General features: G+C 48.4%; 1 protein-coding gene across 1 annotated transcript; it reads left to right on the top strand.

The window, feature by feature from the left end:
- The first annotated feature begins 1,792 nt into the window (after window positions 1–1,792).
- Window positions 1,793–44,701, top strand: LOC140391332 (E3 ubiquitin-protein ligase TRIM62-like). The gene is made up of 6 exons (XM_072475915.1): window positions 1,793–2,356; window positions 8,014–8,109; window positions 19,992–20,225; window positions 21,918–21,940; window positions 43,609–43,757; window positions 44,018–44,701. Exons 1-6 carry the CDS (start codon window positions 1,793–1,795, stop codon window positions 44,560–44,562), a joined length of 1,611 nt encoding a protein of 536 aa, XP_072332016.1. The 3' UTR covers window positions 44,563–44,701.
- The last annotated feature ends 17,683 nt before the right edge of the window (window positions 44,702–62,384 follow it).

The following is a 62,384-nucleotide window of genomic DNA, read 5'->3' as shown; positions in this document are numbered from 1 at the left end:
AGCACCATGAGGACTTCCTTCGGATGGTTCCTCATCACAATGGACATTTGGTTGCGCGTGAACGCGAATCCCATGACCTCAAGCCCCCCAGCCATCAATGTTTCACTTCCCCACAGTACCCAGAGCCCAGACACCACACCATCTTGGCGTGCCAGGTTTATAACCTGGTACTCCCTGTCCTATGTAATAGAATCCTTAGTGGTATTGGCGATACTCTGCTGCATCGTGCAGACTATGCGTCTAAGAAAATGGAGAAGGAGGGCCTACCGCGCTCGAACCCCGGTATATAGGATCAGATCCCCTATTTTCGAGTACAACCAGACCCCAGATCTCGTGATCTTTAATAAAGAGCATTCATTTGCGGTTTTATTGTAAATAAAGAAATGTAAAGAAATGTTCATGAGCAATTGTACGATCCTGAGCTTGATTGCCAAGCCAGGAAACATGTGTGTAGACTGCTATGATTTTGTTTGTACGGTTGAGGAAGTTAGAGTGATGAAATGTTTAAGTAAGTGTAGTGTATTAAGAATAGTATGAGGTTCCCATTTTTTTGTTTTGTAATGCATGTCCCTGTTTGACATCGCGCCCCTTAGAATTGTCAGTTAACATTTTTTTGCATAGTTATGGTCAGTGTAGAGGCCATGAAAGAAGTGCTCCCCAGGGCAGGGAATGGAAAGCAATGTAGTTATGTGATCCTTCACGCTTCGCGTTAGGATCACAAGGAGGGTGTGTAGCCACCTAAATTGGCCAACTCCCGATTTAAAATGGCGAACGGCAAAGGCTGATGGGAAAGTCAGCCAACATAGACAGAAACCAGTAGCTGCAGGTTTGCTGTGTATTTACCTCTGCAAAGGCCAGACAACATCGATACCAGCGACCATCAGCATAACAAAGTAGCAGCCATCTGCATACTGATGAGCTATATCAGACCTGTTTTTGCCAGCTTACATTCTTACCTTGTTTTGTATCAGCAGCAAACATGGAAACATGGCTGCCGCAAATTTGCACTGAGCAAAACAACAGTGGCCAAAAAGTAATTAATTGGCTGTAAACAATAACAACAAGCGATGTCACTGGATAGTTAACAGAAGGAATTTTCCTGTCTCCTTAGCCACGCCATTCAGGTTAGTTTGAATGCCATTTAATCTCCTTGCTGCAACTATCTTATTCACTGCTGTTTGCTGAGTTAAGCAGGAGTTTGTACTTACTCACCTGTTTGCACTACTGGTGTTGACCAAGTCGACTCCACCCATCATCGCACTGACATGCTGTGTGCATCAAAACACATTGCAACTTATAAATATTCCAGAATTAAATAAAAGTCCATTTTACAAGTTGGATGATTTTAAATATTCATTTATCTTTGTGCAGTTTACCAATGCCTACATCCTTTCACCTCATTATTAAAATTAACCTCAACCCTTTATGTTTTACAAATTGCATAACAAATGATCAGGGATCTTGTTTCATATCATATAAATTTAATTAAAATAAATATTAAGTATTTATAAAGTTCAATATTCCAACTGCTGACAGTACCTAAATGGAGAAAGACATCTGTAGACTATACCATTCCCTTTGAAGAAAATAACTAAATCATAATGTTGATGTTTTTGCTCAATAAATGGTTATTGAAACGAAGGAGGTGATTGTTGAAATGATTAAGGAAAATCAGTTGAAAAATTGCCGTTTGTTCTTGCACACTCAAGTAGAATAATATCGATGAAGAACAGTGGACGATCCCATGAGTATATAAATAGTTGATCACCCTCCATTTTGTTACATGGTCACAATGGCTGGTTACATTAAACCTGTGGATAGCTACAAGGATGAAATTACTTGTTCTATCTGCTTGCAGACATTCTCATACCCGATAACTCTCACCTGTAACCACAGCTTCTGCCTGAGGTGCATTCAAGATCACCTGAAGCACAAGTCACCAGAGGAGCATTATATATGTCCAGAATGTCATGTTGAATTTGCTGAAAAGCCACGGTTGCTTAAGAATGCCAAGCTTGCTGAAAGGGTTGAGAAACTGTCAACATGCCAGGAAAGGAAAACTGTCTGTGACTACTGCTTTGAGGAAGATGTCCCTGCTGCAATGAGCTGTGTCCAGTGCGAGACTTTCTTTTGTGTAACCCATCTTCGCCCACATAGTGAGAAACCACTACTGAAGGACCACGTTTTGGTTGATCCCACAGAAGCAAGGACTTTGCGGAAGTGTGAAGAGCACAAGGAAACTCTCAAGCTCTATTGCAAGCAGGATCATTCAAGCATTTGCAGTCTTTGCAGTATTATCGGGAAGCACAAGAACCACTCGATCTTGACGATAGAAGAAGCAAAAAGTGAAATCCAGGTAAGGGCGAATTGAGCTCACTTGATTCTGCAATGACAGATTTAAACAGTGGCACTGACTGACTTTAGATATGATGTGGAGATGCCGGCGTTGGACTGGGGTGAGCACAGTAAGAAGTCTTACAACACCAGGTTAAAGTCCAACAGGTTTGTTTCAAAGTCACTAGCTTTCGGAGCGCTGCTCCTTCCTCAGGTGAATGAAGAGGTATGTTCCAGAAACATATATATAGACAAATTCAAAGATGCCAGACAATGCCAGACTTTAACCTGGTGTTGTAAGACTTCTTACTGACTTTAGATAGTTCAAGCCACACGTGAAATGTTTTGTCAGTTGTTTTTGTACAAGGTGACGTGACATAGGGCAGGATTTTAACCACTCCCAAAGAGGCAGGTTTGAAACCAGGACCAGGAGTAAATTTTGGACACCAGCTGTAGATTCATGGAGTGGAACCCCTTCCGACTGAACCGGTGTTCGGAGGATGACATGGGTGCTATTGATCACCCCCTGGACCTGGGACATGCCAGCGATGGCGGCAAATCCTGCTGCCCAAGCACCTTGCTGGGCCTGGTCCAGGTTGAAGGTGATGTAGTCTGATGCCCCTGTGCATAGGGCATCCATGACAGAGGATTGCAAGATTCCAAACAGGTCCCCGCTCGAGCCACCGGAAGTGGGTGTCGTCCTCCATACCCTCGCGGTGCCAGGAATGCCACCATCAGGCACAGGTACCTGATAGTGTCACTGGTGAGGCTTTCGCCCTGAGACGGGTTGTGTGCCAGTGATGGTTCCAGCGGCAATGGTGCATGTGTCCTTTGTTTGGGATGAGCTCTGTAGTTGCAGCTCGGGAGTGGGGGCACTCTTACCCTCCGCGCCGGCCTGTGTAAGGCTCCGCATGGCTGGCGCGGAGACGAAACCCCCTGCGCATGAGCAGGAAACACGCCAGCGGTTCTGCGCATGCGCCAGAACATGCGGGTTGTCCTGCGCATGCGCCAACTTGTGCCGGCCGGCGGAGGCCCTTCGGCGGCGGTTGGCACGGTGTCAACCCCTCCAGCGCTGACCTAGTCCCCGGAGGTGCCGAGGATTCCGCACCTTCAGGGCGGCCCGACGCTGGAGTGGTTCACACCACTCTTTGGCGCTGGTACAGACCGCCCTGCCGATTCCGGGAGAATCCCAGCCCCCGAGTCCATGCACTTGCCACCGGGTCGCTTCCCGCGACTCTCCGAGATCCAGACAGACACCCTGCAGCAAATCCTCAGAAGTTTGAAAAGTTTTCTTTTTTTTAAATTTAAAGTACCCAATTCATTTTCTGTTCCAATTAAGGGGTAATTTAGCACGGCCAATCCACCTATGCTGCACATCTTTGGGTGTGGGGATGAAACCCACGTAGACACGGGGAGAATGTGCAAACTCCCCAAGGACAGTGACCCGTGGCCGGGATCGAACCCGAGATCAAACCTTTCTGTTCCCCTCAATGGCCATGGTGCCTGGGTCCCACTTGTAAATATTTACACCATCTCACACCCACGTGACTCCTGGCTGAGAGGGCTGGAGCATCGGGTTTCTGGCCCGCTAATGAGATTAAAATCCATGAAAATCACGGTTTTGCATGCTGCTGTCGTCGCAGAGCGTGTAGCTCACTGCCGCCGCTGGTGGGGGACTGGAACATCGGAATGGGATCAGTGCCCAGCGCCAATTCCGTTTTTCAGCCAACTCGCCATTCTCTGCTGGATTGGGAAAACCACCAAATGGAGAATCCAACCCCAGGACTCCAGGTTACTAGTCCAGTAATATAACCATTGCACTACTGATCCTAACAGATCATAATATCTAATGTTTTCAGTTTTGAGGGCTGTGAGGCACATAATGTCCCCAGTACTATATGACATTTATACTTATATGGTTATATACACATATGTCATCAGGAACCAGTGTATTTCTGGAAGCTGATTTCTGAATGGATACTGCAAAGTGTGAAGTATCCCCAGCTGGTGGCATGTCATCCTGCATTTCAACAGCTGTCATCCTGCATTGGTTTGAAGTTGTGAATCGAGAGAAATGAGTGGCGGCAGGGTGGCTCCTCTCCATCAGTCATGTCATAGAGTGGCCTGGAGAACTTGGCATTTGAAATTGTTGGTTACACCATTTAATGAGATCATGGAAATGTGTAGTTTAACTCCATTTGCCCACTTTTGTTCCATATCTTTTAGTATCCAACAAAAATATATTGATCTCAGTGTTGAAAATTTCCATTTATCCAGCATCGACAGAGTGAGCTCCAGGTTACCACTATTCTTTGAGTGCAAAAGCACTTCCTGATTTCACTCCGAAATGGGCTAGTTCGAAATGTAAAATGATGCCCTCTTGGTTCTAGATTTATTTCTCCCACTAGAGGAAATGATTCCTCTGTCGACCCGATTGAATCCCTTCATTATTTTAAACACTTCGATTAGATCATCCCTGAACCTTCCAAATGCACGGAAATACAAGTCACGTTTGTGCATCCTCTGCTCATAAATTAACTATTTAAGACTGGTATCATTCTGGTGAATTTGCACGATATCCCTTCCAAGGCTGATATAGCTTTCCTGAATTTCAGGGCTCAAAGCTGAACGTAGTACTTCAACTGGGATCTGATCGAGGCTCTGTGCAAGCCTGGTCACACTCCCATCTGGAGGACGATATTCAAGTTAAGAAATCTACAACTTAAATCAAAATGTCCACAGGCCTCATCAATTCTAATTAGAATGTTGGTGTAAAATCAGTTATTAACCGATAAGTTCAACCACTGTTCATTGTTTCATATATTTTTTTACGTATTATAGCATAAAAGTACGGCAGCTGATGCACATAAAATATTGATTTGCATTAGATGTTTCACTGAACCGACTTACCCTCTTTAACGTTCTTTCATATTCACGTATCTATCGATCAGAGATCTGTAGCACCTAAATGATTACTGATTGGCACAAATCACCGTCACTGGTGAAGCCAGTGAAGCTTTCAATTCACGTCTTCTGTTATGTTTCATTTCTAAACAATAATTACCAGCACCAGACTTCTCTAAGACGTTCCTCAGGACACACAGTCATGACAGACTCCTGTAAAAGATTTTCCCACATTATTTACCAGTGTGACTTCTGAAAAGGATCTTTGGGGGTAATTTTGACTTTGGGGGATATTGTAAACTGCATGAAATCAATTGAGCTTCCCATAATACATCTCTTCTGATTTTAATTTCAAGAAATGCCATAACTTGGAGAAAGTAGTGAGTGGGTCAGGTGTCAAGCTTGGTCCAGCTCTCTGGCATAGGTCCCAGGCTATTTAACATTCAGGCCAATCAACATCCATCAACCCATCTGTCACGTTAAATGTTCACTACCTCGTCAGTGGCAGCAATGTGGGATTGATTTAGCTCACTTGGCTAGACAGCTGGCTTGTGATGCAAAGCCAGCATTGCGAGTTCAATTCCAGTACTGGCTGAGGTTATACATGAAGTCTCTGCCTCCTCAACCATGCTCCTCATCATGGGTGTGGTGACCCTCAGGTTAAATCACCACCAGTCAATTCTGCCCCTCAAAAGGGGAAGCAACCTATGGTCATTTGGGACTATGGTGACTTCACTTTTACTCTATAGTACTGCTGCCTCACAGCTCCAGGGAACGGATTCAATTCCAGCCTCAGTTGACTGTCGGTGTGGAGTTTGCACTTTGGAATGAAATGAAATGAAAATCGCTTATTGTCACAAGTAAGCTTCAATGAAGTTACTGTGAAAAGCCCCTAGTCGCCACATTCCGGCGCCTGTTCGGGGAGGCTGTTACGGGAATAACTTTCTCCCAGTGTCTGCGTGGGTTTCCTCCGGGTGCTCTGGTTTCCTCCCACAGTCCAAAGATGTGCAGGTTGGGTGGATTTGCTATGCTAAATTGCCCCTAAGTATCCAAAAGGTTAGGTGGGGTGAATGGGTTACGGGGATAGAGTGGAGGCGTGAGTTTAAGTAGGATGCTCTTTCCAAGGGCCGGTGCAGACTCGATTGGTCGGATGGCCTCCTTCTGTACTGTATATTCTTATTAAGCATTTTTCGACAGCACGTTTTAAATCTGTGACCTCTGCCACCTTGGGAGAAAAAGGCAACAGACCCATGAGACACCACCATCTGCAGGTTCCCTACCAACCCACACACCCATCCAGACTTGGAATTATTGCCAATCCTTCACTTTTGATAGGTCAAAATCCTGGGACTTCTTTACTAACACCTCAGTGGGTGTACCTACACCAGATGGACTGCAGCGGTTTAATAAGGACGCTCACTACCATCTTTACCAGGGCAATCTGGGGTGGACAACAAATGCAGGCTTTGCCACTGGCACACTCAGCCCATGAAAGGATTAAAGAAAACTGCACCAGATCTGATTCCCGATGAACCAGCTGACAATGATGCCAAGCTGGTGGGTGGGATTGAGGTATACAGTGCAGGAGACCATGGACAAGGCATCCAATTACAGTTTTGTAAAAATAAATAACTAAATAATACAATTTTTGATTCATTTCATCAAGTGGAAAATTGGACTTTAATGGCAAACAGATCTTTTGACTGATTTTTCTCACTATGGTGATTTTGATTGTTTCAATATAATATTGAAACCGCCAGTTATTAATGGTCGGTCTAATCAGCTTTGGACTTATTCGAATTCCATGCCATTACTGCAGCCTTGATCAAACTTCAAATTTCAAATGTAATAAGAATATGTCTGAAAAAATATGGATATAAATCTCTGTTTGCTTCCTCAGTGCTTTGCAAAACAATTTGGTTAATTGTATGAACTCAATAACATTGGAGATTAACAGCCTACTTCTTATTCTACTTTAGGTAAACACTTAACTAAAATTTTACCACAGAAAATCTATAGGCATCTTCCTCACTGTTCTGCCTGCATAACTCCAACTTTGGTCATTTTGATCTACAGCTGAGTATAGTTGTTTCAGATGTTGAGACACAAGAGTTTAAAATCTACTAAAATGATTTTGCCATTTACCTTACGACACCAGATTGTTCAGAAGCTTTGATTTTATTTCTCCTCTTCCTTTATGTTCCTTCAGGCATGCATTATATCTACCCAGTAGGGTACATAGCAAAACCTGCTTGAGAATACTGCTGACACCAGTTTTAGAGCCAGTTACTAAGCAGCAAGCAAGATGGCCTAGAAAGTTGCTGTCTGATTTTCTTTATTGTGTACACAAGAGAGTTGTTAAGGCCTTGACATTAAATTATTATTCCTCTCCCTGAGCTGCTTTCCCTCCTCCACTCTTATTTTTGAAGACAGTACAACCTGATCAAGACTTTGACAGAAAATGCAAAACAAGCATTGTAAACCCTCCTCCATGTAGCATAGCTGACTAACATCACCACTCTCCTCACCATAATGAGGACTTAGGTAACTTACTACAGGATATGGTTGCTATAGCAGCTAAAAGAACATTTACCAGGCTTGAACTAATGACTGAATGCTCTTTTGAAAATCTCTTCTATGACTGTGCACTTCATAAAGGCGTTATCATGAAGCAATTTGCCTTATGATGAGACACAATATAATACGCCTCAGGACTTGTATAAATAGCAGGTTACTGGTGAGTGCAGTAATTAATTCCCTTTTCTTTCTTATCAGCTGTCTTTCACAGAAAAAATGAAGGAACTTACTGTGAAGCGGACAAAAACAGAAGAAGCTGTCAAACGGCTTCGAGAGTTAAATTCCCATGTGTTAGTAAGTGCTATCTTAAAAGCTAATTATATTTTTAAAGGATATAATCTTTTTGTCTAAGAAGCAAAGATGTAAAATTGAGATGATATTATAGAAATGTATGCACTGGAGAAGACGTAGTTAAAATTGTGTATCATACGAATGACACATGCTGGGGGTTAATTTTGGTGAAGTTGAAACTTAAGTTGTTATTATTGTCTTTTGAATGAAGATAAGAGGACAAGCGTTAGGCGCAGGAGAAGACCATACAGCCCGTCAAGCCTGCTTCGCCATTCAATATGATCATGGCCTCAATTCCACTTTCCCTCCTCTTCCCCATATTCCTTAATTCCCTGAGAGACCAAAGGTCTGTCTACCCAGCTTTAAATATATTTAGTGATGATATATCCACAACCCCTTGGTGTAAAGAATTACAAAGATTCACAATACTTTGTGTGAATAACTTTCTCCTCAGCTCAGACCTAAATGATTGCCCCCTCCCCCCTTATCATGAAACTGCTACGTTTGAAAGGTAAGTAGGGGGGGTTATTAGGTCGGGGGGGGGGGGGTCAAACCTGGTTGGTGGGGTGGCAGGTAAACCTGTAATGGGGGAGTGGTTGGGGAGACCAACCCACAGTGGGGGAGGGGGGTAAGACGGACGGGGGGGGGGGCACGGGGATTTGTGTCCGAGAGGTGGGGGTAAGTCAAGAATTGGGGAGTTTGGTGGAAGGGGATGCCCGGTATTGGGTCAGGCTGGGCCGGGCTCGGTTTGGGTGTTCAAAATAATTACTCTGGAGTTACAAGTGCTTTTTTCCTTCTAACTCTTTGAGAGTAACTATGAAGGTAGAACTGGCAGAAGTATCCATAGTTAGCAATTTAAATCACGTTGTTAGATGCTTCCCAGCCCAACACCACTGTCCTGGGAGGTAAACTTTTATGTGGGAACATCTTAGAGGGATTCCCCAGCACGTCATTGGGGCACTCCCTAATTGCGACGCTGAGGAACCAGGACATAATGAACCAATGTCTCAATATCTATCCTGTCAAGCCTCTTCTTAACTTTGAATGTTTCAATGAGATCACCTCTCACTCTCCTAAACTGCAGAGAAGATAGACCCAATTTACACAGTATCTAATCACGAGCCCAGATACCAATCCATTGAATCTTCACTGTACTGCCTGCAGAGCAAGTATATCCACCCTTAAATATGGAGACACAAATTGCGCACAGCATTCCAGGTGTAGTCTCACCAAAGTCCCACCCAGTTGCAGTAAGACTTCTTTATGCTTGTATTCCAATTGTAATAAAGCTAACATGCTATTTGCTTTCCTAATTGTTTGCTACACCAATTTGCTAACTTTTGGTGTTCCTTGTGCAAGTACACATAAGCCTTTCTTAATATCAACTTTAAATAATTCCACGCTTTTTAAGAAATATTCTGCATTTCTGTTCTTACCGTCAAATTGAATTCACTTTCCCACACGATACTCCATCTGCCACGATTGTCATCTACTCACTTAATGGGGACGATTTTCTGCCCGCGTTCACCATGAGCACATACAGTGACGAGGCCGGAAATCTTGCAAGAATTGGAAAATGGGAATCTTGCCGGCGAGACCTTATTTTCTGATTTCCACCCCCCCCCCCCCCCCCGTCGCTATATTTTCTACAACAGAAATAGAAAAACAAGAAGCAGTTGAGGGGAACCCGCTGGGGGTGCTAAGGTAAGGATAGCCCCTGGAAGGAAAGGGACATGCTTGGGCAATGCCCTGGCACAGTCCTCTGACAGTACCAACCTATCAATGGCATCTTTGTTGTGCCAGGGTGGCGCTGCTGGGGGCTGTGGCAGGGGCAGGCCATTTGCAGAGCCCCATGTGTATGGTGGGGGGGGGGGGGGTTGCCCCAGTTGCCCCATATCTGTGGCGGTTGGGGGAATTAATTTTTAATTCAGATCGGCCGCCCTTTTCCGATCACTGTGGAGCTGGTGATGCTGGCTCTACAGGCCCCCACCCGCCAGTGCGACGGCAGAAACCACGACCCCAAAATTTCTGCCCAGGTGGCACTCTGTGTACAGAGTGCAAAATTCCGCCCAATGTGCCTACATATTTTTGCAGCCTCTTTATCTCTCCTCACAGCTTACATTCCCACTTCACTTTATCATCAGTAAACCTAGATATATTAATCTTATATCTTTGTCTAAGTCATTAATATAGACTATAAATAGCTGAGGCCCCACTACCTTGTGACACTCCAGTAGTCGATAGCCTGTTAACTTGAACATGCTCTATTTACCCTGAGCGGAACTTTCCCCCCAAAATGACAAATGTCAGATTCGTACTGAAAAACGACGTGTTTCTCTCCAGAATCACAGTCAGGTTTTCTGATCAATTATGACACAACAAATATCAAGGGGTGCGGTGCACAGCATCACACTGGTGGGTCGAGGCCTGGTAAAGCCAGCAAGCTCAGCTCCACAGAGATTGGGGCGCCATCTTCAAAGGGTGCCCAGATCTGTGAGAAAGAGAATCTCCCTTGGAGTCCCTCACGGCCATGCAGTACCCCACCCATGAGCTTTAGGGCAATTCGCACCCCCCAAGCATGGAAGTATTTGGGGGCACTCACCCCCTCTCCCCCCCACCCGGTGCATTCGTCGGTGCACATGGCTCTCCGCCCCCCCCCCCCCCACCACCACACATAAGGGGAGACCCCCACCCTCAATGGGTTACCCCTGCCAGTGCCCCCTGGCTGTGCCCACTTTATTTCCCATCTCAGTGTCCCCTGCCCCCTGGTATTTCCCTCCAAGAGGAAGTGCCTGGGGGCACTGCCAGGGTGCCACGGGCAATGTCTAACCTCAGCCCTCAACCGTGGGTCCTCCAGGCACCTCCACATCCCCGGTGTGGTCATCACAACTGGTTTTCAAAAAACAGGAGTTATTTGTGCCAGCAAGATGTCACACTGCCAGGGGTGGGGGTTGGGGAGCTTCCATGGAGGCGGTTGCTACAGCATAAAGCCGTTTAATGATATTTAAATGAATTTAAATTCATGGATATCAGATCCATGTCCTTTCTGGGCACGAACCTGTTCACGTTACTGGTAGGGGGCAGGGTAGATCTCAAACCAAGATTTCACCGGCGCAAATCCCGTTATGGCCCTTTTGTGAGATGTGGCCACCACAACAGTGTTTGTGGCCGTAGCTAACGGATTGGAAAAATCACACATTCTATCTCTCTGTTTCCTGTCCATGAACTAATCCTCTATCCATGTGAATATTGTTATGTGCCGGGGCTTTGAAACTCCTGACCTATAACCTTTATGTTGAATTTGGCTGAGATGAGCACATGAGCCTCACTCCAGGAGTGATTCAACAGTCTTCCCACAGCACTTTAATCAAAACAAGCTTTATTCTAAGAACTCAGTTAACATTTACATAAACATACAGCAAGAAGTTTTATGAATTACAAACATAAAGACAGCCCACAGCAACAGTAACCTATGTATAACACTTAATGAATTACCACTTAACTGTTCCAATTCAAAAACAAAATCCCATAAATCAAAAACCCCTTTTCAAAGGCGTGGCCCATCGCTCCTCATTCTCACTTGATAAGACTGGCTTTTCCTGAGATTCTGACCCTGTCTCACCAGCAGGTTTCAATCCTTCCGGAAAGCAAACTTTGGGCGCGATTCTCCGCTCCCGCGACTAAGTGCCCACGCCATCGTGAAACTCAACAGCCCTGATCGTGATTGATTCAGGGCCTGAAAATGGGCTAGGAGCAGGGCCGCGAAGAATACAGGGGGCGTGGTGCGAAAGCAGCGTCGTAAGCGTGCAACGCCCAAATGACGATGCGCTGCGCCATAAATGGTGTGATCCACGCACGGAAGGACCCAGGAGGAGGAGAAGGAGGAGAGATGGCTGAGCCCCGACGAGCCGCACCGAGGTTCCGGGACACGCACCTGGACACCCTCCTCGATGAGGTTGAAAGCTGAAGGGCCACCGTCTGCCCAAGACGTGGGCATCGGCAGCCATCCAGCATGGTGAGGCACGGTTGGCGTGAGGTTGGCACCGCTGTGAGTGCTGTGGAGCACAACCCCCGCTCTGGGAGCAGTGTCGGAAGAAGCTGCACAACCTCACTTGGGCTGCCAGGATAAGTGCCATGAGGGTGCCCCCGGGTCACAACCAACATCCCCCCCCCCCTCCCGTGCATGAGGGGGGGAAGTGGGGGGAGTGGGGGGGGGTTCAGGGTGCACAAAGTTGTACTCGACCCACATGAGCACCGGGACCCCCCCTGGATAGATGCCGTGGCGTGGCTCCAACTATCTCCTCACCCAGCATTAATATAGCCTATATCTGCACGCCCTGATGATACCCGCCTAATTGTGATGCTTTATCCAACCTTACCCCCCCCCGCTCCCCCCAGGACAAGACAGCTCACAACCAACGTGAGTGTATGAGAACCGGAAGGGGTTCTCCTGTGCTGCACCCCCTAAATGTTCACGAGCAGAGAGTCCTGGACCTCGCTGGGGGATCCGCCACCCGGGAGGTCGCGACATGCCAGGTCGGAGGGGCAGAAGCAAGTGAGACAACCCTGCATGTCCTCACCCCCACCACCCCCCCACCCATCATCGCCCCCTCACAATCTGGCCACTGCAACCTCGATCCCCTCCCCCCTCATACTGGCCACTGCACCCTCGATCCCCTCCCCCCTCACACTCATGCCACTGCACCCCCGATCCCCTCCCCCCCTCACACACTGCCCCTACCACCATACCCCCGGCCCAGCATGTCTAACGAACCCCGTATCGTTGTCTCAGCCAAGACAAAGCCGACCATCTCCAACCTCAAGCGCACCCAGGGACGCACGCCAGAGGGTGGCAGTCGGTCGGACAGGAGGGCCATCCTCTCAGTCTGGGACGCTGGACGGGGACGCACATACGACGGACAAAGACAATACTGAGGGGCACAGGACGGACAGTGACGATGACGCACAGAGAACGGCCACACAGTCCACGGATTCGGCTGGAGGGCGACATGACATGGGCCGCATGCACCTTGCGCCGGGCCATGAGGGGGACCAGTACACACCAGAATTCCTAACGGACGATGACCTCGAGCTAGCAGCACTGCTGTCTCCCACACCATCCACCATCGCAGAGACACTCACCTCGGTTGGGCAGATAAGTGATGAGGTTCCCGGGTCACGGTCTGGTGCGCACCACACAGCCGAGCCGGTACAGCAGGTGGACTTTGGAGCAGCCGAGGGGCTGGACATTCAGAGGGCAGCCCAAGCCCAGCAAACAGCTGCCGCCCAGACAGCCCCCGGGTTGCTGGATGTACTTGACCCACTCGGACAACCGATGAATGTGGACACCGAGGGACTGAATAACGGGATGAGGGCCATCTTCCAGGACCTGCGCACGCAGTTGGAGGAGTCCATTCGCGTCCAGGAGCAGGGAGTGGTGCCACTCATCGCAGCCACCCAGGCCGACACCGCACGGGTGGCGTCCGCGGTGGAGGCAATGCGTGAAACGGTTTCGGCCATTGGTCAGGTTCGGCAAGGCATTGGGCTTCACGTTCCCGCGTCATCCATGGCCCAGGAGAGGGCTGCCCTCTCACAGGCAGCCATCTCACAGAGCCAACAGGACATTGCTGCCTCTCTCTGGGCCCTGGCCGAGTCTCACCATGCCATGGCCCGGTCCCAGCAGGCGATGGCACAGTCCCAGCAGTCAGCCGCGGAGAGCATAGACCCCTGGCGCACGTGATAGATGGCGTAGCGCACTCACAGGTTGAGATCGCACAGTCCATGGCAGGAATGTCGCACTCCCTGGGCTCCGTCTCTGTGAGCATTCGGACCTTGGTCGATACCGCTGCAGGCCTCCAGGACTGGCAGCGCCAGGTGTCGGTGGTGCGACAGGGCATGTCTCCGATCGCACCTCCGTCCCACAGTGAGGGCCGGGGGCCACCGGGCTCCCAGAGGGAGGTGGTGATTCTGGGGCCCGTCACGGTACCTCCAGCAAGGGACGTCCCGGACACTCGGCCTCCCCCCATTCCATCCCTGGCGCATCTGGTGGGCAGTGGGCAGGATAGGGTGGCACCACGCCATCCAGCACGCCCGCCGAGCAGCCTTGCTCATCGAGGCCGGGCCGCCACAGGAAACCGGTGCCGACGGGGAGCCATGTCGCAGGGCGTGATTCTCAGCAGTCCGCCTCCACTCCTGCTGTACCATCTGGGGAGACACCTAGACGTAGTGGTAGGGCCTGTAAGGCAAAAAAGTTAGGCAAATAATAAGTTGGCACGGGTGCAGGGCACAGTTTAGTTGTAGGGGGTAGGGCATCTATATGTGAATGTCACAAATAAACTCACTGTTGCACTTAACTTGTAAGACTCTGTGCTATGTCCGGTGCCAGGGGGCTCGTGAGGGTGACCGAGTGGTGCTGTGGTTAACGAGCAGTTCAACGTCGGTGCCGGATATGCTGTCCCTTTCCCCCCTGCCTCCCAAAATCGGACACTGTAGTCCTCGGCACTCCGACACCAGCTACCCCACACGGGTATGTGATGAAATGCCCGTTACAAAGGCTGTGACCACCGGAGTGTATGGTTCAGCTATAGCCATGAGTCAGACCTTGGCTGGCGAATCTCAGCTCACAGCTCATCGCAGAGCGGGCTGTCATCATTCAACATGGCACTGATCACAACAGCTTATGCAATCATCAATGTTGTGCAATCCCGTAGTGCCGCAGTGGTAAGGTGATGTGGAATTGACGCCGTGTACGCGGTGCGGAGATGCGGGGGTGCAGGGGCGATGGTGGGTGCTGTGTGGTGCCCGTGTGCACAACTGGCGGTGCAAGTGGCAGTGTTCAGCGAATTCCTCCCCCATGGTGCGTGAACCGTGCGGCCACCAAAGCGTCACGTGCCCGCTGTCCCCGACGGTGTCGTCGTGCAGCCTCCTGGACGTAACCAGCACCCGGCAGTGTCTGTGTCCTGGGCCCCTCCCCCCACCCTGATGCACGCCGTCCTCCTCCTCCTCTTCCTCTTCCTCCTCCCCTTCGTTTGCGTTGGCTCCGGTGCCGTCGAGTCCTCCCTCCGTCTCCTCCACCAGTGCATCTCCCCTCTGCATGGCAATGTTGTGCATCGCACAGCAGGCCACAACTATGCGACCGACCCTGTTGGGCCGGTACTGCAGGGCCCCTCAGGAGCGGTCCAGGCATCTGAATCGCATCTTCAGCAGGCCGAAGCACCGCTCCACCACACCCCTGGTTGCTGCATGGGCCTCGTTGTATAGGCTCTCCGCGTTGGTCTGAGGCCTCCGTATTGGCATCATCAGCCATGTCCTCAACAGATACCCCCTGTCGCCCAGCAACCAGCCCCTCAGCCGGGGGGGGGGGGGGGGGGGGGGGGGGGGGGGGGGGCATTCATCGAACATTGCGGGGATGAACGACTGTGCCAGAATGTAGGCATCATGCACACTCCCGGGGTACCTTGCACACACGTGCATGATCTTCATGTGGGGGTTGCACACCACCTGAATGTTCATGGAGTATGCGCCCTTCCTGTTCATGAACACTTCCCTGTTGTCTGCAGACAGGCGCATGGGGACGTGCACACCATCGATGACACCCTGGACCATCGGTATCCCGGCCACCTTGGCGAATCCACGTGCCCGTGCTTCCTGCTGTGCTCGGTCCTCGGGGAATTTAATGTACCTGTCCGCGATGGCGTACAAGGCGTCGGTGACGGCCCTGATGCACCTGTGGACCGATGCCTGTGAGATCCCGGTTAGGTCCCCGCTCGGCGCCTGGAAGGAACTGGTAGCGTAAAAGTTTAGGGCCACCGTCACCTTGATGGAGACTGGTATAGCATGTCCTCCACCCATTCCAAGTGGTGCGAGGTGCGCCACGAGCTGGCATATATGTGCGACCGTCTCCCTGCTGAACCGTAGTCTCCTCCTCCATGTGATGTCCGGTAGGGCCTCAAACGACATTCTGTCACGGTACACCCTCGGCCTTGCTGGACACCTGTGGCACCCTGGCACCACCATCAGTGGCTCCTCCTCCTCCTCCTCCCCCCCAAGCACTTCGATATCAGTGCCCGCTTCCTGTGCATTCCTCGCTGTCGGGGGGGTCAATGTTCCCCTCGGCATCCCCCTGGAAATTCCGGGCCTGAGCGCCTGCGGCCTGCGCGGTGACGATGGGCCACTCCACGGCCATCCCGTCTGCTGCAGCAGCAACCGCTGCATCTGCAGCCACTGTGGGCCGTCTGAGTCTACGCTGCTGGATGGCCACCTGCAGAGCTACGGCTCCAACCACGGCAGAGAACATCGCTGTCTGGTTGGCATACATGGTGATCTGCAGGAGGGTGGTGGGAGGCAGAGAAACGACATGTTACACGGAGGTTCTTCCACACCTCACCAGCCGGGTTGCATGGGATCCCTGTGTGTCCCAGTGGCCTGGTCGCGCTGCAGACACGCAGCCAGCCTAACACCTGGTCACTGTCTGCGCCCAACGGTCAGTTCACACCGTACTGCTCACCAGTGTGCCAGTCGCCTGCGCCCATTAGCCACACGACAACCTGCGGCCGTGTCCTTGTCACCGTCCTGCCATATCAGAGCGGCTGACATGTGCCATCCGCGGATGGACGTCACCCTCCACACTCTCCCTCACCCCCCTCCCACCTGAACTCCCTCCCTCACCCCCCTCCCACATCCACACTCTCCCTCACCCCCCCTCCCACCTCCACTCCCTCCCTCACCCCTCCCCACCCACATCCACACTCTCCCTCACCCCCCCCTCCCACCTCCACTCCCTCCCTCACCCCCCCCCCCCCCTACCCTCCCACCCCCCCATTGGCCACAGCGTTCTCGGGGAAGCCGACCCGGTCTGCAGGAGCTCCGGAACAGTCCGCTCACCTCCTCACTGCTCAGCGTCAGCACGACTGGCTGATGACTTTATTTACCAGGTGTGAATGGCGACGGCGTGAACTGGAGTCACGCCGTCGTGACTTCGGCCCATCCGGGTCGGAGAATAGCGGGGGTTGCGGAGAATCGCCATTTTGGGTGTCTCGGGCGATTCTCCGGCTTGCACCGTGCAGAACTCGACGGGGCCGATCTCGCCGCTTGGGTGAATCGCGGGAGGGCGTCGGACCGGTGTTGCGTAGAAAAACGGCGCACCAGCCGATTCTCCCAACCGGCGCGGCATCGGAGAATCGTGCCCTATGTCTTTTAAGTTACCAAAGCAGGTGGCTATAATCAATGGGTTTTTATTGGAACAGATATTGAAAATGAAAATAGAGAGACAGGCCAAAACACTTCCTTCTCCCTGAGACCACAGCAGTTAAATCTGAAAGCAAAAACCTCACACAGCCACAGCCCAGCTCCACCCACACAATGACATCCCTGAAGCCATGTGATAAGACAAAAATCTTTCTTAAAGTGACACTCACATGACAATATATTACTGAAAACTCAATAAGCCCTTATCTTGTGCATTAACACCTAGAGTGGCTCTTTATTGAATGTATGTTGTAAATACAAGTATTGCTGAAAAAGACATTTTGTCTGAACTTTTTGTCTTGCACCCATCAGCATAATCACAAGAATACCAAGGTCTGGGAAACAAATTTATCCTGTATGAGAGGAGAATGCTGATTGGTTGGCAAGTGGGCTCTGATTGGTAGGGGTGTTGCCATGGAGAATGCAGCAGTTAATGGTGACTGACAGATAACTGCCAAACATTGTATAAAATTTAAACCAGGCACTCTGGCTGTGTTTGATCAAGGTGTTGTCCTGAGGAATAAACTGACGAGTGGCTATCACTTATTTTATTTAGTTGAAACATTGGATGTGTGTGGGTTCTTTCTGTCTGTAAAGAACAGGGCGCATTAATATATGTAACTTCCAGTACTTGCAAGCGTGCACTGTGAGTCTGACTGACAATCTTAAATTGTTTGTCAGCATAATTTTAGCACACAGAGGATTATTGCTGAAAAAAAGACATGGCCAAGCTTTTTTCTTGCACCCGCTTGGATAATTTGTAGGAATAACAGTACAAGAAGAAAACAACATGTTTTACAGTATGAGGAGAGAGTGTGGATTAGTTGGCAAGTGGACACTGATTGGTAGAGACATTGCCATGGTGAATGCACCAGTTGATAGTAGCTGACAAATAACTGCTAAGTATTGAAATTTAAAGCAGGCAGCTTGACCCTGAGTGGTCAAGGTATTGTCCTGGGGATGAATCAGTGAATGGCTGTCACTTATTTTTCAGTTTTAATAGGCACAATGTGTGTAAGTGCTCGTTCTGTCTGCAAATAACGTATGTAAATTCCAGTACACACAAATGCACCACACACTGCAAACCCAACTGATAATTTAAAATTTGTAGTCAGCATAATTCTTAACAGACTGAGGATTATTTAGCAAATGTTGTCCGCATCACATCTAATAATGGACATTGTGCTTTGGGTTTTGCAAACACGGTTTGGTTGGATACATTCAATATCTTGTTCATTGCGAATAGTGGCTGGGACATGCTGTTTGATACAATCTGCCAGTCATTGGGACATACGGCCGATATACCAAGTTTCATGCCAGGACTGAAATTCAAATACCACATTACTCATCTTGTTAATTGTGAACACCACTCGTGTTGCAACAGCACAGAAACAGCGTGGAACACCTAGCTTCACCTAAGTGCCCTGGTGAGTCCCTTTGAAATGTCTCTTTTTTCGGCAATGGCCATGTTCATATCTGTAATATGTAATTACGGAGTAAGAAATGTGACCGACAGAATTTACTTTCCCAGCAACCCAGGAGCTCTTGTGGCTGAATGGAATAAGCAAAAGTTACAAAAGTTCAATCCTGGACAATCATAACAAACTGAGGAGCGATGCATGTAACTACAAAGTCACAAGTGTTTTAAATATTAAGTGAACAAAATAGAATTCACCTCAGAATTTATAAATATGCACTTTGTGTTGGGAATAGACTTTTAAAATTCAACATTAGTATTGAGGGTTTTTTATTTGTCCGTGGGATCTGACAAGGCCAGAATTTATTGTCCATCCTTAATTACGGTTGGGAAGGGAGTGGCGAGCTGCCTCCTGTGCTATTAGAGTCTGTGTGGGTGTGGGCTTGCAAAGGAACTTTCAGGTGATGGAGTTCCAAGTGCACCTGCTGTCCTTGACCTTCTAGGTGGCAGAGGCCACAGGTCTGGACGGCACTTTGGTAGAAGGTACGATGAATTGCTGCAATGGCATATACCGCTGTGGCCATTGATGGAGGGAATGAATACTCAAGACGATGACTGGGGTGACAATTGAGCAAGCTGCTGTGTCCTGGATGGTGTTGAGCTTCTTGAGTGTTGTTGGAGCTGCACTCATCCAGGCAAGTTGAGTGTACTCCATCACACTTCTGCCTTGTGTACACTGGAAAGGCTTTGGGGAGTCAGGAGGTGAGTCAGTCATTGCAATATATCAGCTCTTATAGCCACAGTATTTAGGTGGCTGGTACCTTTACTGTACCAGCCACCATTTCTAGTCAATGGGTGAAAGGATAATTCAGTCAATACGACTATGTTGGGCTGTTGTTTTAGTCTGTGAGACAGCTCTCCCAATTGTGGCAGCAGTCCACAGAGGTTTTGTGAAGGACTTCTGTGGGACCAACTGGCTAGACAAGGGTGGCTCTCTACCCTTAGTGACGTTAGTGGGCATTAGTCAGCTAGATTATTTTTATGTCAGTCCAATAGCTTCATGGTTACCCTGATTGACACTATGGTAAAGTTAGGCTAATTATTTTTCACTTATTTTTATTTATTTAAAAAAGTGTCCTTCAATGAAGGTGCAAATATTTAAATATGGGTATTTCCATGAAAGCAATCTAAAGTGTTTTCCTTTTTGGACTATTAATTATAGGCAGCATACTCTGGATATCTAGAAAAAGCTATACAACATTATAAGGGGATTAAAGCACTTATTGAAGATGATGAGCAGCAGACCTTGCAGTTCATTGAAGCTGAACGACAGGCTGCTACACTGTACATTGAAGCACAGACTAAAGACTGGGTGGAAGAGCTTGATGACTTAAACAGAACTACTGAGCAGATAAATACCATTTTAAATCAGAGCGACTCATTCAGATTTCTAAAGGTAATTTATTTTTAATCATCTTCCAGGAGAATTAATCACTATTATTCTTAATGCATTAACATTAAAAGCTGGGTGATGTTCTCTTTGAATAGATTAGTTTGAGAAGTTATAAAAAAGATAGAGGCACTGTAGAGAGTTCGGAAAGGATTTACTGGCATGATACTAAAATTGCAATGTTATGCCTATTATGAATGGATCAACAGCCTGGATTCTCTTTTCTCCTAAAAAGAGAAGGCTGAGGGGTGACCTAATAGAAGCCTCTAAAATTATGGAAGTTTATGGTACCGTAGGCATGGAGAGAGAGGTTTTCCATTTGTGGTGTAGAGCAATATAGAGGCCATCAAAATCAGTCATCAAAAAATCAAATGCATTTATTCGTACCATTAACTTAATGGGGGCCTTCACAGGGTATTTTTCTTGAGCTCTCTGCTGAAGGCAGGTCCACAGTGCCATGACATCCACTATGGGCCTTGGTAGCTTAGGTCACAGCTATGAATGGTGAAGGGGTTAAGAACAGGAATGCTAAATTGGCCAGAATTTGTAGCGAGCAGAGACCCAAGGAGTTTGTAGGACTGAAGGCGATTACGGAGATCTCCTGCAGAGTGCATCCTCAAGTGTCCTTGACAAGGTGGTGGTGAGCTGCCTTCTTGAACCGCTGCACTGCATGAGGTGTAGGTACATCCACAATGCTGTTGGGAGGGATTTCCAGGGTTTTGACCCAGTGACAGTGAAGTGCTATGTTTAAGGTTAGGCGACATCGTTCTAAGTCAGGATGGTGTGTGTCTTGAAGGGGAACTTGTACTTGCTGATATTCCTATGCATCTACTATACGTGTTTGCCTTGGTGATAGAGGCTGCAGATTTGGAAGGTGTTGTTAAAGGAGCCTTGGTGAGTTGCTGCAGTGCATCTTGTATATAGTACACATTGCAGCACTGTGCATCGGTGGTGGGGGGAGTGAATATTTATATTGGCGGGTGGCACGCCAATCGAGTGGCTGCGTTGTCCTGGATGGTGTCAAGCGTTTTATATGTTGTGGTGCCACACTCATCCAGGCAACTGGAAAGTATTCCATCAAACTCCTAACTGCACCCCCCCTTTCTCCCAAGGATGTTGATAGTGGTGGAACTTAGCAATGTTCATGCCATTGACTGCCAAGTGGAGATGATGGTTTGATTCTCTCTTGTTGAAGATGATCATTGCCTAGCATTTGTGTGGCATGAATAGCAAGTAGCAAGGAAAAGTTTCTTAAAGTAGGTGAGAAAGTAAGTAAATGCAACGCGTTGTTTATCCGGGAGCCAATATCTTCAGAGAGCATTGGGGTTGATGGGTGAAAGGGGCTTAGTGAACATTAAGACACAGGAGCAAAGCTTTGGATGATCTCAAGTTTACAAATGGTGGAAGATAGGGGACCAGAAAGAAGTGCATTCAGAGGAATCTTAAATATCCAGAAAATGCTGAGGATGTAGAACTCACTACCATGGGGAATAGAGGAGGTGAATGGAACAGATGCATCAAAGGGGGATCTAGATAAGCATATGAGGCAGAAGAGAATAGAGTGTTATGTTGATATAATTAGTTGAGGAAGAATGGGAGGCAGCTAAGTGAAGCATAGACTGGTAGGGTTGAAGGACCCATTTCTGTGCCATGTAATTTGATGTAATTGGAACTTTTTTTGCTATTGTTTTCCTGTAGGGAGCAAACTGCAATGAATATCGGTAAGTAAGAAATTCAATAAATCATTTAGTTTTCCAAAGTATAATTATAAGGGCTACACAATTAAAAGCTAATTATTAAATATAATGGCATAGGGTTGTATATTTGACATTGCCGCCCCCCCCCCCCCCACCCCGCCTCCAGCCTCCAGCAATTTGAAAGAGTTTGGAAGATGGTATTGCCCAACATGCCTGAGTGAAATTAAGGTTCCTCTTCTTAGGCCAATCTCAAGTGGCTCAGTGGTCATTGTGTAGATGTTTGTGGCCCAAGTGGAATCCCTTTCAGAGAGCCGATGGAGGCAACGTGCAAATGGGAAAAAAATGAAGGCATGTGTGGCTAAAAATTGAGGTCCTCAATGTACTGCATTGGTTTTGTCTGCATGTATGTAGATCTTGCTGTGAAACAGGTGACATTGAGCAGGCGTCCCATTACATCTCTCCTGCATTTTACCTCCACTTTCTTTAATGGAAAGGACGCAACAACACATCCAATCTGGACTGCAAAGCATTGGACCCTATTGCATTTCTAGTTGTGGTGCTAATCTCCCTTCCTTAAGCCATCTCTTGTTTATTGGTGTTCGTGCCATTGCTCTGGGTCTATTTGTTCAACATTTCATATAGTACAACAGTGACTACACTGCAAAAGTACTAAATTGGCTATACATTCTGAGGTTGTGAAAATCCCTCTATAAATATAAATGTTCTTTTTAGCAAAACTGTAATTTTACTCATTATACTGAACATTGCTCTTCAGGAAACTATTATATCTTTCTTTCTTCCTTTCGATGTGCTTGGAGATGAAGAAACAAATTTCATTGCACTTGGCCCTAACAGTCATACACAGCATATACCATTACTCAGTCTCCCCCCCACAAGGTCAGAGAGAAATCCACCACAAAATATATTCCATGACCAAAAACTTCCTATATTAAAAACGATTATCCTAATCTCCCTCCTGATAGGAATCAACTATTTCCTGATCTGATAGGTAAAAGAAGGCTACTTAGTGTAAATATTAAGCCCCAGTTTTAATACCCATTTTAAATTAAGGATTTCAGCACTCATAACCTCAGGTCATGATAAAACACATAGCTTCAACAGAGACACAAAAAGCCTGACACATGCATGAACTAATTGGAGATAAAAACAACATTTTGACTCAGCAAGATGAAAAAGCTATGGTTCTAATAAACATATTTTCAAAGACAGTTTGACATTAAGAAATTAGCTGTACCAGTAATCTGATCAAGGATGAAGCAGGCACCATAGCAACATGAAGGCACCATTGTTCATAATGTGGGTAAAGCGAAGTCAGCAGAAAACCAGTAGAAACTAGTCTTGATAATAGCACAGAATTGCATTCCATAACATACACAAATATTCAAACATGAAACATTCAGAACTTATGTTGCACATTAAGGATTGACAGCATTTGATTCTAACCCAAACCAATTAGGACGACATAGAGGTGTAGATAGATGGCTCAAGACAGATAAGATTTCCTATAAACGTGATGGTCCATACGGCCATCTTTATTCCGGGATCATCCTATACTTTGATCTAAACTATTCGCTATCACTATTTTCATATTTTCACTTTTCCACTCTCACTCTTGAAGTAAATGCAAGCTGTTTTACCGTAAGCAAGAAACCATTTCTGTATTATTTTGAAAGTTAAATTGTTTATAAGTTACTTCTCTTTAAGTCCTTTTGCACCAGACTTTATTGAGAATAGATTTAAGTTTCTCTCAATTGTAATTAAATAGAGGCAATAAAGATTCTTGTTTGCCTCCGAGAAGTTTAACTCCAATTTCTACTGAGTTTTAGTGTCGCAAGACGTCACTAATTCCGCATGGTAGATCTCATCACCTCCTCACTCACAGGGACTGATTCTCACTCGAGCGAAACGAGGCTAGTGAATAGTGGGAGAGGCCGAAAACGAGAACTACACCAGGGGCCAAACAATTTACGATGTAAGCAAAATCAGGATCTCACCGTAGCATGGCGAGAAATCAGTTATCACCACTTAAGCACTATTTCCATACAATTAACTGGAGCGACGCCATATCCAACGGCCTCCCGTAACTCATTGACCTCCCCAACAAGTGGTCACGCTGGCTCCAATTAGTGTTCCTTTTGAAAAATGTGAACCTGGTGCATGGACTTCTGTGGGCAGCCGAGGCAGTGAGTAGCCATTTTTGCTCACAGGCAAAGAGCCCGGGAGCGCTGGGCTTGCCACCCCAGAGCTCGGCAGGGGATGGAAGGATCCTCGGCTGGGGGGCGGCACCCTCCGGAGGGATGGGCCGCCATGAGAAGAGGGCAACCCAAGCCCCTTCCCTTCTGCCCCACTGACCACCCAGAACCATCACAGACTGCCGAGGCCTCTGGCCGTGCGGCTGAAGGCGATTGCTAATCGGGAATTGGCAATCGTGGTTAAGTGAGCACATCATCCAACCCAAGTGGGCAGCACAGTAGCACAGTGGGTAGCACTGTTGCTTCACAGCGCCAGGGTCCCAGGTTTGATTCCCGGCTTGGGTCACTGTCTGTGGGAGTCTTCACGTTCTCCCCGTGTCTGCGTGGGTTTCCTCCGGTGCTCTGGTTTCCTCCCACAACTCCCGAAAAACATGCTTGTTAGGTGAGTTGGACATTCTGAATTCTCCCTCTGAGTACCCGAACAGGCGCCGGAATGTGGCGACTAGAGGCTTTTCACAGTAACTTCATTGCAGTGTTAATGTAAGCCTACTTGTAACAATAAAGATTAATGTAAGCCTACTTGTGACAATAAAGATTCTGCATACTTGTAAAAACCATCTACTCTTAACCATCTCTGCTCCAGTCGAAACATTCCAGTGTATCAAAGTAACCAACGCATGCACACATTTGGCTTCAAGTCAGTATCAGGACATACAGTGAAAATATTTTGTGTTAGTATTTTTACCTTGCGCATTTACATATATATTTTTCCCTTTTCTAATATCATCAGGATTATTTTTTAAACCTATTTTCAAATTTCTTTTTATGATCTCTGTAACCTCCAATTCTATAATTCTCTAAGATCTCTGAGTTTTTCTAATATTGGCCTGACTGTAAGTATTCAGCAGTGGCGGCCAGGCCTTCAACTACCTTGACCCAAAACTTTGGAATTTCCGTTTCCTTCATTAAGACACTCCTTAAAACTTACTTCTTTGACCAAGTTTTTGGATACCAGTCCTAATAACTCTATCTCTCAATGTCACGTAATTTAAAAAAAAAATAATTGTCAGTATGTGGGTGTCACTGGCTGGGCCAGCATTTATTGCTGATTCCTAATTACCCTTGAACTAGTTTCATTGTCATCATTAGACTTTTAATTTCTGATTTTTTAGTGGATTCAAATTTCACCATCGGCTGTAGCGGGAATCAAACTTGGGTCCACAGAGCATTACCTTGGGTCTCTGGATTACTAGTCCAGTGACAATACCATTATGCCACCACCTCCCCATTATGTCTGATAATACGGGGACATTTTCACTAAGGTAAAGCTACTATATAAATACAAGCTGGTTATCAATTTAATCAAACAGCTTTCTCCATCCAGTGGAATAAAGTCCAGACAAATTTAACAAATAAATAATGTGTATATGCGAATTGCGGTTCTTGCCTTTGTGTTTTCCTTGATGAAAATGTATGTTTTGTATGGTTTAGAATCTAACTTGGTGCTTTTTCTATTGGGTGCTAGATACCAGTGACAACATTATTCTCTGCGTTCCTGAAAAGCCCAAAGAGCTGTCTCTAACATGCATGGTAGCAGCCTTGTCCTGCTTGTTTTCTAGTATAACCAGTCCATTTACTCTCTCTTGTACCTGGAAAGAGTTAGTTGGACCATCAGCGACAGGTGCTGGTTTAGCACCCTGGGCAAAATTACTGGCTTTTAAAGCAGACCAAGGCAGGCCAGCAGCATGGTTTGATTCCTGTACCAGCCTCCCCGGAAAGGTGCCGGAATGGGGCGACTAGGGGCTTTTCACAGTAACTTCATTGAAGCCTACTCGTGACAATAAGCGATTTTCATTTCATTTCAGGAAGACAAATGTCATGGACCAGGATGTTGCCACACTGCTTTTTATCATCACTGACAATGTGACACTGGAAGTTCTTCATGAATTCGCATGTCTAGGCTGGACAATCATCAACAATCTCTCATTTGCCGCTGAAATCAACATATGCATCACAAAAGCTGCAGCTGTCGTGAACGATTTAAAGGCCCCGTCACGCCTGAGAGACCCCTGGCATACCCACTAGCACCCGGTCACCTTGGCACTGCTGGTCTAGCACATTGGCACTGTCACCTAGGCAGCCTGGCTGTGCCACCCTGCCATTGCCATGGTGCCTGGTGGCATTGCCAGGCTGGCAGGGGTACTGTCAGGGTGCCAGACTGGCAGTGCCAAGGTGCCAGGTAGCCCATGACAGGGTTCGGGCACCCTTAAGAGGTGGGGTGAGGGATGGCTCGAGGACCCCCTAAGAGGTGCGTTGGGTACAGGAGGGGTCTGGAGGCTGCAGTGGATTAGCTGAAGGGGGTCAAAGATCAGGGAGGCATTTTAAAATGGTGCCCCAATCCATCAATACTCTTCCAGCACTTGTGAGCTGAGCTCATCAACGCAGGAAATGAGGTAAGTGCGGCCTCGGCAGGGTGTTCCTTGCCGAAGCCAAAAGAAAAGGCAAAATGCCGTTAAATAGCGTGGTGTTTCTCAGTGTTGCCGGTGTCGAGAAACACTCCGCTAAACACGTCAAAACGGGACTCTGTTTTTGTCCCGTTAAATCGTGCCTGTTATATTCAGGCGGGCTAAGAGAGTGTGGAACAGCAGCAATCTGACTGAACAGCAAACTGTGAGTCAAGTCTGCATTCTCAGTACACTCCACTACACTGGTGAGACATGGACAACATATTGTTAGGCAGGAGAAAAGGCTGAACATTTCCAACTGTCACTTTCTCAGATACATCTTTGGCATCTCTTGGCAGGAAAGTTCATAAATCCAAAGAGGTCCTGGAGCATGCTAATTCCCTCAGCATACACTCATTGCTAAGCCAACTATGTTAGTGCTGGCTGGGCCATATTCACTGGATGGACGATGGCCATCAAGTGGCTGGTTTAGCATACTGGGCTAAATCACTGGCTTTGAAAGCAGACCAAGGCAGGCCAGCAGCACGGTTCAATTCCCGTACCAGCCTCCCTGAACAGGCGCCGGAATGTGGCGACTAGGGGCTTTTCACAGTAACTTCATTTGAAGCCTACTTGTGACAATAAGCGATTTTCATTTCATTTTCATTATTCATTCATTTACCCATCGTCCATTCTGTCTGGTGAATTGACCACCGGGTTACAAACACCTGGGCACCCATACCACCACTCCACGGACACCTGCAAGTGAGATAAGAAGATGGTGGGCACTGACACCTAAGAGTCAGTTTCTGACAGCCGTGACATCAGGAGGCTGTTTGGAAGGGTATCGGAAAAGACCAGCAGAAACTAAAAGCTCAGCTGGCCGAGAAGGGGGCCCAGGAAATAACAGAGGCCAGTGAATCATGCAACTTCTCCGCCCATTGTCTTCCTCCGCAGCAATGCCACCAGGCACCATGTGCTGGAAGAGTATTGATGGATTGGGGCACCATTATAAACGTGATGGTCCATACGGCCATCTTTATTCCGGGATCATCCTATACTTTGATCTAAACTATTCGCTATCACTATTTTCATATTTTCACTTTTCCACTCTCACTCTTGAAGTAAATGCAAGCTGTTTTACCGTAAGCAAGAAACCATTTCTGTATTATTTTGAAAGTTAAATTGTTTATAAGTTACTTCTCTTTAAGTCCTTTTGCACCAGACTTTATTGAGAATAGATTTAAGTTTCTCTCAATTGTAATTAAATAGAGGCAATAAAGATTCTTGTTTGCCTCCGAGAAGTTTAACTCCAATTTCTACTGAGTTTTAGTGTCGCAAGACGTCACTAATTCCGCATGGTAGATCTCATCACCTCCTCACTCACAGGGACTGATTCTCACTCGAGCGAAACGAGGCTAGTGAATAGTGGGAGAGGCCGAAAACGAGAACTACACCAGGGGCCAAACAATTTACGATGTAAGCAAAATCAGGATCTCACCGTAGCATGGCGAGAAATCAGTTATCACCACTTAAGCACTATTTCCATACAATTAACTGGAGCGACGCCATATCCAACGGCCTCCCGTAACTCATTGACCTCCCCAACAAGTGGTCACGCTGGCTCCAATTAGTGTTCCTTTTGAAAAATGTGAACCTGGTGCATGGACTTCTGTGGGCAGCCGAGGCAGTGAGTAGCCATTTTTGCTCACAGGCAAAGAGCCCGGGAGCGCTGGGCTTGCCACCCCAGAGCTCGGCAGGGGATGGAAGGATCCTCGGCTGGGGGGCGGCACCCTCCGGAGGGATGGGCCGCCATGAGAAGAGGGCAACCCAAGCCCCTTCCCTTCTGCCCCACTGACCACCCAGAACCATCACAGACTGCCGAGGCCTCTGGCCGTGCGGCTGAAGGCGATTGCTAATCGGGAATTGGCAATCGTGGTTAAGTGAGCACATCATCCAACCCAAGTGGGCAGCACAGTAGCACAGTGGGTAGCACTGTTGCTTCACAGCGCCAGGGTCCCAGGTTTGATTCCCGGCTTGGGTCACTGTCTGTGGGAGTCTTCACGTTCTCCCCGTGTCTGCGTGGGTTTCCTCCGGTGCTCTGGTTTCCTCCCACAACTCCCGAAAAACATGCTTGTTAGGTGAGTTGGACATTCTGAATTCTCCCTCTGAGTACCCGAACAGGCGCCGGAATGTGGCGACTAGAGGCTTTTCACAGTAACTTCATTGCAGTGTTAATGTAAGCCTACTTGTAACAATAAAGATTAATGTAAGCCTACTTGTGACAATAAAGATTCTGCATACTTGTAAAAACCATCTACTCTTAACCATCTCTGCTCCAGTCGAAACATTCCAGTGTATCAAAGTAACCAACGCATGCACACATTTGGCTTCAAGTCAGTATCAGGACATACAGTGAAAATATTTTGTGTTAGTATTTTTACCTTGCGCATTTACATATATATTTTTCCCTTTTCTAATATCATCAGGATTATTTTTTAAACCTATTTTCAAATTTCTTTTTATGATCTCTGTAACCTCCAATTCTATAATTCTCTAAGATCTCTGAGTTTTTCTAATATTGGCCTGACTGTAAGTATTCAGCAGTGGCGGCCAGGCCTTCAACTACCTTGACCCAAAACTTTGGAATTTCCGTTTCCTTCATTAAGACACTCCTTAAAACCTACTTCTTTGACCAAGTTTTTGGATACCAGTCCTAATAACTCTATCTCTCAATGTCACGTAATTTAAAAAAATAATAATTGTCAGTATGTGGGTGTCACTGGCTGGGCCAGCATTTATTGCTGATTCCTAATTACCCTTGAACTAGTTTCATTGTCATCATTAGACTTTTAATTTCTGATTTTTTAGTGGATTCAAATTTCACCATCGGCTGTAGCGGGAATCAAACCTGGGTCCACAGAGCATTACCTTGGGTCTCTGGATTACTAGTCCAGTGACAATGCCATTATGCCACCACCTCCCCATTATGTCTGATAATACGGGGACATTTTCACTAAGGTAAAGCTACTATATAAATACAAGCTGGTTATCAATTTAATCAAACAGCTTTCTCCATCCAGTGGAATAAAGTCCAGACAAATTTAACAAATAAATAATGTGTATATGCGAATTGCGGTTCTTGCCTTTGTGTTTTCCTTGATGAAAATGTATGTTTTGTATGGTTTAGAATCTAACTTGGTGCTTTTTCTATTGGGTGCTAGATACCAGTGACAACATTATTCTCTGCGTTCCTGAAAAGCCCAAAGAGCTGTCTCTAACATGCATGGTAGCAGCCTTGTCCTGCTTGTTTTCTAGTATAACCAGTCCATTTACTCTCTCTTGTACCTGGAAAGAGTTAGTTGGACCATCAGCGACAGGTGCTGGTTTAGCACCCTGGGCAAAATTACTGGCTTTTAAAGCAGACCAAGGCAGGCCAGCAGCACGGTTTGATTCCTGTACCAGCCTCCCCGGACAGGTGCCGGAATGGGGCGACTAGGGGCTTTTCACAGTAACTTCATTGAAGCCTACTCGTGACAATAAGCGATTTTCATTTCATTTCAGGAAGACAAATGTCATGGACCAGGGTGTTGCCACACTGCTTTTTATCATCACTGACAATGTGACACTGGAAGTTCTTCATGAATTCACATGTCTAGGCTGGACAATCATCAACAATCTCTCATTTGCCACTGAAATCAACATATGCATCACAAAAGCTGCAGCTGTCGTGAACGATTTAAAGGCCCCATCACGCCTAAGAGACCCCTGGCATACCCACTAGCACCCGGTCACCTTGGCACTGCTGGTCTAGCACATTGGCACTGTCACCTAGGCAGCCTGGCTGTGCCACCCTGCCATTGCCATGGTGCCTGGTGGCATTGCCAGGCTGGCAGGGGTACTGTCAGGGTGCCAGACTGGCAGTGCCAAGGTGCCAGGTAGCCCATGACAGGGTTTGGGCACCCTTAAGAGGTGGGGTGAGGGATGGCTCGAGGACCCCCTAAGAGGTGCGTTGGGTGCAGTAGGAGTCTGGAGGCTGCAGTGGATTAGCTGAAGGGGGTCAAAGATCAGGGAGGCATTTTAAAATGGTGCCCCAATCCATCAATACTCTTCCTGCACTGGTGAGCTGAGCTCATCAACGCAGGAAATGAGGTAAGTGCGGCCTCGGCAGGGCGTTCCTTGCCGAAGCCAAAAGAAATGGCAAAATGCCGTTAAATAGCGTGGTGTTTCTCAGTGTTGCCGGTGTTGAGAAACACTCAGCTAAACACGTCAAAACGGGACTCTGTTTTTGTCCCGTTAAATCGTGCCTGTTATATTCAGGCAGAGTAAGAGAGTGTGGAACAGCAGCAATCTGACTGAACAGCAAACTGTGAGTCAAGTCTGCATTCTCAGTACACTCCACTACACTGGTGAGACATGGACAACATATTGTTAGGCAGGAGAAAAGGCTGAACATTTCCAACTGTCACTTTCTCAGATACATCTTTGGCATCTCTTGGCAGGAAAGTTCATAAATCCAAAGAGGTCCTGGAGCATGCTAATTCCCTCAGCATACACTCATTGCTAAGCCAACTATGTTAGTGCTGGCTGGGCCATATTCACTGGATGGACGATGGCCATTAAGTGGCTGGTTTAGCACACTGGGCTAAATCGCTGGCTTTGAAAGCAGGCCAAGGCAGGCCAGCAGCACGGTTCAATTCCCGTACCAGCCTCCACGAACAGGCACCGGAATGTGGCGACTAGGGGCTTTTCACAGTAACTTCATTTGAAGCTTACTTGTGACAATAAGCGATTTTCATTCATTCATTCATTTACCCATCGTCCATTCTGTCTGGTGAATTGACCACCGGGTTACAAACACCTGGGCACCCATACCACCACTCCAAGGACACCTGCAAGTGAGATAAGAAGATGGTGGGCACTGACACCTAAGAGTCAGTTGCTGACAGCTGTGACATCAGGAGGCTGTTTGGAAGGGTATCGGAAAAGACCAGCAGAAACTAAAAGCTCAGCTGGCCGAGAAGGGGCCCAGAAAATAACAGAGAAAACAGAGGCCAGTGAATCACGCAACTTCTCCGCCCATTGTCTTCCTCCGCAGCAAATGCAGTGTAGCCATCTAAGATGGCCACCTGCAAAGGACCATGGGAATTATGACCAACCCAAGACTCAGACAGACACACAGCCTATGTGTACCTAAAACAGAGGTAACCAGACCTGACCAAATCCCCCGCTCGTTTACATTTCAATGGCCCATTTTCCCAGGACAATAGAACTCCAATCAAGCAACCGGTACAGCCACAGACTGATCGGCATCACTCCCTTGCCCAGAAAGCACAACTGCCAAGGTCAATGACCGCTAAGGACCCACCCAGCTACCAAGGCACCCGCCCCTTTATTGGCCGAAATCGACGAATGTGATCAGAGCCCTGTCGAACTATTGGGTCCAAGGTTAAGGACCGCCCCAAAGAGCGCAAAATCCCAGGGGGATAAAAGAGAGCGCAGCCATGTGTTCTGTCTCTCTTGGATCTGGCATATGCCTAACCCAAGTGTAACAGGAACAGCCAGTTAAGTTCAAGACCAACGATCGCTACCTGACGGATGAGCTCAGCAGAGACAGAGCTACTTTCTTCTAACCAGCCAAGTGAAATCCAGATACAGGGCTTTATCCAATTGCACAGTGCCGGTCGCCCTGAAGTTAAGTATAGGTTATTGTAGCTGATAGGTGTAGTTTAACTTGTAGTAGATATTGTGTTTGCATGTTGAGATAACTCTTGTGTATGTAAATAAACCATCTTTTGAACTAACTAACTGGTTGTGTGGTCATTTGATCGATATAAGGGAAAGGCGTGTGGTTCACCGAGATAAATAAATAGAGCAACAGCAGCAAGGACTGCCATGCCAAAGTGGGGTCTCTGATCCACACCAGGCAATGGTTAACACGGAGGTGACCAGAGTGGAAGCCATTATCCTGTGAAAAGTTGCCACCGTCATTCTTGCTGAGAGAACAACTCAGGGTTGGATGTAATATTGCTCAGAGATGCAGTAGCCTCATCCATGCCCACCCCAATCGTGCCAATGCTCCTGGGCATTGCTTGACATGTCAACTTATTTGTGTGCAAGCAGATCTATGAAAGCACAATAATCCTTTCCATTCAATTCCTTCAGCATATTAACACTGTTGATTTTTTTTAAAAATGGACATTGATTTGGTTACAATTTGCATCCAATTAGAAAATGCAGAGTATATTTTCCAAACTGAGTTGCAAAGTAAGACAAGCTGCATATTCTTACAGCATCTGTGGAGAGAGAAGGGAGCTAATATTTCAACAAAATGTCATCCAGTCAAGAAAGATTAGCTTCCCTCTCTGTCCACAGATGCTGTCAGACCTGCTGACATTGTCCAGTATTCTCTGATTTTGTTTCAGATTCCAGCATCCGCAGTAATTTGCTTTTAAGCTGCATATTCTATTTTGCGCAAATCTTTATCAATATATATGAATAATATTCCTGATTGTTTGTTATACACCGTGCTTATTTTTCACTCATAACTTGGGAGTTATTTCATATTTTGTGATAACTTGGCACAGTTGGTAGAACTCTCACCTCTCTGTCAGAAGATTGTGGATTCAGACTTCAGGCTATGATTTCGCTTATTATCTATTGGGATATTGCAATGTAGTACTGAGGTGTATTGCAGCTTTGGAAGTGCCTATACTCCTATCAGTACATGTGGAAATTATAGACTCCAGGGTCTCCCCTACCCGGCGGTGCGGGGGGTCCCGGCGGGATGGAGTGGCGTGAACCACTCCGGATTTGGGCCGCCCCAAAGGTGCGGAATCCTCCACACCTTTAGGGGCTAGGCCCGCACCTTTAGGGGCTAGGCCCGCTCCGGAGTGGTTGGCTCTCTGGCTGCTGGCGTGGAAGGCCTTTGGCGCCACGCCAGCCGGGGCCGAAGGGACTCCGCCGGCCGGCGCGAGTCCGCGCATGCGCGGGAGCGTCAGCGGCTGCTGATATCATCCCCGCACATGCGCAGGGGGGGGGTTCACCTACGCGTCAGCCATGGAGGAGGCTGATGGTCGGCGCGTGGGAAAAGAGTGCCCCCACGGCACAGGTCCGCCCATGGATCGGTGGGCCCCGATCGCGGGCCAGGCCACCGTGGGGGCACCCCCAGGGACCAGATCGCCCCGCGCCCCCCCAGGATCCCAGAGCCCGCCTGTGCCGCCAGGTCCCGCCGGTAAGGGACCTGGTTCAATTTACGCCGGCGGAACTAGCATAGAATCAGCGGGACTTCGGCCCATCGCGGGCCGGAGAATCGCCGCGGGGGGGCGCGCCGACTGGCGCACCGAGATTCCCAACCCCGCCGAATCTCCGGTGCCGGAGAATTCGGCGGCCAGTGGGGGCGGGGTTCACGCTGCCCCCCGACGATTCTCCGACCCGGCCGGGGGGGGGTGGGGGGGGTCGGAGAATCCCGCTGATACCAATTGATCCTCCACATGTCTGGCAACTTTCTCTCTCTCGTCTGGCAACTTTCCTTCCTCTGTCAATATGAGCCCAAACTACAAAGTAACAATGCTCATCTCATTGATATTGATGGGCAAATTTCATTGGGGTAAATTTTTATCTATACTGTCCGGGTATGAATTATCTGATAGAGAGCAAGGAGAAAAATTGGGTGGGTTGTGGATAGGAGTAAGGGCTAAATTACATGACTATATTGGCACCTGCTCCTCTTGTTTAAATGGCAGGAAAACTGTGTTGGATCTGTTATTGACTCATGAGTCTTTCCCATTTAATTTTTCAATTTTTTGACAGAGCACAAATGAAAACATAACACATTGTGTGAAGTAATTTGAACCACATACAGAAGTGATAACAATCATTTTGAATAGAATAATTTGTATCGCACATGCAGACTCTGTTATAATTGTCATTTATCATTGCTACTGATCTTAGTTTTAGTTAACAGTAGTGCCATATGTCAATTCAGTACAGTCTATGACTACCTCCCAGAAAACATCCTCAGTAAACCACAACGAGTAAAAGAAAAAGATGTTTATTTAAACAAGTATATACACAAACCCCGGTTAAACCTCACCGGGTACTCTCTGACGGTTGGTTCTACACTGGCTGACCTTTTACACAAGTACTCGAGGAGCGCGGGGAAAACAATCATCCCCACACCGTATGCCCCGTGCTGGTTATTACAACATCCATAGATCCATTTGAAGTACTGTATTCGCTGTCATGCATATACACTTGTACACAGAAAATTAGAAATTTGGTGAGAAGTTCACTTGAGACAATTTTAATGTCATCATTTAAAAAGGAAAATTGTGATTCCCACCAATAAATAATTGTCGAGTCATTGAGGCCTACAGCACAGAAAAGGTCCTTCAGCCCATCGTGCCTGCGCCAGTCAAAAACAACCACTAAAGTATTCTAATCTCCACATTCTCCCCGTGTCTGCTTGGGTCTCACCTCCACAACCCAAATCTGTGCAGGACAGGTGGATTGGCCATGCTAAATTACTCCTTCATTGGAATTTTTTTTTAAAAGAGAACAAAAAATAGTATTCTAATCCCATTTTCCAGCACTTGGCCTATTGTCTCTTATGCCTTGGGATTGCAAGTGCACATCTAAATACTTCTTCAATGTTTTGAGGGTCTTTGCCTCCACCACCCGTTCAGGCAGCGAGTTCCAGACTCCCACCATCCTCTGGGCGAAAAGGTTTCCCCTCACATCACCTCTAAACCTCCTGCCACTTACCTTAAATCTATGCCTCCTGTCATTGATCCCTCCACCAAGAGGAAATATTTCTTCCTGTCTACCCTATCTATGCCCCTCAAAATTTTATATATCTCAATCATGTCACCCCTCATCCAAGGAAAACAACCCCAGTCTGCCCAATCTCTCTTCATAGCTGAAACTCTACAGCCCAGGCAGCATCATGGTAAATCTCCTCTGCACCGCACCCATTCCAGTGCTATCACATCCCTCCTATAAATAAATAATAAATAAATAATCTAATTTGGATACCAGAATTGCAAATAAACTCTAGCTGTGGGTGAACCAATGTTTAATACAGTACCAACATACCCTACCTGCTCTTAAACTTATGCCTCAGCTAATACAGGCAAATATACCATATGCCTTCTGAACCACTGTATCTACCTGCCCTGCTACCTTAAGGGACCAGTGTACATGCACACTAAGGTCCCTTTGATCCTCGGTGCTTCCCAGAGTCCTGCTGTTTATCATGCATTCCCTTGCCTTGTTTGTCCTGCCCAAGCCCATCACCTCAAACTTGTCTGGATTGAATTCCATTTGCCACTAATCAGTCCATCTGACCAGCCCATCTATATCCTCCTGTAATCAAAGGCTATCCTCCTCACTATCTACCACCCCACCAATTTTAAATCACTCACAAACTTACTGATCAACCCTCCTACAGTCGTGTCTAAATCATTTATATAAGTCACAAACAGCAAGGGCCCAACACTGATTCCTGCAGAGCCCCACTGGTTGCAGGCTTCCAGTCAGAAAATGCCCCTCGACCATCACCCCCTGCTTCCTGCCACTCAGCCAATTCTGGATCCAATTTGCCAAATTCCCTTGGATTCCATGGACACTTACCTTCACTATCAGTTGTATAATACCTATTAATTATTGCCTAAAAAAACATATTCACTCAACCATGATGACTGTTATCCCCTCCTTCACCCATCAGGCATTTGAATACAATATTTGAATTTTGGAACCTTCAAATCCAAATTTAACTGTTTCACAATACAAAACAAAACAGATCTAATGATACGTCATCAATGCGAATGCACTCTGTTTTTATTCAGAGTAAAGGAGGAATCTGGAAACAGTGTTTCCCAACATGGGTCTGTTCACAAAGCCTAGAGAACATAGATACAAACTATATTTCCCTTCCATATACTGCCCTAACCTTTCCTCAGTTGGTAACAGCTGCTCTCACTAAAAATAGGGCATGCATTTCATTGTGACAGGAGTGCAACATTAACACACTCATTGAGGTCATGATCAACTTAGGAACAGCTCAATCAACATCATAAACTCCACCCTCTCTCCATATGGACCTTTTTAGATTAATTTAAGCAAAAACAAGACTCGCAAAAAATAATTAAATCAATGAAAACAGTAAAATCTGGAAAAATCAAAAGAGAGAATCAGGTTGTTCCCGATTTCACAGAAGGAAGGAAAAGGATCCTGTCTCCCAATTTACTAGAGACATGACTGTGGCTTCCAGGAGGGGTGATTGACCCAACTGACTTTTAAAATAAAATGAATGCACAGAAATAATATAAAATTAAAATTGTAGAAAATTAATGAACTGATGATTCACTGATTCTGTTCAGGTCAACAAACTTACAAAGCCTGCTGAGTCTTCAAGGAAACTAAAAGCAACTAAATGATCCTAAAATAGGTCAACATGAAGGCATTGAAGGAGCCCTATTTTGAGATAAACCAGCAGAATTGTAGGTCAGGTCAAATCTAATACCAGTGGAAATCATACAATTATCTCAACTGAAATGAATAATGATTTTTAGGACTTGATTGGCCATCCCACGTCAACTTGAAATAGAACACAAGTGAAAGGTTTTCAAGAGTGAATATGTCGAGGGAAAAAAGGTAGCAAGATCCCCAACTGCAGATGGTAAAAATGGTTTTGGGAGTGATAATTGACCACGTGCTGAGAACATCTGGTCAGTGTGGAGGACATAGACCATAAGACCATGAGACACAGGTGCAGAATTAGACCATTTGGCCCATCAAGTCTGCTCTGCCATTCAATCATGGCTGATATGTTTCTCATCCCCATTCTCCTGCCTTCTCCCAATAACCCCTGATTAATCTACAACCTATCTATCTCTGTCTTAAATACGCTTAGTGTTTTGGCCTCCACAGCCTTCTGCGGCAAAGAGTTCCACAGATTCACAACCCTTTGGCTGAAGAAATGCCTCTTATCTCAGTTTTAAAGGATCATCCTTCAGTCTGAGGCTGTGCCCTTGGGTTCTGGTTTTACCTACTAGTGGAAACATCCTCTCCACTTCCACTCTACCCGGGCCTCGCAGTATCCTGTAAGTTTCAATAAGATCCCCCCTCATTCTTCTAAACTCCAGGGAGTACAGACCCAGAGTCCTCAACCGCTCCTCATATGACAAGCTCTTCCATTTCAGGGATCATTCTTGTGTACCTCCTCTGGACTCTTTCCAAGGCCAGCACATCCTTACTTAGATATGGGGCTCAAAACTGCTCATAATACTCCAAAGGGGTCTGACCAGAGCCTTCTCCAGCCTCAGAAGGACATCCCTGGTCTTGTATTCTAGCCCTCTCGACATACATGCTAACATTGCATTTGTCTTCCTAACTGCTGACTGAACCTTCATGTTAATCTTAAGAGAATCTTGAACTAGGACTCCCAAGTCCCTTTGTGCTTCTGATTTCCTAGGCCTTTCCCCATTTAGAAAATAGTCTATGCCTCCATTGTTCCTACCAAAGGGCATAACCTCACACTTTTCTACATTGTATTCCATCTGCCACTTTTTTGCCTACTCTCCTACCCTGTCCAAGTCCTTCTGTAGCCCCCCTGCTTCCTCTATACTACCTGTCCCTCTGCAACTTGTGACAACTGATGCATTTACACCCTGTTTAGCACCCTGTACTTACTAGGCTCCTGTGTACATGGGCCTTCTTGCAGTCCCAGCAGCCCTCACTAATGCACTCTTCATGCTGTTGGGTCTGTTGCCGCTCGTGGGTTCTTGTGGAGCATGTCGATTCCACTCTGACTTTCCTTCCGGGCGGGCAATCCGTCTGTCCCGCTGCAATATGCTGCCCACTGCTTTTTAGCTCGACCTTCTCTATTCAGACGGTTGGAATTTCATAACCTTCCATTTTACTTACATTGCATTTATTCAATTTTCTTCAGTTAAAACTTTCATTTGTAAAGCCACAAGTTATGGTAAAGTCACCATAGTCCCAGATGAGCATAGACTGCTTTCCCTTTGAGGGGGAGAGCTGATTGATGGTGATTTAACCTAAGGGTCACCACACCTAAGGCGAGGGGCAAGAGGCCGTCATGAATAATCTCAGCCGGTACGGGAATTAAACCCACACTTTTGGCCTAGCTCTGCATCACAAACCAGCTGTCCAGTCAACTGAGCAAAACCAGCCCACGTGTTTTAAAATAAAAAGGTACATTCTAAAACACAGGAAACATGAATCAGATATTTTCAACAGCAGCAGCTACTGTCTTCAGACATTGTCTGTCTCCTGTCTGGCTGTAACTCCAATTCCTCTGCTTAGGAGAGTGTTCTGTCCAGGCATGATTAAACACATGTGCCAAGCTCCAACCCAGAAGTAAATTTTTTAACATTTCGGCAGTGCTGGTGGGAGCATTAGTATCGTCTAATCCATTATTCATAGTAGAACTCCCTTGGGTAGTTTTTAAACCTTATTTGACACCAAGCTGCCTGTGGTATCAGACTGGGATGGTGTGAAAACACCCCCTGCCGGAAGTCTCACATCACTTCACAGTCGAATTAGATCAGCCACGACTAGATTTACATGGCAACCTTAACACGACAAGAACTTTCACAACAAAATTGAACTTGTAGTTGAGGCAAATCGGGTGCTGGGGTGTATTTATCAGGAATTAAATTATCAGTGAGGATAGGTTTTACTGACATAAACAGAATGACCAATTCAGGTAACCTTTCATCAGAACCTAGAGTTTAACTCACATTATAGGATCAAAGGTGAGGTCACGTCTTGATCATGACATGCAGTTTGAGTCATCCTGTCTTAAAAGGATACTGATGCAATAGATAAAACTCAGTTGCCACCCAGGTTGATAGGGTTGTGAAGAAGGCCTATGGAGTGTTGGCCTTTATTGGTAGAGGGATTGAGTTCCGGAGTCAGGAGGTCATGTTGCAGCTGTACAGAACTCTGGTACGGCCGCATTTGGAGTATTGCGTACAGTTCTGGTCACCGCATTATAGGAAGGACGTGGAGGCTTTGGAGAGGGTGCAGAGGAGATTTACCAGGATGTTGCCTGGTATGGAGGGAAAATCTTATGAGGAAAGGCTGATGGACTTGAGGTTGTTTTCGTTGGAGAGAAGAAGGTTAAGAGGAGTCTTAATAGAGTCATACAAAATGATCAGGGGGTTAGATAGGGTGGACAGTGAGAGCCTTCTCCCGCGGATGGAAATGGCTGGCACGAGGGGACATAGCTTTAAACTGAGGGGTAATAGATATAGGACAGAGGTCAGAGGTAGGTTCTTTACGCAAAGAGTAGTGAGGCCGTGGAATGCCCTACCTGCTACAGTAGTGAACTCGCCAACATTGAGGGCATTTAAAAGTTTACTGGATAAACATATGGATGATAATGGCATAGTGTAGGTTAGATGGCTTTTGTTTCGGTGCAACATCGTGGGCCGAAGGGCCTGTACTGCGCTGTATCGTTCTATGTTCTATGTTCTATGTAGGAGTAATTAGCATGATCACAGAATGTCTTCTAGCTCCTGTTGGAGAGACTTTGGGTGGGATCCTCTGCTGGCGGGATTCTCCATTGCGCCAGCAGCACATCCATGCCTGTCGGTTTCCCAGTGGCGTAGGGTGGCCACAATGGGAAATCCCATTGGAAGGTGGCGGGAACGGAGTATCTCACTGCCGGTAAGGGCGAGCCGCCCAGGAAAATGCGACTGGCGGACCGGAGAATCCCGCTCTTTGTCAACCATTGTTTGAGGCAGATCCTTCTTCCCTATGATTCAAATCGATGGCCCTTCACAGAGACAATGGCCCAGATTTTTTATCCCCAGGTTGGGTGCGCAGAGTCAGGTGATTTCCTGGCTCTGCAAACCTGACCTTTGAAAATGTCCACCCACAGCTTGGAGTTTCAGTTGGTGAGGCGGGACAGATAGGCTGAAATAAGATTCGGGGTCGGAGACTCTGGAACAAATGCAAAGGCTGCTGGGTATTGAGGCAGGCTGGGCCAGAAGGCCTACCTTTTTGCTGCAGCACTGTGTTAAAAAAATTAGCCCCCCCCCCACCCCACACTCTCCATGCCTCATCCATGCCAATTGATGCCAACTCAAGCCTCTTTACCCATCGCCATGGAGCCTCATGCGTCTTATGCTAACCATGCCCCCTACCTACCCCATGTCCCCTCATACATCGATACCAACTTACTGCCTACTTGTGCCAAGCCTTGACTGTCACACACCATACTTTGCCTTTTCCCCCTCCATGCCAGCTCACCTAGCACCCTTGGTTGCTTGCTGGACAGCTTTTACAGTTTTGGCACTTCCTGGACAGCTGGACAGTTCCTTGACAGCTGGACAGTTCCAAATGAGTTTGTGAGTATAAAGTGTATAATTATGTTTAATTCTAACATTTTCAAAGGGTACCTTACTTCCTCCAAAATAATGCTGGAATCCTATCCAAAAGGGTGCTTACCCCTCCAAAAAGCCTGGCTATCCAGAGAATCCACCAAGTTTAGACCTTTTTTTACCTGGTCTGCTTTGCACATTCCTGGATTCATGCAGCTAGGGTTCAAAAATTGGAAGTCGGTGGAGTCAGCTGGCGATTTAAATGGCCAGCTGCCTCCGGAAATCGTGCATTCTTGAAGCACGGCCCAGTAAATGTCCTGCTTAATTGAAGATGGGAAATGCTGGGCTTGGGGGTGGGACTTCGAAAATTTGTATTTTTCTAGGATTTTCACCATGATGGAGAGCTTCTCTGTTGTGGCAAAACCTGGGCCACAGTGCGGAATACGCGATAAGTTATATTAATTTTGTTTAGGCTCTGCAGGAAAGCTCCTTATCGGCTGAGGCATCCAAACATTGGTTTCAGTATCAAAACCTTCTGTTCACCAAGAGCCTGGAATCTGTATGTGTCTCATTGCAACTCTCTTTAGGTCAGACTCCTGATTTTGTGAAACAACCAATTCATGGGGAATATAATCATCTTGTGCTGTCAGCTGCATGAAGCGATGTACATATTTCACAGATTAGTCAAATATGTCCAACTATTGCATGAAAGGGTTCAGCAACATTAGAATGTCATGGCAGTAGTGGACCATTGACCCTGTCCTTGAAATGATTTCAAAGTCCGGTTACAGAAGGTTGGACAGTTCTATTCCGTCTTGAGGAAATCAATGTTTCCATCTAGAGATCTGCTCAGAAATGGGGCAAAATGATTGCCTAGTCCTGTACACCTGGTGCCAATGACTTGGGCGGGATTCTCTGACCCCGCGCCGGGTCGGAGAATCGCCGGGGATGGCATGAACCACCCGGCTCCGCACTGACGCCGGCCGGTCTGACGATTCTCCAGCGACCAGAGAATCGGCGCCAATTTTTCTGCACTGTAGATTCTATGAGCTACATTGGCGCCGACGCGGTTGGTGCAGCACTGGTCGGGGGTCACTCAACGCGGCCACCCCGGTGATTGTCCCCGCGCGATGGGCTGAGTGCCCGCCGTCCTAGGCCGAGTTCCGCCGGCGTAATTCTTGTGTGATCCTACCCGGCAGGATCTCGCCGTTCATGCTGCAGGGGGCGGCCTGGTGGGGGGGAGAGGGTATGCAACCCTGGGGGGGGGGGGGTGCCTCCACGATGTCCTGGACCACGATCGGGGTCTACCCATCAGCGGGCGGGCTTATCCCGGTGGGGGCCTATGTTCCTCTGCGCGGGCCCCTGTAGCTTCCGCCATGTTGCGTTGGGTCCGGCGCAGAGAAGGAAACCCACGTGCATGCGCGGACTCGCGGCACCCGTGCTGACGCCCGATCGGCAGCTGGAGCAGTGTGAGGCTCTCCAGTGCCATGCTGGCACCCCTGTGTGGCACAGGATCGCTGATCCTAGGGGCCAGATGAAGCTGTCGTAAAATGCTCTGGCGTTTACGACTGCGTCGACACTTAGCCCCAGGATCAGAGAATCCCGCCCCTTGTTCTTGATATGAAAGGTGTGAAGATAGCTGCCTTGTGAACTCACTAATCCAACATTTCCTCCCCTACATAGATAGAGAAAGATGCCTGGCGGAATGTTCACAGTCCAAAGATGTGCAGGTTAGGTGGATTGGCCATGATCAATTATGGGGATAAAGTTAGCTTAGTTAGCTGGATGGCTGGTTTGTGATGCGGAGTGAGGCCAACAGCGTGGGTTCAATTCCCGTACCGGCTGAGGCTATTCATGAAAGCCCCGCCTTCTTAACCTTGCTCCTCGCCTGAGGTGTGGTGACGCTTAGGTTAAATCACCACCAGTCAGTTTTCAAACAGAGAGCAGTTTATGATCCTCGGCGACTGTAACGACATTTATTTTACTATCCAGCATCTATTTCACATGGCTGATAAGCTGCCACAGTACCATTCAAATATTGAGACTGAACCTCAGTATTGACTGGTTAGCAATCATAGAATCACAAAATCATTACAGTGCAGCAGGAGACTGTGGTAGTACCAGGTATTGCGGTACCTAAGAGGCTGATGACCATTGATTAGACCCAGGAGTCTACCATTGGCTGTTGTTACGTAGCTCCGCCCTGACAGGCGGAGTATAAGAAACGGTGCCGTCCCAGCAGCCTTCACTTTCTGTACTGAAGCTGCTGGGGAACAAGTTCTAGTAGATTAAAGCCTTCAGTTATGAAATCACTTTGTCTTGAGTGTAATTGATCGCGCATCAGAGATCGCCCATTGAGTCTACACTGATCCTTGGAAAAAGCACCCTACCTAGGCACCCTATCCCTACCTAACCTTTTGGACACTCAGGGACAATTTAGCAGTGTCAATCCACCTAAGCAATCCAAGCAAACAGTTGGCACTTTCAGTGTCACGGGTTTGACTCCACTGAATAACACCGTACTTTACACAACAGGTCCTCAGCAGATCTCAGTACCTCGTTAAATAGCCTAAGATAAATTTAAATTGATCTTTTTTTGGTTTAACGTGTTTTTGTTTCTGTGGTCAGCGCTGTAATATTCAGATGATACAACTAGCATATTGATTTATTTTATCCTTCAGCATCAACTCCCTGATAAACAAGCAGAGGCTGGTTATCCATGATACTGTGGTTGATGACGCCAAGCTTTCTTCTGTGATCAAGTCAATCAGCAAACTCTTCAACAGTTTGTCTAGGAACGATACCTCAGTCAGGAAAGCTCTACTGGCATGTGAGTCTGAGCATTTATTTTGCGAATACTGTTATTATTGCCTTTGTGATGCGCTTTGGAAATTTTCATTACGCTCATGCTCCTAGTTGAGTCAAATTTCTTGTATCAGAATTTAGTGAAAGAACTGCTCTGCTCCATCGCACTATCTAACTTAGCATTCAGTCACTGATGAACAAGAATTTAAATATTGTGGTTGGATCGCAATATAGTGTTCAATGTGTTTATCTTAACGGACTTATTTTCTTTTCTCAACAACACAGATGCGATGACTATCACTTTTGACCCTGTGACTGCAAACGAAAACCTTATCCTTTCAGAAGACCGAACAATTGTCCGCTACACAGATGCAATTATAAAGGCTCCGTATAGCCCCAAACGATTTGATGACACTTTGTACGTGCTTGGTTCTCAAGGGTTCACATTTGGCAATCATTACTGGGAGGTAGTGGTAAAGAGCAAGTCTGATTGGGAGATTGGGGTTGCTTATTCATCCATACCTAGGAAAGGCAAATGTTGGTTAGGCAGGAATAATGTGTCGTGGTCTCTAGATTGCAGCTGCGAGCGGTACACTGCGTGGCACAACAATGTGCCCCTCAAAGTTACTGCCAGGGGAAAACTTGAACGGGTTGGCGTTTACTTGAACTACACTGGGGGAGTGCTAGCATTTTATGATGCTGAGAAAATGGCACTTTTAGTTCCCTTTTATCACAAGTTTACTGAAGCCCTTTACCCTATTGTAAACCCCTGTAATAGTAAAGGAGGAAACTTTGCACCTTTAACTGTTTTGCAACTGAAAGGAATTTAGTCTCTGACTAGTATCTGCGGTGTTATAGAGTCATAGAGGTTTACAGCATGAAAATGGGCGCTTCGGCCAAACTTGTCCATGCCGCCCAGTTTTCACCACTAAGCTAGTCCCAATTGCACACAGTTGGCTCATATCCCTATTTACCCATCTTTCCCATATAACTGTCCAAATGCTTTTTAAAAGACAAAATTGTATCCGCCTCTACTGCTGCACCTCGTTCCAGACACTCACCACCCTGTGTGTGAAACAATTGTCCCTCTGGCCCCTTTTGTATTTTTCCCCCCTCACCTTAAACCTATGCCCACTAGTTTTAGACTCCTCTACCTTTGGGAAATGATGTTGACTATATATGCTCCTCATTATTTTCTAGACATATTTATAGACATGGTGGACTTTTTGCAGACTTGTTTTTAAGTAGCCTCTACCTTCTGAACTTTTACTTGGACTGCAATTAATGAAGCCTCTTTCGCTGTAAGTTCCATAGAAGTAGCAATCTCCACTGCAGATTTCAGGGTTAAAGGACTTACAGTAAGCAGTTTTCTCTGGATGACTTCATTTCTAAGTTCACATACCAATTTGTCCCGCAGGGAATTCACAGTACTTTGCTAATTAACATAACGTTGCTGAAATTTTTTTTTCCACTTACGGGCCAATTTAGTGTGGCCAATCCACCTATCCTGCACATCTTTGGGTTGTGGGGGCGAAACCCATGCAGACACGGGGAGAATGTGCAAACTCCACACGGACAGTGACCCAGAGCCGGGATGAAGCCTGAGACCTCGGCGCCGTGAGGCAGCTGTGCTAACCACTGTGCCACCGTGCTGCCTCAATGCTGGGTTTTCTAAGCCTATGGCTGCCCATGGTTCTCCTCCATGATCTTCCGCAATATTCCCCCACTGAAATTCAGCAGCCTTCTACCAGCTATGCAGCAACCACTGTTTAGAAACATTAGGTGGGGAAGATAGGAACTGAAGAAATGCAGAAGGGTGTTTAGAATCATAGAATCATAGAAGTTTACAGCATGGAAACAGGCCCTTCGGCCCAACCAGTCCATGCCGCCCAGTTTTTTACCATTAAGCTAGTCCCAGTTGCCCGCACTTGGCCCATAACCCTCTATACCCATCTTACCCATGTAACCATCTAAATGCTTTTTGAAAGACACAATTGTACCCGCTTCTACTACTACCTCTGGCAGCCCATTCCAGACACTCACTACCCTCTGAGTGAAGAAATTGCCCCTCTGGGCCCTTCTGAATCTCTCCCCTCTCACCTTAAACCTATGCCCTCTAGTTTTAGACTCCCCTACCTTTGGGAAAAGATGTTGACTATCTATTTAGTAGACTTTTAGATGCATTATAGTGGTTCAAATTCAAATGACACAATGGACTGCCATAGAATGAAGGCATCATAACTGCTTCCAGGAACCAGGCATGATTCACAGCGAATGGTAGCACGCCGGCTGTGCATTGAGAGAGTGTTATCATTTTTGGTAGTGGTACATCTCAGAATGCACAATGCAACATGTGTGCACTCACTGGCACTTTGCACCACAGGGAATGCTGCGATTTTCATAAAGCATCATGCTAGCTCCATTTGTTGCTCTCTGGAAAGAGAGAATGAAATATAATCACCTGTCTTTGAAGAGTGATTGCCAGTGACCTCCTTCACGCAAACTGTGAGACAATGCATTGTGACCTTTACAGCCACCAGCAATGCAGCCCTGCGCTGAGGCTGCAATTGTGCCAGCAGCGGGGGTAAGATTTCAGTGAGAAGGTTCAGGAAAGAGATTTGCTCCCCGAACATGCTGGATGCGTATGATTTTTTGCTGCAAGTCCTTCTTCCCCTCCTCCTCCTTTCTCTTTTACCAGCTTGTCCAGCTCTCTCCCACCTCTACCCCTTCTTCCAATTGCAACGTAGTTTAAGGAGAATGTCTCTTATTGTACCCATATCTGGGAACAACTGGCTTGCAGAAGCCTTAAGGAACAGCTCCTTCAGCACTTGCCTACCCATTCCTGTAGATATTCGCAGTTTTAAAGAACTCGTGAAAGCACCTCTTCTACAGTTGTAACAACAGCCAGGAGAAACAATCAACAACCATTTGAAAGTAGTCAATGATCTCTTCAAATGGTACTGGTGGGAGGCTCTTGCTGTTGGTTAATGTGATCAGTTGTGATTAACAGAGGTTCAAAATTGCAGGACTGGCATCAAATTGTTATTATGTGTTGATTGACATCATGATCCGCCTACGTTTCATACTTCCAATGGATGATCCCTGCCTGCATGTCAAACTCCTCAACCAATATGGTGTCCGGTGCTAACAGCCCTACAAGTGAACATGTGATGCAGCCGCCATTCTGGATCTCTGAGGTACCTACAACACCCAAAAGAGCAATCCTGTGCATCAAATATCGCGCTGTGGGCTGTTTATTTATTTTCAGCATTTTCTGGTAAATTCCTACTGGAGAGTTCTGGGAGGCAAAACCTAGATAAGTCTGATTTAGTCTCAGGTTAAAAATGTAAACTTTGTTACAAATGTGAGGTTTATAAGATTGTTATTTTTGAGGACTTTATATATAAAATGGAGGTCATATGACCCCCTTCTGAAGTGATCCTGACAATAGGCCTTGGTGACTTGGCTGTTAAGGATTAAAGGGAGGCTTGGGTTGTTTGCTGGACAGAAAGTGAAAGGTGTTCACATTTAGAGACAAAATAGCAGCATTGGTGTTCACTTGTCTCCAAAGTCCCAGGAAGGTGTTGAGAATGTTGGGGTGTAACCAGTTATGCTTAAACTGTCTATTTACTTCCAGAATAAAAACTGTTGAGGTCTCAAGAATAGCTAATCAGCATTTCTACCTGGATACAAGGCCCATGTGATTCAAGTGGCCATGGAGGTAGGCTTTGAGAGGGGAAGGGTTTCTTAGATATCACTGAAAATGCATAGACACAGATGGTCTTCCAGGATCCAAGTGAGAGGGAGCATCTGGAGTCCAATCAAATTCATGAGAAGTTGAAACGAGGCTGGAAGATTCACTTAGCTTGCGCTAGAGGGACAACCACCAGGAAACAACTTTACTGTGAAACATTGTTGTAGGGTTACCAAGCTGGGAAAGGGAAAGAACAGAAGTAAACTTTTGGGAGCTAAGAATTACCTTGAATTGATTTCAGGAGAATTCAACTCAAACCGAAGGGAAAGTGTAAAGTATAATTGTGAAGTGGGTTTTTTAGTTGTATTAAAAATAAAAAGCAATAGCTCTGTTTAGTAATTTAAAGTGCAGGTTGCCTACATTGCTACCGTTTAATCAATGTTGCTCTTAACTTGCTTGTTGCAGTAAAAGTTTTTAAATGTGAAACCTTGTTGTGTCATCCTTTCAGCTAATAACTGGGAGTTCAAATTTCATTTTAAAAGCTCTAGTTCTCCACATGGTTTGTAACAACCTAGAAAGCACTGTTGGTTATATGATCAGAAGAAAGCTTTGCATATTTGTGTGATGGACAAACATACAAACAAAGAATAGTGTAGACCATTAAGCCCCATGAGCGGCTCGACCATTTAATAAGATCATGGTTGATCTGATAGTTACCTCAAATTTGTAAACCGAGAGTCTCTCCACCTCTGCCTTAAAAATATTCAAAGACTCTGCTTCCATAACCTTTTCAGGAAGAGAGTTCAAGAGACCTTCCGAGTGAAAAAGATTTTGCCTCATCTGCATTTTAAATGGGCAACCCTTCATTTTTAAACAGTGACCCCTCGTTCTAGATTGTCCCGCAAGAGGAATCATTGGGCATGATTATCCGGCCTTGTTATGCTCTTGCTCAAGTGAAACAAGGCCGGAGAATAGCGGGAGAAGCCAAAAACGAGAACCTCGCCAGGTGCCAAACAGTTTGCGATACAACCGGCCCGCTCCCGTAGGCTAAATCGAGATGAGAAACCAATTATCACTTAATCCCAATTTCCGTACAATCAACAAGAGTGACCCCATATCCAATGGCCTCCCGTCATTCAGCGGCCTCCCCAGTAAGTGCTCACGCTGGGGCTGATTAGTACTCCCTTTGAAAAATGTGAACCTGGCGAAGGGCTTCTGTGGGAAGCCAAGGAGGTGAGTAGCCATCTTTGCTCAGAGGGAAAGAGCCCAGGGTTGCTGGGGTTGCCACCCCAGTGCTCGGCTGGGGGTGGGGGACCCTCTGCAGGGGTGGGCTGCCATAGGAGGCTGGGGGGAGGCGGGGGGGCAACATGGGGGAAAAGCACTCATGGCAGCACCATGCCAACTCCTGGATCGTTTGCCCGTTCCAAGGGCAACTCGTGTCCCTGCTCGTCTGCTCCAGTGACCACCAATAACCCCCACCGACTGCCAAGGCCTCTGGCCGTACAGCTGCAGGCTATTGCTAATAGGGAATTGGCAATCGTGGTTAAGTGAGTACTGGAGAGATGGGCTAAGGGATCGGAGGTCAACTCACATTGCGGAAGAAAGTGACAGAGGCGTCATAATGGTTGTGCACAAGGGTGTTTAATGTGTTTTACAATTCCCCACTCTCTCGATGGTGCCGCCCCTTTCCGACCCCTACCGACCTCCCCACCCCTACCCCCTCCCCCGGTACCCTCAGTGATCCTCAACGAGCTTGGCCCTCTGAGCTCTACCATTGCATCGAGGTGTGTCCCCAGGATGCACATCTGAGGTGGAGGCAGCCAGCTTCTTACTATATCCCGTGGCCTTTCATGCCCCTGGCAGGCATCCCCTGGGGTCTCTGGGGCCAGAGAGCCTTGGCTCACTTGTCGGTGGCGCATGCACAGCCGTGTAGCCCTGTCCCGTGTGCTGGCTGTGAGACGCGGCCTCATAAGAGAGGTGGAATTCAGGGGAGCTGGAGGCCACCATCATCACTCCATTGGACAGGTCTGGGTTGGCACTCAGTGCCCCCTCCTCCCGGTCGGTGCCCACAGGGCCTTGGGGTTCACCGTGGGACAGAGGGGAAGCTGGTTCGAGCCCCGGCTGCCCCTGCGTCATCTGGCTTTGCCAGCTCTGGCGGTTTCCCATTGTCTGGTCTGCACCATTGTGTCGATGCCCTCGACGATGCTCCTCCGTGACTGGGCCATGCTCTGCAGCACCTCGGCAATGCCCACTGCAACTGGGACAAGCTTCACAGCGCCTCAGCCCTGCCCATCTGAGAGTGGGACATGTCCCGCAGAACCTCATCAAGGTCAGCCTGGTGCTGGGTGACATCCCCCAGTGAGTCGGACATTCTGCTGAGACCCTCGGCCATGGTCGGCGGCAACTGCACAACGCCTTGGCCACCTTCACTAATGGTGCCGACGCTGTGCACCAGGCTTTCCACTGCAGCCGCCACTCTAGCAGTGGTGGGCACATTGCCGGCTACATCTCCTGCACCCGCAGCCTCTGGGATGTCTCCAAGCGGCTATGGATCTGCTTGAGTGATGCTGACGTCTCCCTCTGAATGTCCCAGCCACACCCTATCATCTTCATCAACTCCGGGTACCTATGTACCAGAGGCTCAGCATCAGGCTGGGGCCCTGCTGGGTCCTGGGATCCCGCAGCCCTCCCACTGCTGTTTTGCCTGAGGGTTGCTGCCTTCACATGATGTGCATCATCAGCAGTGTGGTGCTCACCAGATTGTGCCCCAGAAGTCTGACCACTAATATTTCCCACCGGGGTGTGTGTCTCTGCGTTGTTGGAGGGTAGGGATGACAGCTGTGCCGCGACTGAAACAGTTGCATCCTCGGAGTGGGTGGTCTCGTGGGAGTCAGGAGAGGGGGCCACCCGGGATGGTCCGGTGCCGTCGGCTGGAGGAGCTCTGGGTGAATGAACATGTGGTCAGTGGGAGGGATGGGTCAGTCAGAAAGGCTATCACGTTTGACTGGTCCCCAGGGTGGAGCCTGGTGGTTCCTCACCCCTGCTGCATCCACCGGCCTCCGCGTGGGTGACCGTCCTGTCCTCAGCCACCCCAGTCACCTCCAAGGCACGCTCCTCAAAGGAGGTGAGGATTCTTAAGTCCGCCATCTCACTGTCAGTCTGGGCCCTCTCCCGGCAATTAAGGGAGAGCTTTTCCCGAGGAAACACAGAGAGGGCATCAATAGCCAAAGGCATGATTCACAGTGGTGGGAAGAGGGGTGTGAAGGGAGGGTTGGGGTGGGATGGGGTTGAAGGGGGACGGGTGTGAAGGGAGAGATGGAGGTCGCATGGGGAGTTGAAGGTTGATGCTCTCTTGAGGGGGTGTTGGTGTCTACTCACCCGTGCTGCCCGGTGTAGGTCGGTCACCTTTGTCCAGCACTGAATGTCAGTCCTCCTGGTCACACTCCCTGAGCTCACAGCTGCCGCCACCTCATCCCAGGCAGCACTAGCTGCTCTATGGCTCACTCCCCTGGACCCTCGGGGCAACAGGACATTTGTCCTAGCCTCCTCTGTGTCTAGGAGCCTCTCCAGATCTGCGTGAATTGCGTTGCCGGCTTCGCTGGGCCGAGTGCCGGGAAGCTCGTGGCAATTCCCGCTCGCTACCACACTTAGAAATGTTTCTGGCGAATTGCGCCCATCCTCTCCACATCCACCCAATCAAGGCACCTCAAGGGCACCTCAGGTCACCTCTTAGTCTTCTAAACGCCAGCAGGTACAAGTCTAACCTGTCCAGCATTTCCTCAGAAGACAACACACACAAGTCTGGTAAACTTTCCCTGAACTGCTTCCAATGCATCTTCATGCTTCCCTAAAGAAGGAGACCAACACTGTACACAGTTCTACAGATGTGGGGCGGGATTCTCCGACCTCCCGCCGAGTCAGAGAATCACCGGAGGGCGGCGCGAATCCCGCCCTGCCGCCCTGACACTGGCTGCCGAATTCTCCGGTGCCGGGGTTTTGGCGGGGGCGGGAATCGCACCGCGCTGGTCGGCGGCCGCTGGCAGCAGCCCCCCCTGGCGATTCTCCGCCCCGCGATGGGCCGAGCGGCCGCCCATTTTCGGCCGGTCCCGCTGGTTTAAATCAAACCAGGTCCATACCGGCAGGGACCTGTCTCTGCGGGCGGCCTGCAGAGCCCTCGGGGGCGGGGGGGGATCTGGCCCCGGGGGGGGGTCCCCCACGGTGGCCTGGCCCGCGATCGGGGCCCACCGATCCGCGGGCGGGCCTGTGCCGTGGGGACACTCTTTCCCTCCACGCCGGCTGCTGTCAACCTCCGCCATGGCCGGCGCGGAGAAGAACCCCCCTGCGCATGCGCTGGGATGACGCCGGCACACGCTGTCGCTCCCGCACATGCGCCAACTCACGCCGGCCGGCGGAGACCCTTCTACGCCGGCTGCCGCGGTGCCAACCCCGCCGGCACCGGCCTAGCCCCTGAAGGTGCGGAGGATTCCGCACCTTCCGGGCAGACCAACGCCGGAGTGGTTCACGCCACTCCCCGGCGCCGGTAGAGGAGAGTCCCGCCCCTTGTCTCACTAATGTTCTATATAACTGAAGTATAACCTCCCTTTTGTGTTCAATTGTCCTCGCAATAAATGATCAAATTCTATTAACTTTCCCAATTACTTGCTGTACCTGTCAGCTATTTGAATGCAAGTGCTTGTCCTCTTTTTAAATGGGCTAACATTTGCACAGGGCAGTGAACATAAAGAATAGGACAGTGAAATTAATTTTGGTTTCTAGAACAAAGAGGTGGCATAAAAATGATGGACTATATAAATGTGATTCTATAGATGTCCAAAAATAACCGTCAGAGCAATGTTACAGGAGCCCACTAAGTGTTGATGTGATAACATTATGAATAGTAATATCCATATTTTATGACCTTTTTCCATGGCTTGATACCCAATGTGATAAATTACTGTTCCTAGCAATCTTCTTTCTCTCCTCCTGATTTCTTCTTGAAGTATTGGCTCCAGGCTCAGATACAGTTTCACTCCTGCCTGTTGCCCTCTGGTCCCTCATCCCAGTAGTCATTATGTGAGCCTTGGCATTAAGGATGACACGCTATTTCACTGCTGGGCGCATCACAGCCAAGTCAGATTCTCTGACATTGGCAGGCATACATTTCAGCAGAAATCCTTGGAGTGTGATCACACTGGGCAGGTTTCCTCTCCATAATCAAGGATGCAAAGGCCAATTCTACTGCTCAGCAGCAGGCTGAATGAGATAAGTCACAGCTGAAGAAGAACTTTTAAAAAAGCTCAATAAGATGTACTGTGACTTTGACTTGTTTTCAGTGAGATAGCTCAGGGTATGAAGACTTTTAATTAAATATGCAAAATGTTATATTGTGCACAAATCCTTTTGACCTACTGAAAGCATTAAGGAAACCCTAAATATTACGTTGAAGATTTGTATTTTTTTGTAAAATAGGTACAAATGCAGAAAACAAGAGTATAAGAGGCTTTTCTATCTTTATGTGTGTATTTATTACCATTGAAACATTCTTTTGTTCAGCAAAATACTTAGGTATGACCTTCTTGCTTGTCATTTTTTAAAAAAAATAAATATTTTATTGAAAATTTTTGGTCAACCAACACAGTACATTGTGCATCCTTTACACAACATTATAACAATACAGATAATAATGACCTTTTTTATATAAACAAAAAACAACAAATAAATAAATATTAAATAACAAAAATGAAAACTAGCCCTAATTGGCAACTGCCTTGTCACAGGCTATACCCCCCCCACCCACCCCCCCCATCCCTCCCCCCCCCCCCCCCCCCCCAAGTCCTGGGCTGCGGCTGCTGCCTTCTTTTTTCCCCCATCTATCTTTCCGCAAGATATTCGATGAACGGTTGCCACCGCCTGGTGAACCCTTGAGCCGACCCCCTTAGGACGAATTTAATCCGCTCTAGCTTTATGAACCCCGCCATATCATTTATCCAGGTCTCCACCCCCGGGGGCTTGGCTTCTTTCCACATTAGCAATATCCTGCGCCGGGCTACTAGGGACGCAAAGGCCAAAACATCGGCCTCTCTCGCCTCCTGCACTCCCGGCTCTTGTGCAACCCCAAATATAGCCAACCCCCAGCTTGGTTCGACCCGGACTCCTACTACTTTTGAAAGCGCCTTTGTCACCCCCACCCAAAACCCCTGTAGTGCCGGGCATGACCAAAACATATGGGTATGATTCGCTGGGCTTCTCGAGCACCTCGCACACCTATCCTCCACCCCAAAAAATTTACTGAGCCGTGTTCCAGTCATATGTGCCCTGTGTAATACCTTAAACTGAATCAGGCTTAGCCTGGCGCACGAGGACGACGAGTTTACCCTGTTTAGGGCATCTGCCCACAGCCCCTCCTCGATCTCCTCCCCTAGCTCTTCTTCCCATTTCCCTTTTAGTTCGTCCACCATAGTCTCCCCTTCGTCCCTCATTTCCCTATATATATCCGACACCTTACCATCCCCCACCCATTTCTTTGAGATGACTCTGTCCTGCACCTCTTGTGTCGGGAGCTGCGGAAATTCCCTCACCTGTTGCCTCGCAAAAGCCCTCAATTGCATGTACCTGAATGCATTCCCTTGGGGCAACCCATATTTCTCGGTCAGCGCTCCCAGACTTGCGAACTTCCCGTCCACAAATAGATCTTTCAGTTGCGTTATTCCTGCTCTTTGCCACATTCCATATCCCCCATCCATTCCCCCCGGGGCAAACCTATGGTTGTTTCTTATCGGGGACCCCCCCAATGCTCCGGTCTTTCCCCTATGTCGTCTCCACTGTCCCCAAATCTTCAGTGTAGCTACCACCACCGGGCTCGTGGTGTAGTTCCTCGGTGAGAACGGCAATGGGGCTGTCACCATAGCCTGCAGGCTGGTCCCCCTACAGGACGCCCTCTCTAATCTCTTCCACGCCGCTCCCTCCTCCTCTCCCATCCACTTACTCACCATTGAAATATTAGCGGCCCAATAATACTCACTTAGGCTCGGTAATGCCAGCCCCCCCCTATCCCTACTACGCTGTAAGAATCCCTTCCTCACTCTCGGAGTCTTCCCGGCCCAAACAAAACCCATGATGCTCTTTTCTATCCTTTTAAAAAAAGCCTTCGTGATCACCACCGGGAGGCACTGAAACACAAAGAGGAATCTCGGGAGGACCACCATCTTAACCGCCTGCACCCTCCCTGCCATTGACAGTGCTACCATATCCCATCTCTTGAAATCTTCCTCCATCTGTTCCACCAACCGCGTTAAATTTAGCCTGTGCAATGTGCCCCAATTCTTAGCTATCTGGATCCCCAGGTAACGAAAGTCTCTTGTTACCTTCCTCAACGGTAGGTCTTCTATTTCTCTACTCTGCTCCCCTGGATGCACCACAAACAGCTCACTCTTCCCCATGTTCAATTTATACCCTGAAAAATCCCCAAACTCCCCAAGTATCCGCATTATTTCTGGCATCCCCTCCGCCGGATCCGCCACATATAGTAGCAGATCATCCGCATATAAAGATACCCGGTGTTCTTCTCCTCCCCTAAGTATTCCCCTCCATCTCTTGGAACCTCTCAGCGCTATCGCCAGGGGCTCAATCGCCAGTGCAAACAGTAATGGGGACAGAGGACATCCCTGCCTTGTCCCTCTATGGAGCCGAAAATATGCCGATCCCCGTCCATTCGTGACCACACTCGCCACTGGGGCCCTATACAACAGCTGCACCCATCTAACATACCCCTCTCCAAAACCAAATCTCCTCAACACCTCCCACAGATAATCCCATTCCACTCTATCAAATGCTTTCTCGGCATCCATCGCCACTACTATCTCCGTTTCACCCTCTGGTGGGGCCATCATCATTACCCCTAACAGCCTCCGTATATTCGTGTTCAGCTGTCTCCCCTTCACAAACCCAGTTTGGTCCTCGTGAACCACCCCCGGGACACATTCCTCTATTCTCATTGCCATTACCTTGGCCAGGACCTTGGCATCCACATTTAGGAGGGAAATTGGTCTGTAGGACCCGCATTGTAGCGGATCCTTTTCCTTCTTTAAGAGAAGCGATATCGTTGCTTCAGACATAGTCGGGGGCAGTTGTCCCCTTTCCTTTGCCTCGTTAAAGGTCCTCGTCAGTACCGGGGCGAGCAAGTCCAAATACTTTCTGTAAAATTCAACTGGGAATCCGTCCGGTCCCGGGGCCTTTCCCGTCTGCATGTTCCTAATTCCTTTCACCACTTCTTCTACCGTGATCTGTGCTCCCAGTCCCACCCTTTCCTGCTCTTCCACCTTGGGAATTTCCAGCCGATCCAAAAAATCCATCATTCTCTCCCTCCCATCCGGGGGTTGAGCTTCATACAATTTTTTATAAAATGTCTTGAACACTTCATTCACTCTCTCCGCCCCCCGCTCCATCTCTCCTTCCTCATCCCTCACTCCCCCTATTTCCCTCGCTGCTCCCCTTTTCCTCAATTGGTGTGCCAGCAATCTGCTCGCCTTCTCCCCATATTCATACTGTACACCCTGCGCCTTCCTCCATTGTGCCTCTGCAGTGCCTGTAGTCAGCAAGTCAAATTCCACATGCAGCCTTTGCCTTTCCCTGTACAGTCCCTCCTCCGGTGCTTCCGCATATTGTCTGTCCACCCTCAAAAGTTCTTGCAGCAACCGCTCCCGTTCCTTACTCTCCTGCTTCCCTTTATGTGCCCTTATTGATATCAGCTCCCCCCTAACCACCGCCTTTAACGCCTCCCAGACCACTTCCACCTGAACCTCCCCATTGTCATTGAGTTCCAAGTACTTTTCAATACATCCCCTCACCCTTAGGCACACCCCCTCATCCGCCATTAGTCCCATGTCCATTCTCCAGGGTGGGCGCCCTCCTGTTTCCTCCCCTATCTCCAAGTCTACCCAGTGTGGGGCATGATCCGAAATGGCTATAGCCGTATATTCCGTTCCCCTCACCTTCGGGATCAATGCCCTACCCAACACAAAAAAGTCTATGCGCGAATAGACTTTATGGACATAGGAGAAAAATGAGAACTCCTTACTCCTAGGTCTACTGAATCTCCACGGGTCCACACCTCCCATCTGCTCCATAAAATCCTTAAGCACCTTGGCTGCTGCCGGCCTCCTACCAGTCCTGGACTTCGACCTATCCAGCCTTGGTTCCAACACCGTGTTAAAGTCTCCCCCCATTATCAGCTTTCCCGTCTCTAGGTCCGGGATGCGTCCTAGCATTCGCCTCATAAAGTTGGCATCATCCCAGTTCGGGGCATACACGTTTACCAAAACCACCATCTCTCCCTGTAATTTGCCACTCACCATCACGTATCTGCCCCCGTTATCCACCACTATAGTCTTTGCCTCGAACATTACCCGCTTCCCCACTAATATAGCCACCCCCCTGTTTTTCGCATCCAGCCCCGAATGGAACACCTGCCCCACCCATCCTTTACGCAGCCTAACCTGATCTATCAGTTTCAGGTGCGTTTCCTGTAACATAACCACATCTGCTTTAAGTTTCTTAAGGTGTGCGAGTACTCGTGCCCTCTTTATCGGCCCGTTGAGCCCTCTCACGTTCCACGTGATCAGCCGAGTTGGGGGGCTTCCCACCCCCCCCCCTTGCCGGTTAGCCATCATCTTTTTCCAGCTTCTCACCCAGTTCCCACACAGCTGTATCTCCCCCAGGCGGTGCCCCCCCGCCCATCCTCTCCCGTACCCACACCCCCCTTTCCCCAGCAGCAGCAACCCAGTAATTCCCCCCTCCCACCCCCCCCCGCTAGACCCCCCGCTAGCGTAATTACTCCCCCCATGTTGCTCCCAGAAGTCAGCAAACTCTGGCTGACCTCGGCTTCCCCCCGTGACCACGGCTCGCACCGTGCGACGCCCCCTCCTTCCTGCTTCTCTATTCCCGCCATAATTATCATAGCGCGGGGACCAAGCCCGCGCCTCTCCCTCGGCCCCGCCTCCCATGGCCAACGCCCCATCTCCTCTCCCTCCCCACCTCCCCCCATCACCACCTGTGGGAGAAAGAAAAGTTACCATACCGCAGGATTAGAACATAAAACCCCTCTTCGCCCCCCCCATTCGCCCCACCACTTTGTCCAAACGTTCTTTTTCATAATCCACTCATTCCAGTTTTTCTTCTACAATAAAAGTCCACGCTTCATCCGCCGTCTCAAAGTAGTGGTGCCTCCCTTGATATGTGACCCACAGTCTTGCCGGTTGCAGCATTCCAAATTTTATCTTCCTTTTGTGAAGTACCGCCTTGGCCCGATTAAAGCTCGCCCTCCTTCTCGCCACCTCCGCACTCCAGTCTTGATAAACGCGGATCACCGCGTTCTCCCATTTACTGCACCGAGTTTTCTTCGCCCATCTAAGGACCATTTCTCTATCCTTAAAACGGAGGAATCTCACCACTATGGCTCTGGGAGTTTCTCCTGCTCTCGATCCTCGCGCCATAACTCGGTACGCTCCCTCCACCTCCAACGGACCCGTCGGGGCCTCCGCTCCCATTAACGAATGCAGCATCGTGCTCACATATGCCCCGACGTCCGCCCCCTCCACACCTTCAGGAAGGCCAAGAATCCTCAGGTTGTTCCTCCTTGCGTTGTTTTCCAGTGCCTCCAACCTCTCCACACATCGTTTCTGGTGTGCCTCCTGTATCTCCGACTTCACCACCAGGCCCTGTATATCGTTCTCATTCTCGGCTGCTTTCGCCTTCACGACCCGAAGCTCCTGCTCCTGGGTCTTTTGTTCCTCCTTTAGCCCTTCGATCGCCTGTAGTATCGGGGCCAACAACTCTTTCTTCATTTCCTTTTTTATCTCCTCCACGCAGCATTTCAAGAACTCTTGTTGTTCAGGGCCCCATATGAAACTGCCACCTTCCGACGCCATCTTGGTTTTTGCTTGCCTTCCTTGCCGTTGTTCCAAAGGATCCGCTGCAATCCGGCCACTTTCCTCTCCTTTTTCCATCCGTGTCCAGGGGGAACACCCTCCTGGTTTACCGCACGGTGTTTTTAGCCGTTAAAATTGCCGTTGGGGCTCCTATCAAGAGCCCAAAAGTCCATTTCACAGGGAGCTGCCGAAACGTGCGACTCAGCTGGTCATCGCCGCACCCGGAAGTCCTTGCTTGTCATTTTTAATGGGATGAGTGATGCAGTTTCTTTTTCTCACAGGTTCAGCCCTTGGCCCTCTCTCCATGGCCTTTTTTCAATTGTCCACTCCCTGTGGTCCTCTCCGCTGCTCTGTCACCTTTGCTCTGCCGCCTCCTCCACCATCTGCTGCCCGCTCTGCTGCTGGCTTAGCCCCACTACTGCCTTCTCTATCCTGCTGCTGCCTTCATCCTGCTGCTGCCTACACTCCACCACTGAGATTTCGCTCTGCTGCTGGGCCTTGAAACCGCCATGGCCTACGCTGTACCATATACTTCACTCTGCACCATAGCCTTCGCTCTGCACCATGGCCTTCGCTCTACACCATGGCCGTCGCTCTGTACCATGGCCTTCGCTCTGTACCATGGCCTTCGCTCTGCACCATGGCCTTCGCTCTGCACCATGGCCTTCGCTCTGCACCATGGCCTTCGCTCTGTACCATGGCCTTCGTTCTGCACCATGGCCTTCGCTCTGTACCATGGCCTTCGCTCTGCACCATGGTCTTCGTTCTGCACCATGGCCTTCACTCTGTACCATGGCCTTCACTCTGTACCATGGCCTTCGCTCTGCACCATGGCCTTCGCTCTGTACCATGGCCTTCGCTCTGCACCATGGCCTTCGCTCTGCACCATGGCCTTCGCTCTGCACCATGGCCTTCACTCTGCACCATGGCCTTTGCTCTGCACTATGGCCTTTGCTCTGCACCAAGGCCTTTGCTCTGCACCAAGGCCTTCGCTCTGTACCATGGCCTTCATTCTGCACCATGGCCTTCGCTCTGTACCATGGCCTTCGTTCTGCACCATGGCCTTCGCTCTGCACCATGGCCTTCGCTCTGCACCATGGCCTTCGCTCTGCACCATGACCTTCTCTCTGTACAATGGTCAACGGTCTGCACCATGGCCTTTGCTCTGCACCATGGCCTTCGCTCTGTACCATGGCCTTTATCTGCACCATGGTCTTCACTCTGTACCATGGCCTTCGCTCTGTACCATGGCCTTCACTCTGTACCATGGCCTTCGCTCTGCACCATGGCCTTCGCTCTGTACCATGGCCTTCGCTCTGCACCATGGCCTTCGCTCTGCACCATGGCCTTCGCTCTGCACCATGGCCTTCACTCTGTACCATGGCCTTTGCTCTGCACTATGGCCTTTGCTCTGCACCAAGGCCTTCGCTCTGTACCATGGCCTTCATTCTGCACCATGGCCTTCGCTCTGTACCATGGCCTTCGCTCTGCACCATGGCCTTCGCTCTGCACCATGGCCTTCACTCTGTACCATGGCCTTTGCTCTGCACTATGGCCTTTGCTCTGCACCAAGGCCTTCGCTCTGTACCATGGCCTTCATTCTGCACCATGGCCTTCGCTCTGCACCATGACCTTCTCTCTGTACAATGGTCAACGGTCTGCACCATGGCCTTTGCTCTGCACCATGGCCTTCGCTCTGTACCATGGCCTTTATCTGCACCATGGTCTTCACTCTGTACCATGGCCTTCGCTCTGTACCATGGCCTTCACTCTGTACCATGGCCTTCACTCTGTACCATGGCTTTCGCTCTGTACCATGGCCTTCACTCTTTACCATGGCCTTCGCTCTGCACCATGGCCTTCACTCTGTACCATGGCCTTCGCTCTGCACCATGGCCTTCGCTCTGTACCATGGCCTTAGCTCTGTACCATGGCCTACACTCCGTACCATGGCCTTCGCTCTGCACCATGGCCTTCGCTCTGCACCATGGCCTTTGCTCTGCACCATGGCTTTCGCTCTGCACCATGGCCTTCGCTCTCTACCATGGCCATCGGTCTGCACCATGGCCTTTACTCTGCACCATGGCCTTTGTCTTAACTATGGCCTTTGCTCTGTACCATGGCCTTTGTCTGCACCATCGCCTTTGCTCTGCACCATGGCCTTCGCTCTGTACCATGACCTTTGTCTGCACCATCGCCTTTGCTCTGCACCATGGCCTTCGCTCTGTACCATGGCCTTTGTCTGCACCATGCCCTTTTCTCTGTACCATGGCCTTTGTTCTGCATCATGGACTTCGCTCTGCATCATGGGCTTCTCTCTGTACCATGGCCTTCTCTCTGTACCATGGCCTTCTCTCTGTACCATGGCCTTTGCTCTGCATCATGGCCTTCTCTCTGTACCATGGCCTTTGCTCTGCATCATGGTCTTCTCTCTGCACCATGGTCTTCGCTCTGTACCATTGCCATTGCTCTGCTGCAGGCTTTGCTCTGTGGCTGCCTTCGTTCTGCTGCTGATCCTTCACCCTGCTGCTGCCTTCATTGCACCACTGGGCATTCACGCTGCTGCTGCCTGCGCTGCACTGCTGTGCCTTTGCTAGCTTTTTCCTTCGCTCCATTGCTGGGCCTTCACCCTGCTGCTGCCTACGCTATGCCATTGCCTCCACCCTGCTTGCTGCTGGACTTTACCCCACCCGCTTGCCTTCACTCGCAGCCATGCAGGCCCATCCTCAGACTTTTAATGCTCACTATGACACCTTTTCCAGCTGAATCAGAACTCAGCTTCTCAGTACATTGGATGCTGATAGGCTGACTAGAACACCTATGCAGCCAACGCAGGCTGAAAAGCACCTTCAATTGGACAAGCTGGAAGGACAGCTTTTTTCAAAGTTTCAACAATCGTTCCCACGGAACCCCTGAAACCTCCGACAGAGCCCAATCGTTTCACAGAACCCAGTTTGGGAAACACTGGTTTAGAACATCAGATCTCACTCACTGGTGCACAAATACTTATGTTGTCCTAATTCTGCACATTCATACTATGCAGTGAATTTGAAACTGGCTTTTCTTTGAAATGGCTGTTTATCCGGAGAAGCAAGTTTATATTTGAGTGAAACAGGTAATAGTAAATTTATCATAAACTTTGCCACTTACAAGGACAGTTTATTCAAAATAGCTCTGGGGTCATATGAAAAGAACAATCACAATCAAGGACGCAATCTATCGGCCTCTTCGTGCCTGACCCGGGACGTGACGAGACCGGTAAGGCACGCGAGAGGCCTCTCGCAAGATTTACTGACCTCGTCATGCATCGCAAGGTGTAACAGGGTCAGGCGAAGCTTTGCGATCTGGATCCCGCCCATTGAGGGTGAGATCCAGATTTGCATTTTCAAGTGAGCAGTTAGTGAACCAGGCGCACTGGAACTTGTGGGGGTCCCCCAGGCAATCGGGGACCTGGGTGATTGGGCTCTGGGCAGGTTGGTAACCTGACACTCCAGATTCCACCTGGGCACCATGGCACTGCCAGCCTGGCACCATGGCAGTGCCACAAAGGCAGTCTAGCAGTATGACCATGGCAATGCCAGAGTGCCCAGGTGGCATTGCCAGGGTGCCAGGCTGGCAGTGCTAAAGTGCTCAGGTGGCATCATGTCGGAGATTGGGTCTGGGGTACCTTGCCCTTTTGAGGCAGGGTTCGGGGTGCTTGATGACCCCCTAATTGGTGGGTTGGGGTTGGGGGGTCTGGAGGCCGCGTTCGGGAGTCAGGAGATCAGGGCACCATTTAAAAATGGAGCCCTGATCTCTTATAAGTTCATAAGATATAGGAGCAGAATTAGACCATCCAGCCCATTGAGTCTGCTCCCCCATTCTATCATGGCTGATGTGTTCCTCATCTGTTACAGACCAAGAGCTGGATTGTGAAATTAGTCAGAGCATCTCCTCCCTAGAACACATGGCCTCGGGGCAGGAGTAGGCAATTTAGTCTCCCAGCCTAAACACCCTCAATGTGATCATGGCTGACCCGATCCTGGCCTCAACT

Source organism: Scyliorhinus torazame, chromosome 15 (genome assembly GCF_047496885.1).
Source record: "Scyliorhinus torazame isolate Kashiwa2021f chromosome 15, sScyTor2.1, whole genome shotgun sequence".
In the NCBI taxonomy this organism is placed as follows: domain Eukaryota; kingdom Metazoa; phylum Chordata; class Chondrichthyes; order Carcharhiniformes; family Scyliorhinidae; genus Scyliorhinus; species Scyliorhinus torazame.
This window is presented reverse-complemented; position numbering and strand designations above follow the sequence as displayed.

Coding starts and splice junctions, on each gene's coding strand:
- LOC140391332 (XM_072475915.1), top strand. CDS start 1,793: ATGGCTGGTTACATTAAACCTGTGGATAGCTACAAGGATGAAATTACT. Junction 2,357..8,013: donor AAGCAAAAAGTGAAATCCAG/GTAAGGGCGAAT, acceptor CTTTCTTATCAG/CTGTCTTTCACAGAAAAAAT. Junction 8,110..19,991: donor AGTTAAATTCCCATGTGTTA/GTAAGTGCTATC, acceptor TATTAATTATAG/GCAGCATACTCTGGATATCT.